This window comes from Pseudopodoces humilis, chromosome 5 (genome assembly GCF_049639895.1).
Source record: "Pseudopodoces humilis isolate 2021_Gansu_Grassland_sample_001 chromosome 5, ASM4963989v1, whole genome shotgun sequence".
Taxonomy (NCBI): domain Eukaryota; kingdom Metazoa; phylum Chordata; class Aves; order Passeriformes; family Paridae; genus Pseudopodoces; species Pseudopodoces humilis.
In genome coordinates this window covers 37550280-37622368 of record NC_142204.1, presented here as the reverse complement: position 1 = coordinate 37622368, position 72089 = coordinate 37550280, and the positions used below count along the sequence as shown (strand labels likewise).

Here is a 72089-nt window from a genome sequence, read left to right as displayed (position 1 = left end):
TTTAAGTCCAGCAAGTGTCTTAAGAGCTGGGCGAGAGTTATGCAAGCACTGTGAAAAGCGCTCCAAGAGCAGGAAACTTGTAAGGCAGCTCAAAGCTGTCTAAAGGTTACACCACGGGTGGGGGTAGGAGCTGCTACTCAGACCACGTTTGCTGACTGCCCCACTGATTCTAACTGGCCATCCAATGATGACAGCCGACCCGAGTCGCCGTCCCACCTGCCCAGCCCTAACACGGGTTTGGCCGCGGAACATAATCTGCCACCGGAGGGTACCGATGCCACTGAGCCGCGGGGCGCGCCCGACTCCGCGGGCCCTGGAGACGTTGGGGAAAGGCCCCCACCATACGCGCCGCGAAATGGCGCCGGGGAGAGGAGCGAGGTCCTCAGAGCGAAGATGGCAGCGGGAGAGTCGAAGTCAGTGCTGTTCGTGTGCCTGGGAAACATCTGTCGCTCTCCAATAGCCAAAGCAGTTTTCAGAAAACTCGTAACTGATGGGAAGCTTGAACGTAAGTGGAGGATAGACAGTGCAGCAACATCTGCCTATGAAATAGGAAGACCTCCTGACTATCGAGGACAGAACTGCATGAAGAAGCATGGCATTACCATGAACCATATTGACAGGCAGATTACTAAAGAGGATTTCTAGACCTTTGATCATATACTTTGTATGGATGAGAATAATCTAAGAGATTTGAACAGGAAAAGTAACCAAGTTAAAGACTGCAAGGCCAAAATGGAGCTACTTGGAACTTAGGATCCACAGAAACAGCTTATTATTGAAGATCATACTATGGGAATGAAAAGGACTTTGAAACTGTTTACGAGCAATGTCTTAGATGCTGTAAAGCATTTTTGGAGAAGTATCATTAATGCTTCATCATATAATTTCTAAAAGAAAATAATTAGCTTCGCCTGAAATATGTAAAGTTTACTTGATTGATGTATTTAAATTGTAAAGTTATGCCACCACATTCAATACTTAGTTTAATTTTGTATTTTAGTTTTTTGGTTATCTAATGAAAAAATATAGAACAGTTTTAATTGGATTCCATGATCAACCATTTTGTCACACATCAATGTAGTTATAAAGTATGTAATTCAGGATAAATTTATTTGTAAACGCTTCCAGCGCTTTCTCACAAGCACTGCAAAAGTAACACCTTGCTTCTTTATATGCAGTGCCAACAGAACTGAGGTCTTGTCATTCCATCCTCAGTTGATTTCAGTCAACTTTAAATAGTAGTCTGTGAGATAATAATTGATGTGTAACTTAGATGTGTCATCCCAGTGTCATTAGGCAGCCGAAACAGCTCAGTTGGAAGAGCGTTAGACTGAAGATCTAAAGGTCCCTGGTTAGATCTCGAGTTTTGTCAGAGCTTCAGCAGAGACTCAAACAGCGTAGCCGACAACATTCTTACCAAAACTGGTTTGACTCGATGTTCAACCAGTCCCCATGGATTGTTACCCTCATATCCATGTTAGCAGGACCAGTTTTAGTTGTTGTGTTTGCACTTATATTTGGTCCTTGTCTCCTTAGTAAGTTAGCCCAGTTTGTTAAAAACTGTTTGGATAAAATTGACATTTTATATTTAGAACAAAGACAGTTAACCTGAGTTTGCTTAATAGTTTGGAGTACTAACACACCACGGTTACGTTCAATGTTCATTACTAACAAGTTCACAGTTTGTTGTTAATTACATAAGTCATTCAGTTATAAAGTTCTGTTCATGGAGAGGGGGGGAGATGATGTGGTTAGATAGGGAAAAGCCAATCGGAAGATCTCGCGATGTACGGGAAGATAGGGCCCCTTTTTCTCCGAAGTTCTCTAACCCATAATGATATGGTGATGACGTAAGCATAACTCGATCATATAAAGCCGTGCTTACTGGAAATAAATGCTCTTCACCGTCCACCACATTGGTGTTCACGTGTGATTAGCCCGACAGGCCTGTAAGTTAGCTGTTGTGTCGCTCACCAACCGGGTCGCTACGCCTCGTCTGAGGCAACACAGTGGTGCAGCAGAAGATAAAGAAACTTTCTTGAAATATTTTCTCTTTGAACTAAAGGAATTGATTTTGTGCAGTTCTGGTTACTGTGATATAAGAAAGGCAAACTTTTAGAGAGCATCCAAAGGAGGGAAACAAAGAGGATGAAGGGAAAGCTGTATGAAGAGAGGCTGGAGTCATTTGGTCTGTTTAGCCTGGAGAAGAGGAGGCTGAGGGGACATCTCATCGTGGTCTTCAACATCCTCATGAGGGGAAGATGAGGAGCAGGCACTGATTTCTTTGTGGTGCCCAGTGACAGGACCTGAGGGAATGGCCTGAAGTTGTGTCAGGGGAGGTTCAGGTTGGATATCAGGAAAAGGTTTTTCACCCAGAGGGTGTTTGGGCACTGGAGCAAGATCCCCAGGGAAGTGGTCACAGCACCAAACCTGACAGAGTTGAAGACATGTTAGGACAGTGCTCTTGGGCATATGGTGTGACTCTTGGGAATGGTGCTCTGCAGAGCCAGGAGCTGGACTTGATGATCCTTGTGGGATCCTTCCAACTCAGTTTATCTTGTGATTCTGTGATTCTATGAAATATTGTCATGCAATGAAATCTGGAAAAGAAAAAGGAAACAATGATGCTGTGCAAAAAAAAAAAAAATATTATTGCTATTGTTTAAGTTGGTGTGACAATGGTTGCAACACTATTAAAGCTCATACATCTCCCTGAAGAAATTTTTGTAAGTGCAACATGGAAAAAATGCAGTTTTATTCACTGGTATGAGCAGTCTCCATCACCTTTGGGGAAAAAAAAATAAAAATTCTTTGCCTGACTGATTCACTGTATTGCATATTCAAGACACATATTCAGCTCATCAGTTCTTCTCAGGTAATTAATTATTGGTTACCAGATGTATACATTGAAGTGGTCATAGGAATGAAAATGGGTTTGCCTTTACACCATTTACCTTCCCTATGTGACTTTCATGCCACTCTGCTTTTTGTTCTTTTTCTGATCTTTTGGACAGAAGAGATTTTGTATTATGCAAAATGTTTAATATGAGCTAGCTTGAACCAAGTTGAAAAAACCTGTTTTATTTTCTACACTGTTTGCTCAACTGTAGTTTCTGATCTTTGTTACAGTTCTAGTCAGAGAGCAGAAAATCCCACTATTTTAACCTTTATTTTGAATTCTGTTAACCTGCAACACTTCTTTTTACTTTGTCAGCCACCTTTGAGCAGCAGATCAGATTTTATGTGAAGGCACAGAATATTTACAGCTCCATACTGTACAGAACCATATGAAGCACATCTGTACTCTAATTAATCACACAGAAGTTCCCTGTGCTTGTTTTGTTGTACTTTTTATTGGTGATGCTCTTTATAGGTCTAACACATTAAGAGAATGAGTGCAGTCCTTTTTCCAGACATGGTGAAGACCAGAATCGTGTCATGTTGCCCCAGGCATCTGGAGTGCTGTCTTGGGGAATTAGGTAATTAGCAACAAGGTCAGAGTAAAACATTCTTACATAACTATATTCAGGAGGAAAAATTATCACAGCAGTATATTAATGTATCAATTCAGATATTTATGTAATGCACTATTTATATATAACATGCTATATAATAATCAGAAATAATAATGTCCCTTTCATAATCAGATTATAATTAATCTCTTCTTTTATCCATCCTCTTTCTTTTTTCTCTACCTTTTTCTCTTATTTTCATTTTGTCCATTTGTACTGTAGGAATAATTTAAATGTCTCATAAGTACTTCTCTCCTGAAGTAGTTTCTGTAGATACAGAGGCTTTGAAGTTCTGACTTAAATTATTCATATACCCAACTAATATTTCTTGAGACATATCACTCTGAAAACTTTCAAGTTGCAAACACTGAAGTTTTCATTCACACTCAAACCTTGCCAGATCAATGAACAGTTGTTGGAACTTATTAGTCTGGACAATTTCTATTTTTGTATGATAATTGCTGATGAACTTCAGGAGAGTTCCCTGTTTTCTTCCTTGAGTTATAGTCCTTTGAGAATTGGTGAGTGATAGGGAATGGTGGGCTTTGTTCCTGAGGAAGCTCCAAGTCAGTTTTGAAGGAGACTTCAGACAGAGAAATGCTTCCTTGAGGTTTGAAAACTGTGTCAGAATTGGTCAGGAGCTTTTACTTGGTCCTTTGAAAGTCCAGATGGGTCAGAAGTGAGTGTAAGAAGCCACAGAAAAGCTGTCTCAAACTGAATGGACAGGCTGTCAATAAATAGGCAGGCTGTCAGACTTCATAAATGAGAATGAGCAATGTTGGGATTCTTCTGGTGTTTGAGACTACATGTGATGCAAGAAGCTGCAGCAGCCTTTGTCTCTGAGATAGTTTTCAAGGTTTCCACTCATACAAAAATAGAATTCCTAGACAATTTTTTAAATGTATAAGCTTCATAGAGAGAAATTTCCCAGGTTTTGCCTCTTCTTCATATGGCCCATTTTAAGTGAATGATTTTGGCAAATATAAAGGGAAATGCACATAGTGCTGTCCTTAGAGGAAAGAAATTGAAATAGCAGAGATCTGATTCAACTTCTCACATAAACTTATGCTCAGACCTATGCTCAAACCACTATTTAAAACTCTTCTACCCTAGAAACACTGCTGGTAAATTAAAGAGACCAGTACTTGTCCTGTCAATCCCTGGCAGCATGGAGATCACCATGGATCATCCTGGAACACCATGGCAACGGGATCATTGCCTCTGTACTTTCACTGTGTGCTTCCCAGGTTTTAGATTCTATTCCCTTACCAAACTATTGCCTCTAGATTTCTACTAGGATTTGATCCTAGTCCAAATCTCTTGCTCAAGTAGACCCTTGCTGCTGTCCGGAGAGTTCAGTGTAGCAGTTATTTTGTGATCTTTAGTTTGCAAAACTGTTTTGTATCAATCCTTTGCCCTGCAGCTGGAGACAGAGATAACACCATCTTTCAGATAACTATTTTGAGCAGCACTGCTGAGTTGCAGTGCCTCACAAATAGATGCTTTGTCCAAACCAAGCTGTTGATTTTGGTACACCTAGTGAAATGCATTCTGGTTACTGGTGACATCTGTGAAGTGATGAGACAAAAAATATAACCTCAGTCTGAATTTACACAGTACTCTTTTTCTTTCATTTAAACTAGATTTCTATGTAGCTTTGCTATGATAATGTGTATCTGAAATGATTCAAAGCTATTAAGCATATATATGTATAAATATTATTTCTGTTATTTTGTCAGTGGTATTAATTATTACTAAGATTTTTTGAATATCATAGCTGCAAATACGAGACAAGTTGATAGAGGTAATTTTTAGTTTTAGTAATATTTCTGATGATAGGTTTGATTTAAAATATCAGGTGACAAAGAAGTCCTGAGGTATGGCATTGTGCCAGGATGAGTGGGACCTTTCTAGACAGGGCTTGTCCCAGGGTAGGGCAGTTCCAACCAGAACAGATTTTGGGCATATTAGTGCAGTGGATTAGAGGGATGTGCCTGTGAAAAGATGCAAAGACCAGGTCCATGAGACATCTTTTCCCCAGACAGGGAGGGTGGGAGCAGGGCAGAGCAGCAGGTGCTGCTGAGTCTTTCAAAACAAAGTTTTCCAAGCTGTTTCTAGGACAATAGCTAGAAAAGGGCAGGGAAAGAGGTATAAAAACAACCCACAGGAATCACAGAATCATAGAATGGATGAGGTTCAAAGGGACCACAACGGGACATCTACATAAGCAGGGTCAACCTGGATCACATTGCACAAGAATGAGTCCAGACCATTCTTGAGTATCTCCAGTGAGGGAGACTCCACAACCTCTCTGGGCAATCTGTTCCAGTGCTCAGTCACTCACACAGTAAAGAAGTTCTTCCTCATATTCAAATGGAACTTCCTGTGCATCAATTTCTGCCCCTTGCCTCTTGTCCTATTACTGGGCACCACTGAGAGCAGCCTGGAAACGTCCTCTGACACCTGCCCTCAGATACTGATAGACATTGATGAGGTCCCCTCTCAACCATCTCCTTTTGAGGCTGAGCAGGCCCAGAGCTGTAAAATGGATGAAGTTTTGGGACATCTTTAAAATTCTCTTCCTTTGTGCCTCTGGCTGAATAAATCTTTTTGCTCACCATACCAAAAGGATCAGCTCTGGTGGTACCTCACCCAAAATAACTGATATTCCACCAACTATGAAGTCTTTTGAGGGTATAGATTTGTCTCCCATCATTATCTCCCTATGAAGGGACCTTAGCCCAGATTCCCCTGTATTGCAGTAGATCATCTAAATACTGTTTCATGATGCCAGTATACATCAATACATAATCTGTTAGCTGTTGCTTTCTTTATAAAAATAGTTTTGATTATTAGCTTGAAAGATACCTTTTAAGAAATATTGGTAAAGATGAAAACTTAGTGATAGAATCATGAGGTGAATAGAATGCTGTTTCTAAGAAGGTGAAAAACCCTTTGTGTTGCATACAACTGCTTTTTGAGTTGTGTTCTTCCCTGTGTTACAAAATGTGCTCTTGAAGTTCTCTGTTAAGCACATAAATCAGAAATTTTTACTGTGCCAAATGTTGCAGTTACGTGAGCAAAGAGAAGTGGGCAGCAGCACCCTAATAGAAGGGATCCAAAGATTCCACTGACTTTTTTTTTCATAAGTGTTGTTCTTCCCAGACAGGGGAAGGCTGTGCAGTTACAGCCTCTCAGGCCTGAGGTTCTTACTTTCTTACATTTCTTACTTTCACAGTCTTAAACATATTTAGGTACCTGGAATATATGTGGATATAAAATAAATGGTCATTTAAGAATCATAGTAATGTATTTTCTCTTTGCAAACAGAGAATAATTAATTTTCAGTCACAAATACACTTGATTATTACTGTACCACTCAAAGAAACCTTTAGCATTCATTAGGATTTCAGTATTTTCTCAAAGAAATGAATCTAATAGTAGCATCTCTTTACATCTGAAGATGATGTTACCAAATTATGCTTTGGCTATGGGATGCTGTATGCAGCAGAGGAAGGAAAGAGAGTGTGACCTTTTAATGACAGCTAAACTGTCTTTTTGACATCCTTCTGGTTTAATAACGTTTATTAGCTATTCATTATCCACTGTCGGAACACATTACTCTGTATTTGTAATATTCATTTTCCAGGAGACACACATGTTTTCCAGGAGATTTTATTCATCAAAGTGCTTTAAAATGAAGCACAGTAGCAAAAGCTTGGTGAAATTTAGGTACAAGTTGACAAGTTAATATTTGCTTAAGCATGGAAAAAAAAGTCTAAAGAGTTGTTTGTGACTGAAGAATAAAAGGCCATGAAAAAATTGTAAGGCAAAACAATTTGAAACATCTCCTACCCTACTCAAACTGCTAAATTCTGAACTAGAGAAGAATACAGTGGTAAAGAGAGGTGCATAGAAATTGTGACACATCTAATGTTTGCCATTATATTTTTTTTTTGTCTGTAAGAGAATGATCACTAGCTTGTAAATAACAATTACAAGGCAGAATGAATACATTCACAAAGCATTGATATTTTATTTTCCATTAAGTTCATGACCAATAGACTATTTCATATGGAAAATCTATCACAAAAAGCTGTACAGCAGAAATATACAATCTATGTGTGACTAAAGGTGTGTAAAAGCATAATTGAAATTCCTAATAAATAAGTCTTGTCTGATTTATAACAGTAAGAAAATAGCAACTTTGTAATTTAATGTATATAGGCACAGGTAATCGCATGTAATTGCAAAATCATACTTTCTTTCAACCCTTTTACTACAGTATCTGTATTTTCACCAAACTTCACTCTTTATCTTTTCACATTTCCTTTCCATTTGATTTTTGTATAATAGTTTCTTTCATATTTGAAACAGTCTATTGGCCATAAACAGCAACGGAAGAAATCAGTGTTTTATCTAGTCTGTTCTGTACGTGATTTTTGGAACTGTTTCCTACATTGCTACTGCCAAAAAACCCCAAACAAACTGTGGAATAGTTTGTGGAAGTCATGTGACCCAATGAGATACTTCTGTCTGGCCATAATAAACAAGCAAACAAACAAAATACATCTAAGTCAGAGCCCCATTTCATGCATCTCTGTTCTCTGTGGAGAAGGAAGGAAATGGTGCATTTGAGAAGTTTATGCTCAGATGACATGAGAGTCTTGTCCAAATATGTGGTTGTCATATGAGTTGCAGCATAGTTTTTTCTCCTGAATATTTTTTTAATGTTTTATCAAGGAGTAAAATGCATCCATGTAATAATAATAATTTGTGAGAGGTTTCCAAAAATAAGTAAAAGGGCTTCTGATGGGAACTCCATGATTAGCTCTCTACATCAGTGCCATAGTGTCCACTGCCAAGACTCCAAGAGGGACAATTTTATGAAGTATTTCTATCCTGATTTGAAGACTCAGTCTGATTTACTTCCTTGTGGAAGGTAAGAACAGCTTCCAGTTTTTAAAGGGAATTTAATTCCTTTCAAATCTTGATGAAGATTGAAACATTGTCAAAATATACAGGTATCACATTTTTGTACAAGGTTCATGTAGACCAGATTTTTTTGTTTTGTTAGTATAAATGTGGAGATAATAATATAATAGAACATAATAAATAATTAATAAGTAATATAAATAAGTAATATAAATTTGTATATAACACTATAATAAAATATAAATCAGTAATATAATTTATATATCAATTTGTAATATAGTTCCTATTGTGCTTTTACTTGAGTGCTGTACTTATGTGATAAATATGCTGTGAACTAGCAAATGCTGGCAAGTGACACACTGCTTGTCATTTCATAAGCTTATTCATTTTTTCCTCACTCTGACTACTGCTGTTTTCCACAGCTTTTGGAATGACTGGCTACTTCCCTGGGAGATGCTCAATCAGAGTTGGTGATAAGTGAATTTATAAAATCAAACATTATTTTTGGTGCTCAGTGTTTTGGACATGCTCAGTTCTATTTAATGGGCACTGTTGATTACAGTCTCTATTGCAAGTGTGTCTCTTTATTGAGATATTCTTCAGTAAAATGCTCTAACAAATCTTCTGCAGCTTGTGCAAAGTTGGTAATTTCTACCATGGTGATGCACTTATTTCCTGGTTAGCAAGTGCACGATATTAATTTTTTAAAATTTTATTGTAAAAGATTTATTGTAAAATATTCTGATAGCTATTTTAAATTTGCTAGGATGTAAATATGTGACAAGATTTGAAGAGAATTAATAGAAATTTGTGAGGAATATCATATGAAAATTGTGAAATCAGTGTCATCACTTGCTTATTGGACTGTATGTGTACATACGTAAGACTTTCCATTTGGTTTATATACCTTAGCAATTTTTCAGTAACACTGAAAATACAACATCCTTGACCCTAGCCTGTTTTGTGATAATCTCAGTATTTAATGTTGGACATTCTCTTGATCATAGTGTTTTTGACTTGTGAAGTACTAAATGGCCAAGGGCTTGACCTCTGACTTGATAGCTTGAGCAGTAAAAGCCTTCAGACTAACAATTTGTTGTCTCAAAGGGGAAAGGATGGAAGCTCAGGTACCCAAAGTATATTCCTGTACTTCATTCTGGCACAGCTAAAAGTCTTTGCAGCATTCACTGTGATTCTTCTGTCTCTCTCTAAACATGCCAGGGAGGATGGTGGTCTCCTTGATTTTTTGGTTGGTAAGAGATACTTTTAAAAATAATTTTATTCTTGTTTAATTTGGCTCAAGTAGCAGCACTCTGTAAAGTGCATCTGAAGCATTTTTCTTTAAATATTTATCAGTACTTTCCAAGTATGACCAATGTGGAGCTATCACAAATCAGTGAGATCTCAAGGTTTTTGAAATAATACTGACCTAATTTTTTTTGGAAGACATTTCAATAAAATCTTCCTTCCACCTTTATGAAAATTTCTGTGACTAGTTATAGACTCACTTAAACTTTTGCTTCCAAACTTCCTCTCTGTAATGAATTAACTTTAGAAATGCAAAATACTTTGACCGAAACCCGCAAAAAAATACCAACCTAAGATATTTCATATCCCAAATTATCTACTGCAGTACTAATATTCAGTAGTACAACAATTTTTTGACAGAATAAACATTCCTGAAAAGAGGATTGAAGTATTGCTAAATCTTTTTCTGATATACATATCTTTGTATATTCCTTTGTATACATATCTTTGCTTGGTTTTGGTGGTGGGACACTTTGTAGGAATGCTGATTAATGCATTTCTGTGGAACTACCTTCAGTGAAATGAATGCCTTTCTGCTATGAATATGGACATCACATTTCATCACAACACAACATCACAGGGTTGGAAATGGATCACTTTTCTGTGAGCATGAGGCAGCTGATGCAGAGATAGAGAAGGATGTGGTCTAGCTCACGTCTGCTGAGTGTACAGCCCTTGAACAATACTGCCTGTTACTAGGACTGTCCATTGTTTTTAGATCTCATTTTAAAGTGTATTTTATGGCAACAGCAACACCACCTAAGATCTGGAAAATTGTTTGTGAAACTAACCACACTGTCTCCGGGGAATTACTGGTGTGGTGGTTCAGCCCATGATCCCCTCAGGCTGGGGTCTGGGCTGTTTCCCATGAGCATCAGAATCTTTTACTGGTGAACTGCATTCAGTCTGATGAGAATTGTGTGGCTTCTGGAGAAATGGGACATACAGGGACATCTGAGAGAGCTTTTCTGCTTTTAGAACTTTCTATTTTGTTAAAAGTAATTCATTTCCATGGAAACAAAGCCATTTGATGAAATACATTTAGTCAAAAATATTGCTTATAATAAATATATTTTTGATGGAAATATCTTTTACATAGTTGTAATTAACAATGCAGTAATGCAAATAGTACCTACATGTTCAAGTTAGATATGAACACAAACTTTGAAGAAGGTTAAAATTTCCAACGACTTCCATAATTTGCTTTCTTAGAACCGTGCAAACATATCAGGATACTGATATCAGGAACCTTGTTAAGGCTTGATCCTGCTGTCACTTCAGTGGGAGTAGGACTGGACCCCAGGTAAGCTTCTAAGATTACCTAGCTTAAATTAATTAACTATCTTCTACCTTCCAGCAGCAGCTGCTGTTAGCAATTTCATTTCATTTTCTGAATTGAAATTACAGTAATGGTAAAGCATTTAACTTTGTCTCTTTTATATGACACTATTTTTGCATCTAATAGGAATATGCTTCTGGCATTTACTATCCTTCCTTTATTACAAGTCTGTCTGCCTTTCATTACATTTTCATTTTTCTTATGGTGACTATTTTTCATATTTATCACAGTGGTTAAAATTGTATCTGTCACAATCAGCAATCATATAAATTCATGAAATGTTTATTGATCTGTAAGCAACAGGTACAATAAATTTAAAAAATGTTGTTTCTCAAAGGACAGGAATTAATTCAGGTATCTTGGACATAGGCAAAATACTCTTACTGTGGTAAGTATGTTAATTTATCATGCAGTAAATCTTTTGCTTAACTGGTCAATATTAATCATGTGCAATAAATATCACTGCAGTTGTAGGATGTGGTAAAACAGAAAAAAAAGGTCTTTTCTGAAGAAAAGTTTTTAGTGTTATTTTAAAACAACAATGTTAAATTACAGTATTCTTACTACTAATGAGTTCCAATAATCAAAAGTTAAAAGTATAAATCCATAAACTATCTTGTTCACTAAAAATGAAACCTGTTTCTTTGTTTAGGCTGTTTCTTGTTTCAGACTTTAACTTTTCATCTTCTGTGTTTGGGAATTGTAGGAGAAGAAATACAGCTTTTTACCCATTCTAAAATCAGTGTTGACTAATACTCATAATCAACACAAATAGACTTGGTTTCACTTTGAAACTGTACTGAAAATTCATTTCCAGAAAATAGTCAAGGTCAATTCTTTTTGGCAAATATCCCATTAAGAGTCATGCAATTATCCTGCTGCCTTGCTTTCTTAGGAAATCCTAATTATCCAAGGTCTGGAGAGCACACATAACCAGCCTATTAGGGCATATTTCAGTTTCCTGTAAACTCTATCCCAATAAACCACTTTTATTTTAACAAGAGAGCTATGTAGATGTCTAAACCTTGTGTGTTTGTGAGGAAGGACAGGGCTGAAGCTGTGGCTGACCTAGGGTGACTTTGTTCGTCTTCATTGACTCAGTGTCTCTCATTTCACCACCAAGTCTTCCTTGTCTCAATAGCTGAGATTCCTGACAAAGTTGAGACCTGCTTTTCCTTGCCACTGGCTGCTTGGCAAGGGATGCTGGCTGCTGCAGGTCATTACTCCCATATCCCAAAGTGGCTGGGAAGTTCATTGCTCTATAGTTGTGTTGGATCAGAGGTAAGTTTGAGGAGAAGGTACAGAGCTCAGGGCTATTTCAGGACTTCAGAGACACAGAGTAAGTGTCTGAGTGCCAGCATATACAGTTGGGCCACAGTCTTGGAAAAAACTTTTACATCTTTCTCTTCCCCTGGCTGATGAAAAAATTGTTTGTGACAATTCACTGCTCACAAAAAAAACCAGAGAAGTAAGATTCCATCCTGAAGTGTTCAAGAAGAGGAGCAAATCACCTGTGTTTTACCTGTAGAGAAACAGCTGAGGGGAAGGCAGGGCAGTGACAAAATGAACCATTCCAAAGGAACCCATAGAGAAGAGAGACAATTTCTGCTTATACAGCATATAGCCAAAGTGGCTGCAGCAGTAGCATACAAGTGAGCTGTCACCCACTGCTCTTTGCTGCTTGATGGTCTCCAAGTTCTTCAAATGCTGCTTTATATTTTCCTTCAAAGGAATAACATGAAGCAATTCTTATACATGGGGTGACCTATTCTACAGGGCTGCATCAATGCTCTATATTTTCCGATTTTTGTTAAGTAGAAGTATACATTGCTGTGCTGTTGGGGTACTAAAAAAAATTATATTCACTATTTAAGTGTATAGTATTTAAGTATATTATTTAGACATTGTACAGAGCATAAAGCACTGATTATTTTAACACGTGAAATGAAGTGTCCATGTTGTCACCATTCCTTATTTTTGCAAAAATGTCATCAGAGAGAAGGTGTCTTGAGGGGAAGAGTAGAGCCTGTGAAAGCAGTTTGGGACTCCCTTATCTCATTGTTCAATGTCAACAGCTTCTATTTTTTCTCATCCTTTTTCAGACAGTGACTGAGAAAATTGGTCCAGGACATTCTCCTGGGCCCTGAGTGCAAGTGACATAACCAGTACCATGCTGATCATTCATTTTTCCGAAAGCAGGAGAATCTCATCCAAACTGCTTACAGGGAGCAGTTTGGGGCTACTAATGTCTCTTGTCTGGGAAAGCACTGGTTTCAGGAAAGACTTGTGAAAGCTGTGTCCAGAAGGCTCTTTAACAGCAAAGTATTGGCATTATCAGGGCAATAACTGGGGCTGTATTCTGGCCAGTTGAAGCTCACTAGAAGCACAGAAACATCACAGAATATTCTGAGCTGGAAGGGACCCACATGGGTCATCAAGTCCAACCCTTAAGCAAATGGCCCACATGGGAATCAAATCCACAACTTTGGCATTATTAGCACCATGCTCTGACCAACTGAGCTAGAACAGATCTTGATGTAGCCAAAATGGGTGAAGAGGAATTAGGGGGATGAAGGAGCAGAGCAATAAACCTATGAGATAGACACTACTAATTGGAGGTAGGGAATAGGTGAAGTATTTTGTATTCTGCCTTGGAAGTAAAGCACTTAAGACCTTTAGCTTAGATCACTAACTGTGTTGGAGTCTTACAAATCACAGCATTTCTGAAAACAATGTAAACTGTAATGTTAACTTTCAAGTACTTAGAAAACCAGTTGTCAGTCAGGTACTACCAGCTGCACTGCTGCACTTCTGCAATGTGTCTTTGTAACATAAAAAGCCCCTGTCATTTCTTCCTAGGGTCTTTTCTCCATACAATGGGTTTCTACCATACTTTTTACTTTTGCTCCTGAATGAGGTGTAGCTCCAACAAAAAATCATAGTCTTGTTACATTTTTGTACTATCCTTATTCTTAGGCATTTATTCAAATCATAACCATTGTCCTTTTCTTTCCTCTTTTTGTACAAACACTACTAAACCAGGCCTTGGTTAGGCTGGATAGCTGGCAGGATTTCCTCATACAGCTGTGATAAGAAAATATCGCAGGCAAGAAATAGCAACAGGGAGTGTAGGTGGCTGAAGGAAGGAAAAACTCTGTCAAAAATAATTACAAAAAGTAAAATTATCCATCTGTCATGGTTGTGATATTATTGCCCTGTAAACATACCTAAAATTTCAATCTTTGATCTTATCATATAAATACAATTATTTTAGGTACTGACCCCTATGTAAGGTTTTTTTCTTGAAGAAAACTATTTTTATCTAAGAGATTAATCATTCTGATGTGTCTTTTTTTTATTTGAATCTAAATGGACAAATATTAGAGTTTTACAATGCCAGTACAAGAAGTGGACATGAACTATTTCTTTGCAGAAGTGAGGTAATAGAATCTGAAATATTTCTGTTACATTATTTAATGAAAAATTGCTACCTTCTTTTTCCACAAATTGAAATCAGATATGGATGCTTTTAGCAGCCAGAAAAATCTGTGATTTAATGAAAAGATATACCATCACAGTAACTATGGAGAAATGCCCATATCCATAGTGGTAGTTTGTGGGAAAACCTCCATTTTTGACATTTGCATCTCAAGTTTTTATTTCAAACCCCATAGCCGCATGTGACTTGAGGTAATCAGGGCTCAGAAAGACTGAGATTTTTACTTTAGTGTGCTCATATTAATGGTCCAGGAGCAGCTCCTGGTGTTGCTTTGTTTCCAGCAGGTGATCTTTTATCTGTGACCATGGAGACTCTTTATTTCACTTTTCTTATACTCCCAGAAGCTCTTCAAAGTAGAGCAACGAGCTGTGTGTCTTAGAACCATGCCATAGAATTTCAGAATGGTTTGGGTTGGAAGGGACCATGAAGATTATCTAGTTTCAATCCTCCTGTCATGAGCAGTGATACCTTCCACTAGACCAGGTTGCTCAGCATCTCATCCAACCTGTCCCTGTACACTGCCGGGGTGGAGCACCTGCAGCTTCTCTGGGCAGCCTGTTCCAGTGTCTCACTTCACAGGAATATATTTTTTCCTATCCCAAATATAAATCTTTCAGTTTAAAGCCATTCCCCCTTGTCCTGTCACTACATGTCCTTGTGAAAAGTCCCTCTCCATCTCTCCTGTAGGTCCCCTGTAGGTACTGAAAGGCTGCTCTGAGGTCTCCCTAGAAGGCTCTTGTCTGAAGGTCTCATAAATCATCTTTTTCTCTATAGGAACAAAATAGGTGTTAGCGAGGTTTTATTTATTTTGGAAAGTGATGTGCCAGGTTCATTTTTTCACCATTTTTTGAATGTCACCACATTTCATTCTGAGATGCAAAAAACCAACTTTATAAAAATATATTAGTTTAGGTTTTTTGGAGCATGTTAAGTGCTATTTATATCAAAGCAAGATACCTTCCACTGGGTTTTAAAGTAAGACATCTAAACCAAACTGTCAAGTACATGTATATATAATTTAATGAATTTGCTTTGATTCTTTGAACAGAGGAGAAGCGAGCTAACTGTCTCTTTGATGCTGTAAATGATGACAGTGAAGAAATCAGAGGCTGGGTATAGCTGTGAACATGGGCCATAAAAGACTGCAGCCACTGCCAGGAGCTTACTTCAGGTATTAATTCTTTTTCCTTTGCAAATTACAGAATCAAAAGAGATTAAAAATGAGATGACAAGATAATATCTCATTTTACACAGCTAATTGAGAGCTCAAACACTTGTAGAAAATACTTTGGCAGAATACAATAAAGATGAAAGGTAAATGATGAAAATATTTACAACATATAAAAGAAATTCTATATTTTCCTTGGGTGCGTAAATACCCCATATAAATCAGTCTCCACTGGGTTTCACAGAATCTGTATTTCTTTGCTACCAACTTTCCTCTCCTGTCACCTTTCCAGTTTTCTCTGAAAAACCTTGTCATAAGAACTGTCAAAAAATGTCAAGTGTTAACTGGTGTGTCCATGGAAACAGTAGGAGCTGATGGAACCATGTGTACAGTGGACTGTTGTCCTTAACCCTCCTACATGCAAGGCTTTTTCTTTAAACCTTGAACAAACCTAGAGCATTATAAAGAACATACAAAATAGTATTTGAAGAATTTCAAGAAAGTACAAGATCAACAGCTGGGCTGGAGAGTCTCTTGGTTCTGACACAGACTTCCTAATTTCTGTGGGCATGGATAAGTCTCTTCAACATCTGTTTTCCCCTTATACTTTTTGGTTTTTTTGTTTTGGTTATTTTGGTTTGTTTTTTTTTTTTTGGTGTGTGTGTATTTCTTACAATGCAGAGCACTTTGGGATTCTGACCTTTATTATCAGCAGGTGCTGCTTCAGTGTTAAATATGAAGAATATATATTAGAGAAGCACCAATATGTATTTTAAATAGCTTTGGAAAGATTGAAAGTTGGAAGTTGGTTTGCTCTTGCTTTAGTAAGGTACAGCCTATGATGTTTCCTTTTTCTGAGGCCCTACCCATCTGAGCAGGGTAATGATTCACTGCTTCCCTAATTCTTTCCTTCATTAGACATTTTAAAAACTTAAATACCAAACCAATGAAGGGCTGAGGGTTGAATAGCAATATGAACTATTCCTATATAATTTTTTTAATAGATTACTGAATTTCAGTAACATTATTCATCTACCACAAGAAGCCCACAGACCTCACTGTCATTTTCTGCTGAGGCCATAAATCCATGACAGAGCACATTAGTTTGAGCACAGAACTCGGCCAAAGTGGATGTTCAGCATTTGGGATAGACCTGACTTAAACTCACCCTGGTTAGTGTGTGTTTAGAACAAGTTTAGCTGCAGGCAACCAAATTAAACAGATAATCAGGCTAAGAATGTGATTTCTCTCAGGAATCCATCCCTTTTTTATCATCTCTGTTGCTTTCTGGCTTTAGGCACAGTACCTGGGAGTAGACCTCTCAAATAATTTTTTTCAAAATATAAGGCATAAAATGCTTTTCAGAAGACAATGCAGTTTGCACTGAAATGCTTGGTTGTTTGAAGTGGTTTCCATTTAAATGCAAAATAAGCCTGTCTGAAAACAAAAAAAATCAAAACACTCCACCTGTTCTAAGACCCAAGCCAACAACAATTCCTCCCTTAATCTATACAAAGCAAATTTTGGAAGTCGTGATATGATCCAGAATACAAGTTCTCATTTATTTCCTTGATGAAATTGAGTTACATTTTATTATTGCTCCATGTGCTACTAGTATAAATTCAATATATGATACAATTTTTAATTAGCAGGAAATAGAATGGCATTAGCAAACAAAACTCTAAAACCAGCTCAAAAAATCTGTAGCATATTTTTGTCCTCAGAAGAAAGTTGGATCAAGCATGTTTTCTTTTCTGCTAGTTTACTGCTTTATTTGGTGACTCTTTCTAAAAAAACCCCAACCTTCTCCTGCATTTTATGCTCTTATTTCTCATATAATTTACCCTGTTTTAAAACTAATGTGCTTTAGTTACTTATTTATACTTCTGAGCTGCAGAATTGCATATCTCAATCTCCTTACCTTTTATTTCAGTGCAGGAAAGCAAATATCTGTTAGAAATAGCTTAAAACCCCACAAACAGACAAACAAACAAACAAACAAACAAACAAACGCCTTAGGTTTTAAAAGCACTATTATTCTTGGAAACAGTGGTTGTAAAAGGAAAGCAGAAGGAAAGGGGATATTTAATAAAGGACACACAGTTTAGAAAGAAAGAATGGACTCAAAAAGCCTTCCACAAGGAAAGAAGGAAGGTTATCAGGACTGTTCTTGCAGTCTGTAGTGTAACAGTTACTGTTTTAAGAAACCCAACCTGAGATCATCAGCTGTGTTAAATCATAGTGAGTGATCAGAGTACTAACAAAACCCACAAACAGCATGTGTCTCTCTTTTGGCTGTATTCATGGCTCATATTTCATTTATTTCACAGATTCAGGAGTGCTAGGAAAAATAAAAAGATAGTGAGTATTAATTGTTAGCATTTCAGAGAAAATACCACAAAACATTAGGCAGAGAAATTGCCGCAAGCCAGGAAAATGCTGTTCACTGTTCTCTGCCAGATCCAAGACTCCTGTGGATGTTACCCAGCCAAATGCAAATGTGTGATTTTTGCACAGCCTATTAAGATCCTCTCTACTTTTGTTTCAAGATGGTGAGATTGAATATGAGGTCAATTTTAATTTAGCCTTTACAAATTTGGAACCTGAGGTCTCATCTTGCATGGAGAAAGCCCCAGGGAAGGCCTGTGTGTCTCTGGCAGCCTTGAGTAAGAGCTGCTTACCTGGACCTGCTTCCTTCTGTGCATCCCAAACGGTGCAACACTGGAGAACCAGCTGAGGATGCCCTAAAAAAACCATGTTCTTCAAATGTCCTGCCCAATGAGCAGATGCACATCCATGTAGCACCAATACACATCTAGTTTTGGGGACAGTTTGTGAGAGTGACAGGAAATAAGTGATAATCTCAGCCCCCTCTGTGGTCCTCCTCATCTGGAGGACCAATCAGTACCACCCCAGAAAAGGAAGCCAACAGCAAAATGAGTCTGGTCCATCCACCCTGGATAGGAGGCAGTAGAATTATTTTATAATATAAAGTAATGGGTAAAATAAGGATTTTAAAATACTTCTCTCTCTTTTTTCTCACTATTTAATATATTCCCTTATTTTTGCTTATTTCAATTATTTCCTTTCCTCTATTATTAAAATTCATTCATACATATATAAAAAATGTCCCATTGACCTGGACTGTATTATTTCAAATCTCATCTGATTACAGCTTTTGTCTTAACCTGCTCTTTGTCTTTACATGCTATGTATTTCTCCTGAAAATCTACACATTTCTCCTGAAGCACTGCAATATTTAACTTCTTTTTTTTGTTTGTTTTTTGTTCAGACACAAACAGTAAAGGAGAAGGAAGGGATGTAATTGTCCTCTATGTTTCACAGATAATTATTGTACTTAGGAAATCTAAAGTTTTGATATGGAAATTTAGCCTTACACTTCCAAATAAAACCATGGCAGGAGATTAATCTCTACAAGTTAAGCAATATGATTAACTAATCCACTCTTTGTGTCTATGTTGGGTATTTTAGCCCAACCATTTGTAATGTAATCTATCATGATAATCAGTAAAATGCATGTAGTTTTCATAATACTTTAATAAGTGTGTTTGCGCACAAAATAAAACTTTAATTGCTGGTTTGAGAAGGTCAATTTTAGCAGTTCTCTTTCAGCCTTATTGTGTTGAATTCAAGTAATTTATACATGTATCTTACTTCTGAATCTGAATTTATCTTGCATTTTCACTGGTTTTTATTGAAGGAAGTCACAGGACAGTTTTTTGAGGTTGGAGTATCTGCTAGGCAGAAGATGGTGAACAGCCGCAACCTTCTTCCATGTGGGAATGGGGCAGAGGGGGATGTGGCTGCAGATGGCAAGCACAGAGCCTGAACTTCGTGTAGTGGGTCAGAACTTTGAAAAAATTACTCTCCAGGAGTGTTTTCTAGAGAATTTCAGTGGGGTGTGTGTGTGTGTGTGTGTGTGTGTGTGTGTGTGCCATGTCTTATTGAGGACAATAATAGAAACACCATTTCATTCCCCTATGTAAGAATCTTGTCTTTGTGATCAGGACCTTTCTAGGCAAGGGGAGGTAGGTTGAAACTTTCTTCTCTGCTCTAGAGAATCCAAAGCCCTGACCATAAATGTGAGTCCAATCTGGCAAGCTCTGATACTCTCCTGTATGCTGTTCTGCAGAAAAAAGTTGCTCCTGGAACGAATGGTCCCACTGAAGCTACTTGGGACTACTCTGTGAGTAAGCATATGTGTAAGTATCTGTGGCATGTCTATGATGGCTGGTGAAGCACAATATAGAACTGAGAACTGATTAAAAATGTAAATTTTCTTTGGTAATGAATAATTCTCCTGAAAAAAGACAGAGATCACTTATTAAACATACCTGTACCTTTTTTTCAGGAGTCGTTCTGCATTCTGTTATATCCAAGAATAATTTTCCTCGGTACTGCCTAAAACCAGAACAATTAATTTATAGTGATTTCAGTTACCATTTCCCATGCTGACTAGATTTAAAATACAGTACCAGATCAGTATATACACTATGGAAATGGCTATTTTCTTTGAGTCTCTGTAGTATTCAGATATCTGGTACAGGTTCATTAGGGCAGTTTGAAAGAGAAAGACCCTACAAACAGAAAACAAAATGGCAAAATGAAACCACAGAATATTTATCTTGTTTTTGGGTGATAGATACCCTTCATTTTCAAGTCTACTAAGTCTTTCAATTCTGTTGCAGTGCAATTCCATTGCATTTTGTGAGTTTTAACAATAACTGTGAAATATTGTAGGATAAAGTCACTAGGAGAGACTGGAGCTATATAACCTGTAGCAGTTTCTCCAATATGTAGACACCAGGTCAGAGAGTCAAAATACAGGTCTGAGCTGCAGCTGCTTACCTCAAATTATAATGCTATTCTGAGGAGATGATAGAGATCTTCTTTAAATAAAATAAATTGAATAATTCCCTGACTTTAATATCTGTCCCCAAAGAGGTAAAAAGCCCTGAAAGAAAGAACTGTTGCAGGGATATTCACAATTCCCACACTGAGGAAATGGATGGCTCTCTGGTGACAGATCAGGCATAGCTTATAGTGAGAACAAAGCATAGAGAGACTGCTAGGCTGCAGAGGGTCTCGACCTGAGCAGAAACTTTGAAGAAGTTTGGGGAATGAAAGGACCTGAATGAAAGCAATGAATGAAAATCATTGGGGGAGAGAGCACATTTTGGGAAGGCAATGAGATGATCTCAGCTTCATCATGTCCCGGTGGACAAGTCCAGTGTGTGGATGTGGATACAGGGACCGAATAGGAGCCTGCACAGGAAAGGCATGGAGGAATTGTAAACATCTCCTCTTTCATTCTGGCTTCTCCATACAGCCTCAGGCCTGGGCTGTATATGGCTACAAACACACAGGCACTGTGAGGTCCTTGCAATTATGAGCTTCGTTCGCTGAAATCCAAGGAGCTGAGACCCATAGGTGCGCCACAGTGAACAGTAGGAACTCTACTTATGGCTGTATAAACATAGAATTGAGTTGTTATTGCAGAGCTGATCCTAAAATTGATAATAATTCTACAAAGGCTCCAATATAGCAAAGTCAAACATGACTATTATTTTTTTGTTTGCAAGAATGCCTTTGGCATTAAGGGGCTAAAAGCATTTAAAAAGTATTGAGTTTAAAGCAGGGTCCTTTGGAAAAATGATTAAAATCATTCTGTAGCAAACCTTGTGGTTTCCGTTCTCTTTTCTTGTAATGGAAAAGCCACTATCCACCCTTAACATCCCCATCATTTATGAAGTTTCATAACATGGCTGTAGACATTGGCTCTGAGGCTGAATTTATGCCAAATGACTTCTCAGCCTAGAAACAACTTGGTTTTTGACATGTGAAATAGAGATAACCCAGGGACTTTAATCTTACTCTGAAAAAGCTTTTTTAAGTTTTCTGAAATGTCATGTAGGAAACCCATGTATATAGGGACCAGATTATGACCCAGTTATCACCTGTGCAAATCCAGAGTGATGACACTGAGTTCAGTGGAGATGTTCAGAATTTGAAATTACATCAGCTACGATCAGAATTTAGCTTGTTGTCTCCTGTGCTAACTTCAGATCTAAATATTCCACCAGAAGCATTGAAAGTTTAATTATATGGCCTTTTTTCCCACTTAAACTCAGGCGTTAGGAAAGTAAATCTTCCTTTTTTATGCATTGCTATTTCATAGTGGTTTTTTTTCCTAACAGAAGTGGTAGCGTGGAATATAATTTTCTGTTGGCAATTTGTTTTTAATAAGCTCTTTAACATTCCAGCTATTCAAAGCTCCATGAAGCAAAGTTACTGCTGGTTGCACTTTACTCTAAAAGGTAATGATGATTATCAGCTAGGCAAAGTGCTGTAAGATAATTCAGGTAAACTGAAATGGCTAATGTAGATTACAGTGAATTAATTATTTGGAGATGTTCAGCAAAGGATTGTTAAAATGGTACTGTAAGCCTTCTGGGCCAAGAACCAGAATATTCTGTATTCACATCCCAGGACAACAGGAGCTGTGACTGTGACATCTAGGCACACATAGTGCAAATTACAAAAATATAACATCCTCAAGCAAATCAATAATGGGTGGATCTGGTCTCAGAGTGGTGAAACTGTGTTTTCTTAACAGTGTTATACCCTGTTTACTGCAGTGTAACTTTGCCCCACTATAGGTATTCCCCTACCCAGCACTTTAGTTTTATTACAGCAATAATGAGTATAGCACAGGGCATTTTCAGTGGATCTTTATTTTACTCTGTCACAGTTTCAGGGCTGCTATGGGAGATACAGTAGCATTTCTTTAAAGTACCAGACACATCTCTCTTTTGTCTGGTGCAGAGGGAAGCATCTGATAATGTGTCCTATCCTTGGACACATTATGCTGAGCAGCATTCAAATGGTTAAATGATCAAGTGTTTTTAATAGCCTCTGGTTTCACCTCAGGCCATCAGTTTCATTCCAGCTGGCCATTAATCCTCAGGAAATGCCCTGCAGATAAACTGTTATTACTTACATACACAATTAGGGATTTACAGTGCACTGCTGTCTGCTGGAAAGTAACGGGGAAGGAGGTAAGAGTTAAAATGCAAGTTAGCTGTAGCAGTGACTTGGGTTCCCATGTGCCAAGGGGTGTAACTCTGCCCAGTGCTTTGTGAACATGCTGCAGGAGCCTCCTATAAGCTCCCTTCACTTCCTGCTTTTTCCCCCACTTTGCTGCATGCAGAAGCTTTCCCACAACTTTCCAGATGTCGTTTGCCTTTCTCCCCAGGACTCAGTCAGGCATCTGTGCACTGGACAATACGTAGCCACAAATTGCCCATTGCTGATACTGGCCCAGACTCACGATGTGGCTGCAGGTGAGGCTGCATTGCCAGCACCTCCACACAAGCTGCACTCTTTGGTGCTAGGATGTCTCTTTTGGAGACTTTTTTCTTTACACGGGAATAATAATTTCCCCCCACAAAAGCTCTGGCCCCATGTTTTTCCATCTGCAAATTGCAAATGAAGACCTCTAATCCAGACTGTCTTTGTCTTTTGAGACACTGAGACATCATCTTGCACAGAAATTTTCTCTGATGCCTAAGAGCAAAGTGATATGAACAAGTGAAAAAGGAGAGACTGCACATTCTAACAGTGTGATGGGGATTGGCATAGTAGGAGCAGCTTCTGGCTGTTCTCACCCAAACTCCTTATGTAATTTTTTCCCCTAAACAAAGTTTGGTGTTCAGGCTCTCACAGTGGGGCTTTTGATCACCTGATGAAAAGAAGGTGGTGAGTCCTAAGGCTGCAGGCAGCCACAGTGTGCCTGGAAGCATGTCTGGTTTTGGGAATGTGCACGGCCCCATAGGAGGGCCAGGACCCTCCCAGAGGTGAATAATGCTTTGCTGGCCAGTTGTGTCTGACAGGAAGCAGAGCAAAATGCAGTATATAATTCACAAATGCACAAAATATAATTCACATGGGCCCAAACTTCAGGATTGGTAGTGCCAGAGGGATACTCAAGTGCTTGTCTTTGACTTGCTGCCATGTGCATGGGATGTGGTAAGTTTGAACATCCTGGAAAAATTTTTTAGCATGTATTTCTTTGTTTGATTCCTCAGACCAAAGGAGATTCCAGGTATCCTCTCCTCTGTCTGCTATGCACAGGAGGGAATTCTGTCCCAGGCCAGAAAATTTACAGAACTCCACACCTTAAACAAAAATTTATGGCTTCTTGGGTAATTTTATTTTATATAATTACCTTTCTGTTTATCCTTGAGGTTGATTTGACCCCCTCTAAGGGCTATTCACATGGGAGTACATCGAGGGAACAACATTCCTGGACTTCACATCATTTGGTACTGTTTCTTTACTCTCTGTATGCTGTGAATATTTAATGCATCATAACAAATGTTTAAACAATACTGCTTTGGCATTTGGCCAAAACCAAGTTATATTTACCAGGAGGATCAAAAGCGTCTCAGATTTCTCACATTTAATAAGAGATGAAAGAGGTAATAATTTTTTTTTCTTTTTCAGTTTAATGTATTTAGAAGTCAGAAGGGGAGAACACCTAAATTACTGTCACATTTTGCAGGACCTAACAATCTGAAAAGAGTGAATATAACTAAGTTGTGGCCTATATTCTCAACGAAAACACTAAATATGAACAGAATAAGTTATAACTCTTGTTGGTAATGTATATTTTTTTCTCTGAGAGCAAGGACACACAGATCTGTTTGAACAAATATTTAGAAAATTTGGATACCTCTAAACTTCAATTCAAGGTCTTCTGCTTGAATGTTGCTTTATGAAGACACTTGAGTTCTTTAGTTTTTAACATGAAAGTTCTAATGGACTTTTACCTGTATCTGGCAGGACATTAAGATCTCCTGAGTAGATCACACAGAAGACAATTTATGTTTGCTTTCCACAAACACCCTGTGGATTTAGACTTACATGAAATGCACATTTCAAAACAAGGCCTTTTTGTACAGAACAATTGTATTTTTACAATATTAAATAGGTTTCTTAACATCAAAAAGGGAAGAGATTGGGCCAGTCCTTCCCCTCCTAATGGGCCATAGCTTTCTCCAGGGAGAGGCTAACCAGTATCTTGGATTCTATTGACTGTTTAGAGATGCCCACTTTTTTCCTAGTCTGCTCACTTTACAGGAGGTAGGGGTTATCTAGGTCACTGAATCAGAAGATGAAGCTTCTGAAGTACCCTAAGGAATGGGAGTTTAAATGGGAGCTGGGAGTCCTTAGTCCCTAGCCTCAGAACAGCCTCAGGACCTCAATCCCTTGCTTGAGAACAGTATACACAGTTTAAAACAAATAATCCTCAGATAAAGTTGTTAGAGTAGAGGCTCAAGTCCTCCCAAAGGATGCCACTTAACACATCTGAAACAGTGAATCTCTGAGGTCAGTGCAAGGTGCAAGTGCTGCTGGGGAATTCAAATGAGCAGGAAACACTGGGATGGTGTTGGCACAATGTTTAAGATGTTCTCCTCAGAGATTTTGAAATTCTTCAGGCAGTAAACTGAACAACCAAGCACAAGACTATTATGTTCTGAGCAAGGGCACTGACAACTGCTTAATGCAAAGCGAGATTTGCTTCCTTCTGCACTGTGTTTTTTCACAATCTTCATATTTTAAAGGAAGAGCTTTGTCCTTTGGTCTCAAGGGGTCAGAAGAGCGCGTATTATTCCGTAAGTTGCCCCTGGGTGTAGCTGAGAAAAGTATATGTATTTAATGGACTGGAGAAATGTTTTGTGTTTTGGTAGATCTCAAAATGCTGTTCAGCCTGCTATCTTCTTGGACACAGTTCTCAGGTGACTCTGCACATTCATGAAGCTGGATGTAGGAGATTCATTCGGATAGAGTCTAAAATGTGGATCATATCTGCAAAAATTAGGGAATAACCATATTCATGGTGGTTGCCCCCATTTGAGGATGTGAGACAGAAAAATAGTCTATTCCTTTGGTATTAAGCTTCATTGGATGAACAGCTTTGTGTACTGATAAATAAATTTGCATTGTGCTAACAAAAGTATTAGCAATAGTTAAAATTTATGTTTCTTTAGAGAGGGGAAATGTCCAAAAACTGAACAAAACAAAGTTGAATTTCTCCATAAAATAAGATTGCAAAGATCTTTGGCTTCACACAATATGTTTCAGAAATTTGAAACAGTTTAATTGAGAAACCAAATATGAATACTTCCATATTTTTAATGTTGTTTTACATAAAACCAGTTTGATTTCCCAAAAGTAATTTTGAAGCAAAAGGTAAAACACTACATTTAAAAAATACAGACATTATTGAAAGGTTTTAATTTGATTTTTCTTTAAACAAAAATGTTTTCAGAGTTGATCTTTTCTCAAAATGTGAATTTCAGGAAAGGTTGTATAGTTTTTTTTCCCACTGAAAATCTGTCTTGACACGGGAGTTCAAATAGAACTTAACGTTCAGAATTTTATACTAAAATCTGGGTATTTTTGAAACCGGAATTAAATTTGGATGCATAAGACATAATTTGTAAAGAACTGTTTTTCATGCTGCTGCTGAAATTGCACAACTCCAGTAACATTCACACAAAGAAAATTTGGACCAAAAAAGTCCTGAAAGCACCAGAAACAAAAGCAAGTAATGTTGCCAATCTGTAGAACAACAGTTATTTCCTTAGAACGCTTTTCAGAGAAGTCTCCTTTTTTTTAATCTTCTGCACCAAAACACAATGAGTGAATGGCTTTGCAGCTGCTATCCCATCTGAGACAGCTGCAGGGTTAAACAACCAATGCAGTGCACACTGTAGAGTCCACATGGGGCCCTAAAGGGAACAGCCCCACCTAAACCTCCCTGCGGGGTGAACGTGGCCATAGGTTTGAGTGCTTGCTCTTAACCACGCACGTAGATAACTGCCACATCGTTTTCTACTGTGATTAAACTCCTAGTGTGTGATTCGCTGTGATCATGTCTGAGTTATTTTTAGTGCACTGAGCTGCACCAAACACTTGTATGTGACAGGGCATTAAATCATCGAGAGACCATAAATCTCGAGAAGGCAGGAGTTGTCCTATACTTGAAATTTCTGCTGAAAAATTGAAGCACGAGACCTAAATGAGGGTCTGTCAGTGTGCATTCAAGGCAGTTGTTTGGACAGTAGTGGCTGAGATCTCCAGAGGTTCTACAGTGACATATTTAGTTGTCAAGAATTAATGTTTCAAAGGTTTCCTAAGAATAATTCAAATATATAAAGTGCAGATGTAGAGGTCAGTAGATATGTTTGAAGTAGTTCATAAGCATGCAAGATCTATTAAATGATCAATAATTCTCTTCAGAGTCCATACATATGCATTGACAAGACAGGGAGGGCTGTTATTATAGTCTCTCAAATCAATAGTCCACATTTAAGAACTGTATGAAAGGTAGTTTTAAATGTGTATCAGATCAGGCACTACCCTGTTGCTAGAGATCCAGGTATCAAGAATTGGGTTGTAGCCAACTCCAAGGTGAGGAAAATACAGGAAACGCCTCATGTCTGATCTTATGGACTCCTCCAAACATTTTTGGACAAATGTTAGATGATATGACTAGCTTTATTGCAGCAGCACTGATGATATTTTTTTGACAGTCCCAAGTGGGTTCTGAGCACTACCATTTCCTCATTCACATCAGCACTATGTGTTCTCTCAGCTCTCAAATACCAAGCCATATTTAATATGCAATTAATAAATTAGTTTAGAGCTGTCAGATTTCTTTTGTCAACAAGATATGTATTATTTTTGAAACAAACAATGCAAAACAAAACAAGCTTCCACCAAAGCTCCAGACAAATGAAATGTTATTGGAACCAGATTGCTGTAGCTGAGAAACCTGCTGAATTATCCTGATTCCAATGGATTTCAGCTACAAAACTGTGAATGTCAGATAGAGGTCCAGCCCTGATATATCTAATTATAAATATTTTCCCCTGGGAAATCTGATTATTCTAGGCAATGCTTCCCAAGAAAGTTATTATCTTGATTTGATCTATTTAAGAAAGGATTTAATCTGTTTAAGAATGAGGTTATGATGAGGCAAATAGAGGAGGGTATTGCTCCTTTTGTTGAAGCCTGATGTGTTTCCAATTAATTTGCAGAATATCAGATACTGTGGACATGCACATAATGATACAGTTACTGAAAATTCAATCATAATGGTGCCAACTGACACTCCCACCAGGGCTCCTCTCTGGAGAATGACTGACCCACAGAAATAATCCTGGTCCAGTTCCTGCTTTTCAGGCAGTTATAGACACTAGTCCACATCTTCCCAAGAGAATGGTGTCTAACTTGTGTCCAGAGGTGCCAAACTCGTGCTCTTGCATTAAAAATATTTAATGTACAGTGTATCATGTCCTCAGTAAGATAGTCAATGTATAATCTGTACTACCTATATGGGCAAGCCCAGTCTGGCAACAGTAAACCTGCTTGACTTTTGAATCTGTCATGTAGAATGAAAGTCATGAACTCTATCCTGGTCAAGAGGATGTTCCACTTTGATGAAGAAACTGCTTAGTTTTTTATTGTGCTGTTAAGTATTTCACCTATAAACATTCAGGTCCATCCTCATCCCAGAAAATAAGTCCTAAGGTCATGAATATCTCTCTTGTAATGCCAGAATAGTGCTATAACGCTGACTCATTTCTTCTCCATGGGAAGGTCTTTAGTCTGAGTGTGATCAGCATCAAGTTTTGGGTTACTCATTATGGGGAGCTAACCGTCAACTCTAAAATGCAAAGAAAATCAGAACAGAACCTGGCTTTTGAAAACAGTGGTACATCCTGAAATGAGACAAAAATACTAAAATAAAACATGCTGAAAGGAAATTTCACATCTTAAAATTCAAGCATGCATCACATGATAAAAATGAATAGATTAAGTATAAAGCAATAAGAATTTTTCTGAAATATTTTCTTCTCTTTCTGAGTCTCCTATTGCATTTAGAACCAATATTTACACATTTATTATTATAAAGTATATTATGACATATTGAAATAACATATTGAAAGTATATTATGACATATTGAAATAACAGTGGAAAACATATCATTCAATATTTCACATGGAATTTTATTTACCTGAAATAAACAGCAATCTTCATTTCTCAATGGCAATTCACCAGAAAAAGTATGTAAAACCTTGCCACTGATAAACTGAACAGATCAGAAAATAATATTAGTGTCATAAAACTTTAAAAAGCGTAAATGAGGGGATAATATGAGGGGAGGGATTTGCTACTTGAAAGGTAGGGGCAGAACATAATAAGAGTGGATTACTTTCATTCTTATTAAGTTACTGGTAAAAATGCAAAGATAATAATTTTAATAAAGGAGATGTTGGCTGCAGTCAACCTTTTTTGTCTCAGAGGTGAAATATTAAACAGTCAAATGAGCATGAGAATAATATGGCCCCTATTAAAGTGATTTTAAATTTAAGCATAATTTTTGCTAATACCACTGAGCAATGGGAATAATTAGAATGGTTTCAGTAATGCTGAAGATTTTAATAATTAAAGATGCAAGATTAATTTGAGAAGAGGCATCATTAACCTAAATCAAATATTAGATTTGTTGAAAAGGAGAGGAGGTTTAGCCATAACCACATTTTTCAGATGGGGAATCTCATTAAATACCATGGTTTGCCTTTTACTCTGCACCCACAGGATTTGCTTGCATGAATATTAAGTCTCTGTGTATTGAATATAAGCATTTAAATCCCATGATATGGACCAACATTTTTGTACTATGTAAAGTATTAATTGAATAATCTTGTTTTTACTTTGGATGACAATAGCTAGTTACCTAAAGGTTACCACTTTTTTTTTCATGGAAAAGAATACTAAGAAGTACAAGCTTAATCGGGTTGAAACCTTTTTTCTGCCTGAAAATATATCTCTCTAGGCTCCCTTTATTAATGTCACAGCTTCTTTTTTTGGATTAACTGAAAAGTATTTTCATGAAAACCAAAGCAAATAGGAAGTACAGGACAGAATGTATATGTGATGCACTGGAAACTGCAGTTATCTAACAAGGAAGTGAATTCCTCAGAGAAATAATGAGTAAAGTCCTTTTGTTACTTTGTTGTTAACAAACATTGTGCATTTGTATTGATTAAAATGAGGAAGTTGATAATTAAACAAAAAAACAAAGTTTTTTCTCCATTTTTAGGAAAACAGTCCTTCATAAATATTGATTTTTTTTTCCCAAAATGTGGTGGTTTTCTATAAATATCAGTATCTGATAATGAGCACTTCCACCACTCATTATTTCCCTACTTGCAGAATTTAATGAATAGAAATGCATTCATTATATGGAAATCTATCTACCTGTTATGCCTTTGATGAAGCCAGCCCCTGAGTTGAAATTTTGTGCACCATTAATAATATGCAAAGAACTCTGTCTTATCTTTAATGATATGCCTGAAGAATTTATCAATGGAATTTATTAGATGTTAATTCAACTTCCATGAATTACTTAGGCAGTGGCATCTCACTTCTCTATCACCTTTTGGAATATTGTTCCTATGTTGTTTTTGTTCCAGTGCCCTTCCCAGAAATAATGGAAACATAATTTACTTCTAAAACAGGTTTGAGTTCATTGACTCATAAAAACGTGTTCCTTGTCTTGAAAGCGCCTGGGAAATATTGGCTGATTGTGATGAATTTCCAAGGCCTGTGGGACAGCCAGTTCGAATTTTGACTCAATCAGAATTTTTGATTGAATTTGTTTATTCACTGTTGCATTAGAAAATCACCTTCTCCCACCTTCCCTGCCACGAAGTGAAAGCTTACACTGAACGAGGCTGGCCTAAATAAATGGTCACTCTGTACTGAGGCAGCACATCCTTGCCAAGTTGGGCACTTTCGATTCCTAAGCTCCTCTCTCTTCACTGGGGCTGTTTTGGTGGCTGCAGTTCTTCCATCTCTGCACTCTCTGCAGTCTCCACACCAATTGCTCAGTGGAGCTCGAGGTCTGTGTCACCACTGATTGCCTTGTGGTAAGCAAAATGCCTACAGTATTTTTGCCTGACTGCAAACTAGTCTTTGCAGTTCTCTACACAGTCCTGTTGGACTTGGTACATGGCCTTGCCCCTCATCGCAGAGGATGAGCCTTCAACTGGTCCAGGCAGAAAGAGCACAAGATGACTGTCTGTTTAGATACTATACATGTTCTACTTCATTATATATTCCTCATGCTTTCTTTCTGATTTTCTCAAGTATATGCAAGCTGTTCTGGCTGGAATTTCCATATCACTAGCCTGTCAAGCCATGTCAGAAAGGAAGCTTATTACAAACGTGAAGAGGACTACTCCGAAGAAGAACAAAAGAATCAATTTATTTTAAATCTGGTACAAACAATTTCCTGTTCATGTGTAGCTGGATGAAGAATACTGGCCTTAAACTGTAGCTAGGATGTTCAGATTAGATATTAGTAATGGTCTGATCTGCTCCAAGAGTCGGGAAATATTGAAATGTGCAGGTAAATTTAATCTCCATCTACAACATTTTTAAAAAGGACATAAATAGCTGTTGGAAATTGATTCTGCTTTAGGATATGAGCCCTGGCTTGTTTTCTGTTGAGCAGGAGGGAAAACAAACATTAAATTAGGATGCTGTAGTCATTCCTTGATAAGGCAGCTAACATCTAGCACCTCTCATCTGGAAATGTCTCTTCAGATCCTTTTCCATATTGTCAGCCTGCATGGGTACCTCCATCCACAGAGTCACCCTGGGAGATCTCTGTGCCTTTTTCCTTCTCCCCTGAGAAAGCGGAAGTTCCATCATCCCAAAAAAGGGAAATGGGTATATGGATCTCCCCCGTGCATACAATCTGGCTGGTAAGTCTCTGTCCCTGCAGCACATTTCTGTGCTTTAGCTGGTGAGGAACTGTGTCCACAGCTGTGTCTCCACCTTTCCTCCATCTTTCCTCAATCTGTATTTTCACTTCTATCATGATCCTGGCCCCTGAAGCGAATATATGCTTTACACCCAAAACAAAGGTTGAGCTGTGTTTTTGCAGTTTCTGACTGGATATTTTGCCTCACCCTGTGCAACTCTCAAGCTCATTCACTTCCAGTGTGAGTGTTTGGATCAATTAGCACTGATGTTAGCTTCCCTGGAGTGACAGGCAAAGCAAGCACTTAGTGTGTTCTCCTGGGCATTCTTATTTTTAGCCCCTCCTCAGTCACCTTCACTGCTACCAGCAACCACAAACCAGGCATCTGAAACAGCTTCAGCAGCAACTTTTCGGAAAAGACTGCATGAGATAAGGCTAGAAAGCATCTTCCCTCCCTGCTGTGTTTTGTTCCTGTCAATGACTGAAGAGCAGGCTGAGCAAGTGCTGCAGCACTTTTTCTGAGGGTTTTTGTTTGTTTGCTTAGGCTTTGTTTTTGTTTGGTTGGTTTTTTCAATATGTGGAAGCTGACACAGTTTCAGAGATTGTTTCTTCCAAAATTATTCAGGACAGCTCTCAGCTTCAAATCAGATCTGTCAAGTGAAGCCCTCTGTTAAATTCCCTATATGTATGCTAGATTTGGTTTGCTTGACTGATGTGCACATGGCTTGGCTTGTTCCCCATGCAACTAAAAAATTTGTGAAAAGTCATAGAATCACAGAATCATAATGGTTGGAAAAGACCTTCAGGATCATCAAATCCAACCAAAAACCTAAAACTGCCAAGTCCAAAACTAAGCCACGTTGCTAATGACATTGTGGTGGATTTTGAAAAGGTTACATTTCTAGAATCAGAAACAAATTACTATGAATCAGGATTGCACCATTGAAATCAAAACTGAAGGAAGATCTAGACTACATTTTTGACTTAAAGGACTCACTTTCTCGAAGACTTCATAATTGCTCCAAATTTGTGGGAAGGTGGTTTTATTTCAGTCCTACCATTCCTTTTCCAAAGATCCAGTAGTTACATTTTCCAAGGAATGAGGTCACATAATTTTCCAGTTAATTCCTCATATTGCTAATCCTTTAGGGTATCTCCATAAATTATAGTGGCCTGGTCCTGGAGCCTGAAGACTTCAAACAGCTGTTCCTGCCCAAGGAATGTTGCAGAAATTTCAGAAATCACAGTGATTTCTGCTGTGGAATGAGGTATGTTTCAAGGGCTGGTGTCACTGGCCCTCTTTCAGAGCTGATTTTGTCTGATTAGGCTCTCAGGTATACATGTTATTTAGGGTCCAGCTCCTAAATATGTATTGGGACCCAAACACATAAATGTATGTGGTGTCTTTTCTTTCCTACTCTGTTAAGATTCAGGAAGGATTTTCAGAAGTATGTTGAGGACTGGCTGAAGAGATAAGGCCTAGCACTGCAAGTTATTTAGACCTCTAGCTCCTACCAGGCTTAAATTAAGCTTGTCATTATCTCTGTGGGGCTAAGAGCGCATCTTTTGCATCTTTTGAGCACCTCATTAAATTCTGTGACACTTTTATATCTGTTCATGCTTTTACACACATTTCCATTAGGGTTTATGTGTAGTACAATTGGAAAGATGATACAATATTTCACTTTATCAAAGAGACAGACAGCCTCTTAAACTGTGACTCTACTAGTGGACTGAACATCGCACTGTGACTATATATTCTCTGTGTCCAGCCTGGTTTTGGCCCATGTTTGCTAACTAACTCCCAAACATTTCCTGAGGGCTCTTGGGGCCATTTCTGACTGTGTGACTGTGGGCACCTTGATCTAAATCTGAGGAAGCCTGCAGATATAGACACAGCTTATTCTATGTGGGTTGGCCTCAAAAGCAGGGAAAATTTTGTTTACTGTTAGAAAATGATAGCCCCATTTCCCAGTGGTTACCATTTCAGAAAAGCCTGACACCAACATGTTGTGCATATGTGTCACAAACTTCTGGCAGTATTAAGGCATAAATGGTACACATTTTTCCCCAACATCTAATAAAGTGCCATAAAATTTTACAATCCCATAGAGGCTTAAGTTTTCATGTCCAGTGAAACTTAGTACTGTTAAACATGATGAGACCATCAGATTTCCTTGTCCTCTATTGTTCTGGGTCACTAATACAGTGAAGTAAGTACCTTCATACACTAAGAGCATGCTTTGCAGAGAATGAGGGCCCATTTTTCAGTGAGTTCAGATGGCATGATATGTTTGCCACCAAATCAGAGCTACATTAGTTCAAAGGAACTGTGATGCTTTTATTTCCCTTCCCTATCTGTTGCAATAGGCAAACTTGGCAGTCAGTTCAAAGAGTGTAACAACACCCAAACAATAATTATTACTAACCACAACAACAATAATATTTTTATAATATCTCAAATAATTGTCTGAGACAGGCATATGCCTTAATTGCAAAACTACTGCTAGTGCAGAGGGAGAAAAAAACCCATCTCAGTAAATAGCACTTTGGAGATGACATTTCCTCTTTTTCAATCTATTTTACAGCATTTTGCTGACTTTGTTGCTATTTTGTTTGCTCATCTTCCCATTTACCAGATGCTAAAGGCAAATTAGCTGAAAGCTGTGTCTGTATCTCTATTAGTAAGTAATATTGACCTACAGACTGGATCTTTATGGCAAAGCAGTTTGATGCTGAGGACATGACACCTTTATTATGCATGTTTTGAAGAAGTAGGAAGGAAAGAGTGGGGTAACTTTGGACTAACTATGGTCTGGTCCCATGAATTGGAAGGCTATTAACTGCCATAACCTCCAGGAGTGCATCTTCCAGTTCTGCAGCAGCCAGGCTGCATGCTCTGGGACTCTTCAGTCATGTGAACTCGATAGAGAAAGGGGAGATACTCAGGAATTTTTCTGTACAAATCTTTTCCTTATCTGGGTTAAAGGTAGATGCACCCTGTTGTCCTGCTGCTGTGAGATTAACACAAAATGAGCTCTTCCTAAATGCTACATATTATTGTGCAGATAAAAAAATGTAAGAAAATAATCTGGGTACAAATTCCATTCATACGTCTTTATGTCACTGTTGCTTTCAAAGCTACTTGTGATTGCTGGTGGTTACACAAACAAAAATAAGGCAATTCAAATAACCTATTAGAAATGAATTTGGAAATGTCCAAGTTGAGTGACTCACTTGGTAGTGAACTGAGTGCTAATATTGCAATTTTAGATTCATTCTTCTGCTTGCTAAGAGCTGAAGACTAGCAAAAAAATGGAGTAGCAGTGTTTTTGTGCAAATCAGCTAAGCTGATCTGCACTTCTAGTTGAGGGATGACCTTGTGAATGTACCACATTTTCAGGCTTTGCATTTGCTATTCAAAATTGAGTGAAACTCCATGAGTTAATAGCACAGGTCCCTTTTCAGTGGACAGATCATTATGTACAATTAGATGCTAGGTGCTGGCTGGAGAAGTGCACAGCAGTAAACACAGTGCCCAGATGGCTTATTCGATCAGGTTAGCTGGTGCAATAGAAAAAATACCTTGGGGTTACAAGCAGCTTTTCTAGGACTGGGATTTTGTCCCAGTGTTAGTAAATGTGCCCAAATGCTGGCCTTTCCCTCATGTAGGTTGGTGGACTGTGTCTACAGGTGCTTTACAGGTGTCATGGCTGTAAGATCAGTGATATCTCTGCCTGCTGTGTTTTCTGTCAAATCAGTACTACTGAGAAAGAGAAAACAGAGAAAGTTGCTGAGTGAAAAAAAATGTCTGAGTCGACCCAAATCAACTCCCCAAAAATTAGTTCTTCCATTTAATATTTTTTAACTGTTATAGAATCAAAGAATCACTGAAGCTGGAAAAGGGCATTGAGTTATACCATTGACCAATACCCTCAGGGTTTCTAATCATTCTTCCCCATGTCTCTGGAGTTGTGTGGGGGTGTCATGACCCGAGTACAGCCCCCAACTCTGCGCTTTGTTGAACCCCATACAACTGAGCTCAGCCCATCGATCCTGCTGATCCCTCTCCTTACTTCTCCAAGACTCAAACCCACTGCCATCTGATGCCCTGCAACCATGTCAGCACCCACAACCACCTCATCCACCAGTGCTTCTCTGTGTGAAAAAGCAGGTCCATTTGGAAGGAAGCCTGAGCCTTCCCTATCTGGCTCACTCCATCCTTCAGTCAGATCAACAACAACACCCACCTTGGTGTCATCTGCAAACTGGTGAAAGGTGTACTTGATCCCCTCGCTCAGATGGTTGATAAAGATATTAAGCAGGAGTGGTCTCAGTACTGAGCCCTGGAGAGCATTCCTTGTGACTGGCCACCAGCTGGATGCAATTCTGTTCACCTGTGTGCTGAAAGGTGAGCTGCTAGAGACAACTGGCCTAGCTGAACAAATGTCTGGTAAGTACCATGAGTGGAAGTTCTGAGAAAACTATTTTTTGGAAACACTTAAACAATTGTTTCTGGCATGTAATAGCTCCCCAGAATCTGAAGCTGTCCGGTGAAATTGATCCTTGTCAAATTGGAGACTACTAATAGACATCTTTTCTCTATAGTCAGTCCTCCTGAAGCAGAAATTAGGTCCTTGGGGAAGATTTATATCAGAAGTATGTGCTCCTGCAGACCTTTAGGAACTTCTAGAAAGCAGCAACATGAAGGTTTTCAGATAAAAATTCTGACAGTAGGTGCTCAAATCAAATAGACACCTCACTAATACCTGTCTCCTGGTGAAGAAAAGAAAACATAAGAGAATTTTATTTTTAATGAAGAAAATATTCCTGATCTTTGTGAACACAAATCTCACATCCAGACACTGAAAGATTTAGCACATATATATCATTACCCGGATAGGAGCCACATCTTGTTGCTTCCATAAAATTCTAGTTAAAATCACAATCTGGACTATGGTACATAAAGAAAACAGTAAGTCATGGTGAAGCCTAGTATTTCAAAAAGACAAAGAGTAAAAATATTTCCAGAATTAAGATCTAACAGGTTTTGTGTCTGACACTGCATAGTCTGGTTGTCAAATGAAATAGAGACATAGCTGTTTTCTCAGTGCTGCTGTTTCTGATTTAAGGTTTGACATCAAGAGATGAAGTGGCTGACAAAGCACTGTCAAAGCCAGAGCTTCAGATGGTGTGAACTGGCATAATTTCATTGCCAGCTGCAGAGGTGCTACCTCAGACAAGTGCAGAGAATATTTTCCAATCTGCAAACAAAATCAGAGATTTTCCCTGGTTTAATGGCTTCCAGTGCCCATGCTGGGGACTGCTCTGAGCAGTTATTTGAGCAATCTTTGGCTGCCTGTATAATCCTGAGAAAGTAGCCAGAACTGAAAAATGACACAGCATGAATTTTCTATCAGCTGTAAGTGGTGTCACTTTGATTCATGTTTTGAGGGCAATCTTGGCCAGGGAGACCTTAAAGGGAACTCGCTGGACATGTAGCAAAGCAGAGCAATCTCAAAAGTCCTGTTTTTGAGGAAGGGGCACAGGGTCAGAAGATTTAGGCAGCTTCAGCCTCCAATTCAGAGGAGGGTGAGATGTAAGGTGAGAAAAATCTTTCAAAGTACAACAAAGATTTGCCTATTCTGCTTAGAATACTTTACAGATAAATTTTTTTTCCCTCATGGAGTGACAAAAATTTTTAGGATAAACAGTTCATAGCTTTTCTTACAGAGCAAACCTGACTGTGTTCCATGTTTGTATTATCTCTGATTTAAAGACAATTTTCTGGTATACATACATTTGCACTGATTCATAACACAGCATTTAAAGAATCCTACCAGTGTCTGATGCACCTATTGCTCTAATTTAACAAACTTACTCTCACTAAATTGCATTTTTTTATAGAGGAGGTGAATGGAGTGTATAGTAATTTTAAAAAGGTTCTTGCTATGAAGTCAGGGACTGTTGCCTTGGTGAAATCATGTATTTTAAAACCTGAAACATTGGAAAATTGTTTTATCAAGAAAAGTAATTGACTCAGCTGGTAGTGAATACAGCTGGAACCTGATGGTACTACGAGTGTAATTCAAATAAAATACTGAAGGCAATGTAAGATTGACTATAAGATTTCTGATGTCCTTTAAAACAACTGTTTCTTGCTTTCATCCTGATGGCAATGTTATTGACATTTTCATATATTTTATCAAATCTGATATCTTTTCAAACTGAAAAATTCTGGTGTTTTCCAAACCAATACTCTTGCCATGGAGTCATTCATGATTCAGACAATTTACAGAAAGTGATGGGAGGAAACTGCTGCCAGCAGTGGATGCCAAAGGATGGGGCAAAGATTCAACACTGAAAAGAAACTAAAAGGATCTTCACAAAGTGGTGATTTCTTACCTCCAAAATATTCTTTTCATGTCTACTACCTCATGCATTTTCAAAAATCAATTTTGCTTTTTCCAAAGGTAAACTTACCAAAAAAAAAAAAAAATACTGAACAAACAAAGATAGTCAAACAAATGAAACATCCAAATTTGTCCTCAAAAATACCCCAACGAAACAAAGAATTGAAAAGAACCACGTGGTGTTCCATAGCAGAGAGTCCTTTCAAGATCCACAGGTTTACAGAAGCATCCAAGTCACGCTTAGGCAGATCTTAGTAGTGAGCTAGAGCTGTGTTCTTTTTGGGCTGGCTGCACTCCATCACCACTGAAACAAGTGGGACTCCTGCCACCTGCTTCTTTCTGCGCTTAGACTGGAGAGGACACAGTTTGTATGGTTTCCCCCACCTCCATTCTCTTCTATAAAATAACAGCCAAACTTCTTTCTTTTCAGAGCAAAGAGAGCTGCAAACAATAGGAAAGGATAACTACTAAGAATTAACCAAGAAGCAGAGGATACCTGATATGTTAAATAGAACTGCCATGACTTCCACTTTTGGCAGGAGAATTACGATGTCTGCATCTCCCACTGTGGGTAAGCAGGTTAAGTTTTGTTGTCTATTCAGAATTTTGTAGTCCTATGTTCTTCTGGTCACACAAAACCCACTTAAAGATAAGCTCACTTGATACCACTGGTCAATTCCCATCAATATTTTCAGGCCTGTAAATAAGGCAAAAATTATATATAGACATCTGCATGCACTCTCATATCTACTGTACTGCAATAAATTTCCATTCTATGAGATCACAGGAAAAGTATTGAAGAAACTGAATTGTTTGGGCGTTAGAGATTAAACGAGGGTGAGGGGTTTGCTGCCATCATCCTTGTACAAATTTTGATGCAATACTCCAGAAGGCAGTGCTGCCAGAGTAAATTAACTGCTGGTGCATATTTTCATAAAGTCTGTATTATCATTCTTCTTCACTTCTTGACACATGAATAATAAAGCCTGAAGAAATGTCAGTCAGTCAAATGGCATTTGAAGATAAGTACATCTCTGTTGGTTGTTTTTTTTTTTTTCTTGAAAACTAATAATATTTGCATCCTACAAGGTAAGATGCAACTTACTGGTTTTTGTCTATCCTTTAAATATTCATCCTAAAAGGCAATCACTCTTGATAAGTTGTTCAGTTAGGGAAGCTGATACACCAGTGTCATTGTTTGAGAAATTTAACAATCAACAGAAGTCACAATACTCATCAAGTAATATTGTGACAGTGTGTAGAAGAGAAGTATAGGTTGCATCAGCTTTTCAGTGAATACCAGAGTTTATAATCTTCTAAAGTACATAGCTCCCGTGGTTTTGAGGTAATTCATTCTGTCAAGTCTTTTTCAATTTTAAAAATAATCTAATAACCTGTTTTTCATATACATTGCTATCTTAGTATAAGAATTTAGAGTAATTTTTCAGTTATAATTATGCATATTTCAAAAATGGCAACTCCATTTTTATTTTTTAAACTATTTAAATGAGTGGAGCCTAAGTAATATCAACATTTATTTCAAGGTTTACTGGGGGAGAAAAATGATAGGCTCAATGTTGTAATGCAACAGGGACCAAAGGAATGTCTAGGATGTATTTCATAGTTCTTAATGAAAGTAACTCTACTTTGCATACTTATGCACATGTTGAAATAATGTCATTCATGTATTAGTAGGTTTTTCATTTTTTCTTGGTTTCTTTTTCGTGGAGAGGAGAAACGTTGTGAGACATGCTTCTTTCTGGATATACTTCCAGAAAATATATCTAGTCAAGTCCTTGCCTTGCTCTCAGCTCTAATTTAGGAAAGAACTTCCCTAACCTGTGAACAAGTTAAAAAAAAAAAAAATGAAAAAAGCAAATAATTATATTAAGGTTTGTTTTGTATTATTCTTGAAAAATAAACCATTTCCCCATAGAAAAATCCCTCACTGTTCTGATATAAGGATTCATTAGAGACTTGTTTTTTTATCATTGGAAAAGGAAGAGGAAAGCACAAAATCAAAAAGTAGAATTAACTGTGTTTCTTCAAACGTAGGATTTTTTCCAGATTAACCGATGATTAGGAACCCATTTTATCATAATTCTCAAATTCAAAATCAGAACAGAATAGGAAATGGAGGAAAAAGGGGTTGCTGCAGATGGGGAGGAAATACTTAGAGAAGATTGTATATAGAATTCTCTTAAACTAGTCAAGAATCATTTACTGTGGTCCAGCTGTTCATTTCCTTATTTTTCTTTTAAATTTGGCATGAAAATGAGTTTATTATTTTTGCAGAGAGTTTTTATTTTTTCACTTTTTGTTGCTGTTGAGATGAGAATTATCAGATGCAGCTGGGGGATTGCTGTGCTTGGGAAGCTGAGAACAGCAAACTTGGGAAAGAAGGAAACAGGATATGGGATGCCAAGAAAAATACATTTCTGTGGCACTAATATGTAGATTTTCAACACATTTTGTTCACTTTAGAAAAGAAAGAAAAGTAAATCAAAATGCTAAGCAAAGACAGATGTTAAATTCTGTACCAAAAAAATGTATTTTTTTTACTTCAAATTGCCTCTGAGAATTTCATCCAAGTATGAAGTTATGCACCTTCAACCATGAACTGTCAGATAATGGTGCCATATATGGCTGGATAACTGTCTTGTCCATTTCAGAAGTGGTTTATTTTCAATGGAATGCAAAATGCTCTTCATGGTTGAGTCTTTTTACTGCTTAACTGTTAAGGGTTCAGGACACCATTCCTCTCCAGGAAAACCTGCACATACTTATCGCCAAACATTAATAGACAGCAAGATACAGGAGTAATGATGTAGTAGTTATGCATCTCTTGCGAAAAACTTCCCTTTTAACATAGTTAACCGTTTAAAATAGTTGAGGCTAAGATATGTAAGATTTTTCTTTGGTACTGAAAAAAAAATATCAGGATTCAAACTAATATGTCCTCATCTCATTCCTCTTTATATATATCTACAAAGCAGACCCAAAAATCTGAACTGCAATTCTTGTCTCTCCTTATGATAACTGAAATAAAATGGACTGAGGTAATCTGTCTGGTTTAGATATCCACCTTAGGATTAGATGAGCCTTGCTAGGCTAAAAGCATAGAATGGGTTTGATATACATCCAAAATTATGAATAGGATAAAAATGACAGCCCACAACTTGGTGTATAAAATAAATATAACAGCCATAGAAATTACAAATAGAAAAGCTTTTTGACAAATATATTATGAATCTCCTTAACATTTCACAACTCTGATGAAGTACAAGGATGGACTAAATTACTTGTATTACAGACCAAATCTCTGGTGCCAGTTCCTTCTGGATTGTTGCAGCTGGCAGGATTTGGTTTAATTTCTGCCCACTCGGTATCTGCCTACAACTCTTTACCTTTTCCTGACTGCCCTGCTTGTCTTCTCTACCCACTTGGATAGCTCAATTACAAGGGATGATGCAAGAAACATTCTCCTAATACTTGCAAGAGAAGTTATCAACATGGTATTTTGCACATAAGTTTTATACTTTTATTAAATGTAAATTTAAATCTCTCTTAGCTAGATATTTAGACAATTAATTAAAATCATGGTCAACAGCCACTTCTTGGCCACTCTCTTCCTCATGGGACATGATGATAACATGACAATATGCTAAAAAGACAACCACAAATTTTCTGTGTACATAAATGTCCAGAAGCCAAGTTGTGATTTGGATTCAGATATATTCCCTGCATGGATTCATTTGAAGAAATGTAAACATCTGCAGTGCAGATGGCAACACCAAAGCTCAGAGATCTTCCAAGGGTTTCCCTCTAATGCAAACGTACAGGAGAGCATGCTTCCAGCATACAGTTAATTTGGTCTTAAATTAGTCATGTAAACTAGGTCAGGTAGCTCCTGTCTCTAAAGTACCCATTTCTCTCCATGAGCTAGAGAGATTAGTTCAGTTGTTGCCTACACTGAGCTAGCTGAGATAAAAGTCACTTGAAGAATCAGCAAGAATTGTATTGGAGCTCTCTGCTGGTGGAGGCCTGGAAGGTGCTCTAGTACCAACTTTCCCTCTTAGGTATGCTGTGGAGAACAACATAAATCTGTGCCTGCAGGTCAATGGTATAGATTTTAGGTGGGACTGGGATTGAGAGACCAGCAGCATCAGTTAAGTCCATCCTGTTACTAATGCCTTCTGATTTTGTATTATTTCCTCTCCTTTTCCCAGTCATCTAATTTCTTGACTAGTTCACATTTCACTTCCTCTTCTAAGAAATTTTCAGAGGAAGAAATACTCCCCTGTTTACCTATGACCACACCTTGCAGTGGCTGAGAGATTTGAATGGGCTAGAGCGTTCAATCATTTGGGATGAGACCTTTCACATGGAGAAGGCTTCTTTCTGTGGGTTTTTTTCATAGGCTTACTTCTGCTTAGGAAGGTCTTAAGTTAGTAATAAAGAGATCTGTTCCAAAGTGTTTAAAACTCTAAAAAAGAAAACCAAATGTAATCATGAAGTTGTTAAGAAACTACAAAGATTATTGCTGCTTTGATTCAAGGTCTTCTCATACCCATGAGTCTTATGCTTTTTCAAGCTCATGCCACCATAATCAAACTTACAGCAACCCTAGTTCATTATACTAAGATAAAAAATAATATTATTAAGTTTGCATCCAACTATCTGGCAGTATTTAAAAAACAATTTAAATGTCACTTCTTAAATAAACCATCTGAGATTATTAGAGTAAGCAAGGAGTCTGAATGGTTTATTTCTATTATTATTTTCACAAATTTTAAAACTGCTGTTACAAGTCTGCTGAGAGGGGTGAAAGAGCATTATCCTCCCACTTTTTAAGCTGTGTCCCTTAGGGATGACCTTGTTTTTCTTTTCCTACAACTGGTTGTTTTGATCAGTATAATCAAAGATCAAAGAAGAAGAAGGGAAAGAGTTTATTACTTGTTTATTACTTGTTCCCTCTGGAATTGCTGTGGTTTCCAAAAGGGTTACTTTTGCAGGTGACACCTGACCTCTGCCCACTTATTACTGTTGCATGTCCACATTGCATTTCTGAATCAATGTCCCTCTTCTCTTGTTGAGAGAAAAGGAGCTTTGCAGATAAACCTTGTTTGAAATAACTAAAGTCTGAATGACTATCAACAGCTAGCTGGACCATAGAGAGAAGTTTTGCCTTTTCTCTTATGTATGCACAAATGATTTACATTTGTACAATGAACATAATTAAAAAGAAAGACAGGAAAACAATAAACTAGTATGTTTAGTCAAAATTATAAGCTGTTGTTTCATTTCTAAAATGGTTTCGCAAAGAATGAGGCTATTTTTTATGCTCCAGTAATGAAAGACATGGTCAGGTCTGGTTTTCCTTGGGTTCTTTATATGGAATAGTATGCAAGTGTGTGTGTATATACTTTTGTGTTTTGTTTCAAAGGGCAGCAGGATAAAACACTTCAGCTATCTGTCACATGATGCTAGGAATAGCAAATATTCATAATCTGTTGTTTTTATAAGAAAACCCAAAAAACGGTACAGTTAGAATAGGCTTCAAGAAACGTAATAGCACTAGGTGGTAAATAAATATGGGCAGAGGCTATTACAATGAATTTTTAACCTAAATTAAGGTAGAAAAATACACGTTACTGCCCTTATCCTGCAGATGAACAGACCTACAGCTTTGGCAGGAGATCTGCATTAGACACTCTCCTGTCCCAGTGGGACTCACCTTCATCTCCATTTGTCCTCTACTATACAAGAGCCAGCAGAGGGAGAGTGATCTGGCTGTGAACACCTCTTGGTAATCTGTGCTGGCACTGAGAGTGGTGGAGCAAAAGCAAAAATATGAAGAAGTTGTGTTAATTTCAAGATTCATTAGGCACAGAGGACATGCTCCTGTTCCCAGTGAAGTTAAGCTCTCATTGATTATAAAATTCTCGTTGGTTGCAGCATTGCAGAAGCAGTCAATGGAGAAAAAATAACCAATGCTGTATGAATAAAGGACATTATTGAGGCAGAATTTTTTTTCCAATTTTTAAAGAGATTATTTTCTAAATTCTCAGTGTGGAAGATACAAAACTTCAGCAGGCAATTAACCTGAATATTGTTGCCATATAAGTACAAGTTTACCAGGTTTGAGGCCTGAAGCTGTTCAATATTTTAATATGGATGTCTGTAAAATAGTGTAGAGTCTTCCATCAAGTGTCTAGTCTAATGCACATGCTTTCATGATAATGGCCTAAGGCAAGTATGAAAAATTAGAATTACATTAGGAAAATCTGACCAAACAAAGCCTTGACAATATTTCAGCCAGGAGTTCTTGATTCCTCACACATGTTGTACATTTATTGAAGAGCTCATGTGCAGCATAAAAGCAATAAAATATCTGCCTGTCAATACCTTTCTACTTATTTGACATTTAAAGACTCTTCTGTTCCATTATCTCTGTTTCACTTTGTGACATTTTTATCAACTTCAACATTAACATGGCAGATTTTACAACTAATACACTTAAAAGGTACAAAGATGTCAGGAACATCAATTATGAAAAAAAATTACAGCTCCTGCTGTATCTCAGAGGTAATTAAATGAGCTGTAATTATTAGCCTAGATTAATTAGATTCATTTTCTCATTACCTCCTCAGTTTGGATTGTTGTAATTCTTAGTATGTCTGTCTGCCAAGACAGTGCATTTGCAGCCTTAACGCAGCCATAACGCAGTCAGAAAGGCAGAGGAAAGAGGACCATTAAAAAGCAAATTATTTAGGTGCTTTGTAATTCACTGAAAATGAGTTCACTATTATTTGTTCATGATAATATTTCCATGATTCCTCTGTTTTGTCAATAAGGACCATTATGCTTCCAGGTTGCTGGCACTTCTGGAGGTGTTGGTTAACCAGCGCTACCACTGTGGAGTGGCTTGGTGTGACAGACCTGATTTGCATCACATGCCAAGCATGCTCATGGGTGGTGTTGGAGGCATGCTTGCATCTTGGCTGCATTCATTTTGCTTGTCCTATGGCCCTATTACTTGGAGAGTTAGAGCTGATTTGAATTTGGTAATAGAAGAAGTAGATCAGGGGGTTAAGTGTATGGAAAGTGAGAATATTCCCTGCAGACAGTAAGGAAAGGATGCCCAAGAAGTAAAACCCCGTGATAATTAGACAACAGATATGGGACTAGCAGTGTGTTAGATGATATTTAAGTGAATGAAATGTTTCTTAGGCATCGTCTAACGTGGGTTTATCTAAATGTCTGTATTCCATTAAGTTTCTTGATTATAGTGCTAGTGTATCCCTGCCTTTAGGGGCACAGCTTTTGTAGAATTCTTCAGCCTGAAAGACAGCTTGACCTTAAAAAATCACACATAAGACTTATCTGTTGGTGTTTTTTTTTTGGCTGAGAATCAAATGTTGGTCTATTATTAAAATTGCTCAGGCAGTGCCTGTGGTTGGATAAACATTGGCTGTGAAATAAAATGTGAGGTCAAAGAGAACTTTATGGGTTCACCCCCACTGTAATCAGGTACCTGTACTTTCGATTTTAGCAGTTAAAGAACAATGTTAGTAGAACAGGGAAATGACATTCGCTTTGATGTGTTGTTTCAAGGCATTCCCCCTGGACAACAACACAGCGGTTTAATTTTTGGAAAAGAAGCCTTGTTAGATGTCAATTAAAAAAAAGAAAAACAAACTCTCAACAAATTAATGTTTTGCTTTTATGAACATATCTTTTTATTCTATATGTACTTTGGAATATTATCAGAGATGGAGCCAGATCTGATTTTCTCTGACAGACAGAGTGATATTGTCATGAATGGCAGTTGTAGCAAGAGCAATCCAAAGGAGATGAAATTAAAATGTTGCCTCAAATATTGTCTGTCCTAGGGCTGTCAGTAAAATGCAAACATTATCTCTGTTCTGTTAAGAACTGAGGGAAGAAGTAGAAATCCAATTCCTTTGAATCTCCAGAGAAAGCAAAATCTTTCCTTCCAATGTTACTGCATGTGAAAAGCTTCTAAAATAAAATAAAATAAAAATTCCAAATCCAGGTCATAAAAATTAGAAAATCTAATACAGAGATATAGATTGGAGCAGCCCACAGCAATGTCTTTGGACCAGATATGGTCACCTTTACACTCATGAAAAAACTCTTTACTCAGAAAGTAATCTCATCAAAATGTATGAGAGTGCTCCCCCAGTATCCCTCCACCTGATTGTCTGCAAGATGAGACTGGCCATTATATCAAGGGAAAGCAGAGAGCTGCCTGTGGGAACTCAGAGGGTGCCCAGTTGGATCAGACTCTGACAGTAGTTCACACTGTAAGTGTCAATCACTCTGTGTGGTCATGTCCTAAGTAAGATCAATGATAGAAGCACGCAGACAGGCAATGGCTGACGCAAAATTAAACTGCATTTGCTTCTCAACCAAAGTGAGACTTAGTAAAGTCAAGTCTGATTTGATGTTACCCCAGCTTCTAGACAAGATTGACTCTATGGCCACTTTGCAGCATTCTCGTTTACAGGGTGGTGTCCTTTGAAACAAAAGGAAATTTCCCCACTAAATTCACTGTGATTTGGTTCAAGGTCAAAATGAGAAAAATACTCAGATGTTAAGGGCAGAAAGGAACACAATTATCACACATCTTGACTTTCTGTAGTGCAAGATATAATTCCACCAGCTAATAGATTCAACAAGACAGAAACTTCTGATCAAGGCACTTCATATCTTTGAGAAATAGTTTTAGTATAAAGAATTTGAAGGATAGAGAACATATAATATAGTTGATAATTAGTTGAGTAACACTTGGTAAAAATTGGGCATTTTATTTATAGCTTGATTTTGTCCACTATTATTCAAACTTGTGATATTTCCTAATGTATAATTTTTCAAAGAGATAACCAATGCCATAATCATGGTGCTTGCATACTGCATTCCTACCCAGTGATGAAGCTGGCAGTAAGAATATCAGGAACATTCTGAAAAGAGTAAAATATTTCACTTCCTAAAAATATTTTACTGGTGTATCTTGTGTAATGCAATCAGTCCAGTCGTTTGAAGAAGATGACTCTTTAAGGGCACAGGTAAAGAGTTCTGTGAATAAACTGCAAATGAAAAATTGATGCAGAAGACAAGTAATGCATAGAAACTCTGCCCTGCATTAATGAGAATGCTGCGAGGTAACCATAAAGTCACTCCTGTCCAGAAGCTGGACTGAGATCAAGTCAGACTTGACTTTACCAAGTCTTGCATTTGGTTGAGAAGCAAATGCAGTCAAATTTTGCCTCAGCCATTGCCTGTCTGATATTTTGTTCTTTGGACATAAGCACCCACAGTGATTGATACTTATAGCTACACAGTGGGAACTACTGCCAGAGTCTGACCCAACTTTCATTGAAATTGAAGAGATTTTCCACTGGAATATAACTGGATTGTGAGGACCAATTCCTTGATGGCATTCAGCTCCTAGCAGAGTATTGGCTAAGTGGAAGCTAAATTCGATGTGATTAAGGCTATGGGTTCAGCTCTGCTGACTTCCAGTGTCACTACTGTAGGTGACTGCACCTCACTCTAGAGAAAACTTTTACATGCAATGTAGGAATCATTCTGTAATCTTCACTGATTTTTTATTATTATTATTATTATTATTTTTATCCATTTGCTGTAATCAGAATCTGTATGCCCAGTTCAGCTACTGATCCTTGCATTAGGGACACCTGATGTTAGGTGGCTTGAATCCTGCCCTAAGTAGCCAGGTTGATTTTGTCAACCTCTATACACTGGCAGACAGACCAAGGTGCTCCCTTTAAATTTATCACAACAGAAGGTTGGGGCTTTAATGCCTGTTAGGTTAAGGGTTTAAATGTTTAAATATCTGTATAAACCCACAACGCAAGTTCCTCAACTGCAGAGGGTGACTTAGATTGCCAAAGGTATGAATCTTTTGTGGGTTGCTTCTCTCTCCACTTGCATTATAGAATGGTAATGGTGACTGGCTGAAGCTGGGTGCATTAATCTTGGTTGTAACACTTGATTTTTTGTGCTCATGTGTATGTCGTCACAGTAGTACATACTGTGTACTTTAAATAGAACATTTGCATCACTTAACTCTGTCCTATAAAGATAATAACTAAGCAATATACATTGTTTTATGCAGCAGTGAATGAAAAACCCCAATAGATATTAACCAATGAAATGTGCTAAATTTATCTTAAGTGCTTCCTGGTTTCTAATATTTAATACATGTAGCTAGTCATCACTAATTCTTTAACGTATAAACTGAAATACTATAACTGTATTAATTGTTATAGGAACTTTGAACAATGTATACTACAGAGAAGAGATTTTTAAATTAAACATATAATACAGAATAAAAGTTCATTTTATCACAATTTGGATTTGCCTAGCACTTAAAGAAAAATATCCCTGCCACTGTAACATTGCACTCTCTAAAGGGACTGATAAAAATTAAAAGATTTCATTCTCCTCTGCAGCCTTGTTGTAGCGAGGAGGTTTCACAGTTTCCTGACTTCTGTGGTGCTAATAGAAATATATTTGTAGTCTAAATATGCCTCAAAAGTGTTCCAGTAGAGATTATAGGGTAGCTGGTGTGCCACTGTGATTTGCTTAATTCAAAGTGGTGCTTGAAAGAGACATTTAATCTGCAGTGGACAGAAGCTGCAATGCTGATACTGAAAATGACATTTAGCTACAATTTCTGATGGCTTTTTCTGAAAGTGGCTTGGGAAAAGCATCTCACTGATGCTTGTGGTGGAGTTAAGCTTCTGAATTTTACATATGAAGATGGTGGAAGAAGAGCTATATTTAGATGAAAGGGATTCACTTCTTTCTAATACCATGCAACCAGAAAATCTGAAATTCTTCATTTCAACCCTTACTCAAAATGGTTGATATTAATTTTTTCATTACTTTCACTGACCTCTCTGGAGACCAGTAAAAAGGCTGCCTAAAGATCAAAAGTCCAGAATTAAATGGATTTACATGTGTAACAGCCAGTCACTTCATGGAGTGATTTTGCTTATTTTAATTGAAAATTAAGATGTTAAATACTTTTAAAGGACCTCAGCTTAAGTGATTTAAAAAAACCCCAAGCAGCTATAAGAAGTTCTGTGTTAGGTCTGCATGCTTCCTTTTTTCTTAAACATTTGAATCAATGGTCATACTATTCCTGCATTAAGACAAGTATCTTTCACTCCCTTCACATCACATCATCTCACTGTGTGTTCATTAAGGGCCAAGTTTGGACTTTCTATAAGTAAAAACAGAAGTTAACTTTTCACCAGCTTGAAACACAATCAAAGGTGTTAAAGTACTGACTTCAGATCCTACCTCTATTTCCACCCTCTGCACCCTGTTTGTCAAGGTCTATCTAACTCATCAGCCGCATTGCAAAACATATCCCCTGGTTAACTTCCTCTGCTCTGAAATTCCAATGGGCCATAAATGTAAATTCAGTTGTGGATAGTGATAGAGTAGGAGGAAGTGATTTATATGGAAGAGGCAGTTAAAAATTCATCAGTAGCTTTAGTGTAAAGAGACTTTATTGAATTCCTGCATAGGAAAGCAAACCTGAAGAACTGTTTTTAGTAATCCCCTTTGAAGATGGACATGAGGTAGTAGGTATGGCATACAGTTTATTAAGATATCTGGATAACCTCAAGGGAGAAAAAAAAAAGTGAGCTGGAAACAAATCAGAGCTTGAAGCTTTATAGAAACTCATGTTGGTGAGAAAATATTGAGAGAATAGATCTGAAAATATTTCTGACTACAATAGGAAACAGTCCATAAAAAGAAAAAGGTTAAAAAACTATTTCAGACAAGTATTTTCAAAAGCTTTTCATTATTTGATTGCTTGTACTTTGGAGGTTGAAACCATTAATGTGGCCCACATAACACCTTGCTGAATAACCTGAAACTGAAAAGGTGAAAATCACATACTGTCAACATTTCCTATAGGAGAGACATGGAATTTCTAGGGTAAAAAGTTACAAAAGAGAAAGGAAAAGGGGCTCAAAGTCACTGTGACAGAGGATGTATATTTGGTTTGCTTTTCAATGAGGTTTGCTGATAGAAAGGAAAGATTTCTACATGCACTAAAAGGAGGAAGGGTAGGATAGGATAGGAATAAATTTGAGTGAGTTAGATTTTCAAGAACCAAGGCAATTTCTGTCCAGGCAAAGGAGACAGAAATGAAGATTGATAATGGAGCAATAGAAGCAGGAGCACAGTGCAGAAAGATAGTTATGGATGGTTAAAAGTTTCTAACTAGTTACAGATGTCTGTTGCTTGAAAAGCCTATTTTAGGCCCTTAAGCACGTGCTTGATTTTAATGAGATTTATGCTCAGGCTAAATGGTAGGCATGGTTCAAGGACTTTGCTGAACCAGGATCAAAGAGAGAAAACTGTCATTTGATTTATGGTATGGTGATTTTTTCATATTCCTTTGAACATATGAGAAGAAATTCCAAATTTTTTTCAGCAGTAACAGTTTAGTAGGAAGATAAAAACCACACTGACTACAACCTCTGTGGTCTGGTTTTATACATGTGGGTATAAGATCATAATAGTAGTTAGCTATTAAAGTTTGAAAATGGAGAAGTAGGAAAGCAAACACTATCACAAATTGGATGAGAAGTCTGAAGAAAAGGGGTTGAAAAATGCTGGTAAAGGAGGTACAGAAACAGTGTAAGAAGAGATTTTAAATGCATAAGGATATTAAAAATGAACATATTATAAACAGGCCAGACAAAAAGCTAAAAATAAAATCCAGGGAAGAGTCAGAGAAGAGATACAGATTAAATCTTACTAACACTGGGGGGAAGAAAACAGTTAATTGTGGACAATCGGGATGTATATTGGACTGACATGACAAGGTTTTGGTAGGGGGCAGACTGCAGGGCTGGTGTTTATGAGAAGTTGCCAAAATCTTCCCCAGTAACTGACAGAGCCGATTCCAGCCAGATCTAAGATGGACCTACCACTGGCCAAGGCCAAGAGCATCGGTGATGATGGCAGTGCCTCTGGGATAACAGCTTTAAGAAGGGAGAAGGAACAGCTGTGACACAGCAGTCAGAGAGGAGAGAGACTATGTGAGAGAAACATCTCTGTAGACACCGAGGTCAGCAAAGTAGTGGTGGCAGGATGTGCTCTGGGAGCTGGAGGAGAGATTCCCCCGCAGCCCATGCTGCAGCCCACGCGAGACAGGCCGTGACCCTACAGCTCCTGAGGGCTGCATGTGTGCAGATATCCACCTGCAGCCATGAAGGACCACGTGCCAGAGCAGGTGGATGCCCAAAGGAGGCTGCAATCCTGTGGGAAGCCCTGCAGTTTTGCTGGCAGGACTTGCGAGCCTGCAGGGGACCTGCACTGGAGCTGTCCACCCTTGACAAGAGTACAAGAGCTGCCACCCTTGGGAAGAACTCACCCTGGAGAATGTCATGGGAGACTGTATCCCATGGCAGGGACCCCATGCTGGAGCAAGGGAGGAGTGCAAAGGAGTCCTCCCCCTGAAGATAAAGGAGGGGCAGAGACAATGTATGGTGAACCAACCTCAGCCCTCCTTCTCCATCCTCCTGTGTGCCCCAGGGGGAAGGAGGAAAAAGAGAATAAATCTGAGCCTAAGAAGGGATTGGTGAGTGTTTTAAGATTTAGTTTTTATTTCTCATCCTATTCTGATTTAATTAGTAATTGTAGAGGCCTATAGTAATGAATAAAATTAATTTTTTTCCCCAAGTCAAGACTGTTTTGCCTGGGATAGTAATGGGGTCTCTCCCCTGCCTTATCTTGGCACACAATCCTTTTACTACATTTTCTCTCCTCTGTCCAGCTGAGAGGGAGGAGAGATAGAGGGTCTTTGATGGCATCCAGCCAGGGCCAGCCCAACCAACCCTTTTGGCTGACACACTGCACAGTGTTAACAGCATCCAGGGAGATGTTTGTCTCCTGCTGTTGCTCACCAATCAGAACTTCAGCCAAGTGCTCCCCTTGCTGTTTTCAGGTCTCCGCTCCTCACGCTGCCTCTCCTCCTTCTTCCTTCACCCCTATCACTCCTCCTGTGTTCTCCTACTTACAGATACGCAAGTATTAATAATTCATACTCATGGTTTTCCACCTCTCTTACCATATGCTATAGATAACTTGGCATGAAAAGGAAAAATAGAAGGTGAATAGGAGAGCAGAGACCAAGACATTTCAACTGTACTCTGTCCTACACAAATAGATATATAGGTAACTGTTGAAATGAGGCAACACTATATAACCAACATGAAACACCTCTGCCCAAACTTATCTCCCATCTCCCTTTAGGCTGCAGGGTTCTTCTGGCAGTATGGAATGTATTTTAGCATGTTTATGCAGCAGCCAGGACTGGAGAGATTTCGTATCATTATGATGACTTCAAGTGCTGCCAGAACAAGGGTAATATTTAAAATACTGATAAACAAAACTGTATGTCAACATTTATTTTATTTGTCTAAATAAAAGAATACAGGAAAGAAGTAAAGATGTATGTCAGGTTTTATTTCATCTATCCGAATAAAATAATAAATAAAAGGAAATTTTCTACCTTCTAATATGCCAGATACATAAACAAACACAGTATTTCATGTGTCCTCCTTGTTACTAGGCAAAACAGTGAGGCCAGCAGCTATCATACATTTTGAAATCCCAACCAATTAAGAGTAAAATAAAAGAATAGTTAGGTATAATCTAAAATTGGTGCTGCCTGAATAATAGAAAACAAGTTTGACCTGGTTTTCCATGCACATGAACAGATACAATGTTCCTAAATTTAGTTAAACTACAGGTATTTCTACCAGCTACAGTGCTGTATTACTCTACTAAGAGCAGAGACAGACAGTTTATTGCAAAACAGCACTTGAACTGTAAAGCAAAGTGAAATATCTATATAAAATATTGTATGTTTACCAGCATTTGTGCAGTAAATACATCATAGCCCCTGTGAAAAATAAACACGAAATGTAATTACACAGACTGTTTGTCAAGATATGTTTGTGTCTTGAGTTCTTATAAATGCTAATATTGCTCATTCTGCAGAGGTGCCCAGGTCAGAAGTGTCTTACAGATCTTACAGAAATGCACTGAGCTAGACCTCGCAGTGTTCCAATTATTGCTGGCACATGTGGTAACATTTCAAGGCTAATGAACCTTGTTCCAGTTTTCCCTGGGAGGTGGAGGAGGAGAGAGCTTGTAGAGAACCTCCCAGGTGATTTACAGAAGGAGGCTTGGCTGACCTGCCAGTGGCCAGGAGTCCTTAGATGCATTAGAGCTATCAAGGTCGGTGAAGGTTCATCTCAGGCAGAACTGCCGGGGCAACTGCGCAAAGGGCTTTTCTGGGAAGTTTGATTACAAGGCAGAATAGATGATCTTATTCTTAAAGGGCTTCGTTGTCTTTAAATTTATTTTTGTAGACTGTATTCTGAGTGTAGGCACAATAGGCAAGTAATTTAGGTAATCGGAGTCATCTTGATTGGACCGGGCAAGGGCATTTGAAGTATTGATTGCAGCATCTGTGTGATACAATTAAAGCCAGTAGGCAGAATCCATCCATAAATCTTGGGTGAACTAGAACCATTCTTCTGCCCTTGCTTGAGGATAAACACAGCTTCTTAATGTACCAAAAGTATCTTACTAGGGCATTTTGCTGTCAATAGGTAATCAGCTGCTAGAGTTGTCCATGTAAGAATTTTCCTCTAAAGAAAATATTCTGCTACTGAAATTGAGATAACCAAAGCCCCTACCTAGTAATACACACCTTTCTGTGGGTCCACATTAAGGTCACAGTCTTGTGATGAAATATGCATTTCATTACACTTGATATTTGCCTTAATTTCTGAGGCAGCAGTGGACAATATGTGATGGCAACTATTAATTTCCTTGCTTTAAAGTGTTTCTGCTTTGTTAGTAGAGAAATAGCTAACTAAATTGGGTTTTGAATTTGAGTTTTAAATATATTGCAAATGCATGATTTAATATATTCCCACTTGACACTGAAAGGCTGGGAAGACAAAAGATCTGCCTAGATTGTTTTCTGAGTCACAGTGCTTGCACAATGCAAATCCAGACAGAAAGCCAAGGCGTTCAGGGAAATTCTATGGAGAAAAAAACTATATTTTTCTTTAGAGACTTCTGTGTATAGCCTATACTAGTCATGTGGGCTCACTTTGTTGGAACTGTGAAGCAGACTATGCCCTCCAGGGTGTAATGCATCCTACTTACCTCAGACAATGAGCTAGGCAGTGGGTCTGGACAAGAGTGAGGGAGGCTCAGCTGGGCCAAAGTGTGCACGTTTGCTGTGCCCAGCAGGCACAAGCAATGCTTCCTACAGCCACTTAATTGTCTGCAACCTGTGCATAAAAACTGTGCTTCTCTTTGCTAAGAGGCTAAAAGGGTTCTATTGAGAACAAGTCAGCATTCATGTTGCTTTCTGCTAGGCTCATAACCTTGCGTTTTCATTCCATAAATCTACAAACATATGGCTGGAATTTGCCTTTTAAATATAATTTATTATAATTTAGTTTTATTTCTGTGTCCTGTCCCCAGTAAAGATCATGAGCACTGCATAAATACTCTGGCCTGGATCCAAGAAGATGGGTTTCTGAAAGAGGAAAGAGTAGAATACTGAAGTAAGAAATAATTTTTGCTTTTGTGATCATCGTACCATATTGTAAATGTGCACTTGACAGGACTGTTGATGCTCATGTGCATCTCCCTGAATTAACATCATAGCTGTAGTACTGACTTAGGGTGCTTAGTTTCTTGTAGGACACTTAATCTTACACTGAAATATATATACATATATATATATATGGACAGTTCACATCTAAATGCTTTTGGGGGTGTCAACATACAAGACAGATGATGAAAAAGTATTGTCTGTCTTTTTGAAATCTATGAGGAATTAAGAATAGTGGAAGGAAAGGACTTCTTTCAAGGTTAGGCAGGAACTTTGTGTAGCCAGACAAGGAAATTAAACCTCTATCTCCATCCCAGGGCCCAGACCAAAGTGTGTGAAAAGACATGGCCAAATCTGATATACCCTCTGCCTTTGAGCCTGATGCCCACAAGCATAGGTGTTTTTCCATATAAGGTACAGTAGCATCCTGCTCCACCCTCAGGTTGTTTACAGGCTCCTCCTGTAAACCCTGTGTTACATTTGCCATTTCTATGTTGATGTCCTCAGTCATCTTAGGTGGCACTACAGGGCACTACATTTCTGGGCAAGCGACTGAATCAAGTCACAAATGTTTAAGGACTAAGCCTAAAATTAATAAGTTGTGGAAATGAGCCAGAGAATTAAATATTGGATTGGATTACTTGAAAAAAAATTGAAGAGTGTAGTAATCTAAGAAAAAAAGCAACAAAACAGAATTTTCCCTGACTTAATACTAATACTTAATACTAATACTAGATCTTTTTTTCTTTTGTAGACAAATGTAGAAGAGGGTTTTGTATAAAGTAGACAATAGACTTGGATAAATAGCATTTTTCAAATGGAGGGACAAATTATGATAACCAATTTATGATACCTAATCTTTAAAACCTTTTATAATCCTTCAGAATCCTCTAATGTACATTTTTTGACAGCTTGAAGACATTTACTTTACCATTAGTTATTTTTCTAGAAGCTGTGATATATATCTCTAAGTTGGATAGTCTTTCCATGATGCTGCTGTCTTTTGCTCTATTAGGAAATTCCTGTGAAATCTTTTTGCATGCAGCAACTAAACTTGACAAAAAGAGTCTAACTCTGATTACATTTTGACAGTATAATATTCTGAACCATTTTCCAAGAAAACATTCCTTCTTAACTAGGATTATAGCTAGATAGATACTTTGTTATGCAAATGTGCATTTCTGTGCAGACATTATAATCCATGTTGGAGGTTTCCTTGAACTTTAAAGACACTGTATTTTGGATTCACAGAGATATAGTTGAAAAACAAAATAAGCTCTGAGATAGAATTTTTGAGACTGTGTAGAGAGAATTAAGTGGATACCAAAAGTCAGCGATGTCTATGCTCCTAGTATCATTTTGTTTTGCTTGAGAATAAATCCTTCTCAAAGCTACTGGATTTATTTTATTTTTTTTTTTTTCTGGATGAGTACAAAATTGAGTGTATGTGAAGTTCATTTCTTCCTCTGTATAAAAATCTCTTCCATCATAGAAAATTTTACAACTCCTGTTTACAAAATCCAATTTAAAGAAGTAATCCTAATGCCTTCAGTATCCAGAATATCAGTTTATGATGTGACTATTGCACACTATCTGCAGCATCTTTTGTTATGCAGCTGACCACAATTTAAATGATCATGATTTTCTTTATCTGACCCCAAAGTATTGGTGGCTTGTTTTGGAGCTATGACTCACTTAGGGCATGTTATAAGAGTTCTCTTCTTTATTTCCTTCATAAACTATTTTAAGGATGCCAATATGTATTTTGTCTATATTTCCACAGGCTCTTCCCCTGGAGATCTATAGGACTCCATCTGTTCCAAACAGCTGCCAAATACTTTTGTGAGTGTGCATGTGTGTGACTATGATAAACAAAAATACAGGAGTAAGAAGGCCTGAGACTTTAATGTGATTGTGGTGTCACCTGCATAGTTAGAATGCAGTGTTTTATGTATCCATGTGTCTGAAGAAGTATCGTCCTTTCTTTCTCAGCCAAGGTAGTATGCTGAATGTCAGCTATATCTCTTTGCCTCCTTGTAAATATGCAGAGATTTTTATTATTTGCTTACTGTAGGCAGGACTTGATTCTAATAATAGGGATGGATAGAGGCTGTGATTGATATACAATTGTTATAGGGAGGTTGTAGAGAGATGAAATTGCTCTTTGTGCCTTGACAGCTCAGAGGTTTTCTGGATCCGTCAGCTCTGATCTTCAGGTGACTGAGTGAGCTGGTTTGCAGGGTGATGTTTCCCTGTCTGAAGCATCCTCCTAGTTATCCACACCACAGCTAACTTCAGGTTAATCTGGTGTGACATGGACCATACTGGTCTTTCCTGCTCAGGAAGGCAGTTCAGAGTCTTTTAATGATGTCCAACACAGTGTTCTGCTTGTTCAGCTGATACGAGTGGATGAGCCCTGTGTTTCAATTTCTTTAACATCTTCCTGTTCCTTGAGAGCTGCCATTCAATGTAGAGATAGCTTTCCAAAAAACCTAAACAGGCTGGCACTAACCTCCTTCACACACTAGTCACAGAGTAGATTTTGTTTGTCTTCAGTGTTAGAGAGTACGTAGCTATAATAATAATTATAGGAGATAATAATTATAATAGGAGATTATTAACACAGATATCCATAAGAAACTAATTATTTAATTTTGGAAAGACTACAGCATAAATTATTATACAAAAAGAAACTTGTTATAGGGCAATATGATACAGCATCTTTTTTTTTCAAGTGTGCTTCATTTTATTCAATAATTTTGTCTCTGTTTAAGGTATTCAGAATTTTGGAAGTGTTTTGACAATACCAAGTTGTTTGACAAACCCGTTCCAAAAAAAGTCTATTTCAATAAAAAGATTTTTGGCTTATTTCTGAAATCAGTTTCAGCTGATTTCTCCAAAATGAAACACATCTTCCTGAGCTAGAAAACAGATCTCAAACTACAGACACAAGTTAGTGAGCTTGTACAGTCTGTCTTGTCAAGGATAGTATGTATGGTTAAAATAAGTAGAAACTAACATTTCATTTAGCGTATTCATTTACTTCTCATATTTTATGGCACTTGTTTTCTTGTCAGCTTTCATTTTGGTTCTGAAATTACGTTATACATGTTTCCCATATATGCTGCCTTTCTTCTCATTTGAAGAAGCATTAATAAATACTAATTTTTTACTGTTCTTTAAAAAAATATTAATACTTCTTGGCAGTTACCAAGAATTCTACATAATTAAAGTACTGTATTAATAGTAACTATTGAACCCTTGAACATCCCCACTAAGGAAAACAATTGGATATTGCTACCCTAATTTCACAAAAGAAAATATGAGCTAAAAAGATTAAACCGTATGTCCTGATGTAAACATCAGAAACATTTGATTTCAGGGAACATAATTATTTCAGGATCAAACAGCTACATTCAAACCACTGTAATAGTTGTTTTTCCTTTATTGAGCTACTGACATTTAAGAAGAGAGACTGGATTATTTCATTGCATTAAGGTACACTAGCTATTTCAATTAACCTTTTTCTTTTTCTAACAGCAAAACCTGCAAAGAAAACTTCCACTAAGCCAGCAGCTAAAATATGCAGATACCTGTTTTTCTACCTTCCACCTCAGTAAAAAAAGGATAAAACCAATCAAGAATTAAGTTTTCAGAGTGTAACTACCCTCGTTAGGCATACTTCCTTGAGATCTGTGCATTCATTTGTGATGAGCCAAATGAACTCAAGCAATATTGCTGTTCAGGAGTAACCCAAGCAAGTGCTGACATGCATAATTCCATTGTTTTTCAGGACACTAACTGGAGTTAGTGACACAACGACTTCTCTGGGCAGCTTAGTCCAATCCTTGACAGCCCTTTCCATGAAACCTCCCCTGGTGCAACTTGTGGCCATTTTGTCTTGTCCTGTCACTCCTTACCTGGCAGAAGAGACTGATCTCCACCTGGCTGCAATTGACTTTCAAGCAGCTGTAGAGAGCTGTAAGGTCTCCCCTGAGCCTCCTTTTCTCCAGGCTAAGCAATCACAGCTCCCTCAACCACTCCTTGTACGTCTTGTGCTCCAGGCCCTCCCCAGCTCCGCTGTCCTCCTCTGGAATGGTTTCAGCGCCTCAACGCCCTTCTTGTAGTGAGGGACATAAAAGTGGACTCAGGATATGAGGTATGGCCGCACCAGTGCTGAGTTCAGAGGGACAATCACTACTCTCATCCTGCTGCCCACACTCTTGCTGATTCAGGTCAAGATGCCATTGGCCTTCTTGGCTACCTGGGCACACACTGGATCATATTCACCTTCTGCAGATCAACACCCTCAGGTCCTTTTCTGCTGGGCAGCTTCCCAGATGCTCCATCTCAAGCCCATAGTGCTGAGTGAGGTTATTGTGATCCAGATGCAGGACCCGTCACTTTGCCTTGTTGAACCTCATTGTGTTGGCCTTGGCACATTTATTAAGACTGTTCAGATCCCTCTGCAGACCCTTCCTAACTTCCATCAGATCAACACTCCAACCCAGTCTGATGTCACCAGCAAACTGACCAAGGGTGCACTAGAGCCCACTCTCCAGATCATCAGTGAAGATACTAAACAGGACTGGCCCCAATACACTGAGTCCTGTTGAGACTGCTGGTGTTTCCTGCTGGGAAACACCACTAGTGACTGGCCACCAGCAGCATATATCTCCATGCACCTCCAGTCTCTGGGCCTGCCCATCCAGACACTTTTTTACCCACTGACCAATACACCTGTCCACACCATGGGAAGTAATTTTCTTTGAAGAACGTTGTAGGAAACCATGTCACAGTCTAAAGTCTGTCCAGGTAAACAACATCCACAGCCTTTCATAAATCCATTCAGCAGGTCACCTTGTCATAATGGGAGAACAAGGTGATCAAGCAGGACCTGCCTTTCATACACCCATGCTGTCTGAGCCTAGTCCCCTCGTTGTCCTGTGATGTGTGATGGCACTGAAGCTGATCTGCTCCATGACCTTCCCTGGCACTAAGAAAAGGCTGACAGGCTAGTGGTTCACCAGGTCCCCCTTCCAAACCTTTTTGTAGGTAGGTGTCACATTTGTGAACCTCCAGTCCACTGGGACCTCCTTGGTTAATCGGGACTACTGGTAGCTGAAGGAAAAGGACTCAGAAGTTCTGACACCTCCATCAGAACTTGTGGATGGGCCCACAAACTTGTGTCTGTTTAAGTGGTCTAGCGGGTCGCTGACGATTCCCCCATGGACTGTGGGGGGCTTCATTCTTCTCCCTGTCCCTGTCTTCCACCTCAGAGGGCTGGATACTCCCAGAACAAATGATCTTGCTACTAAAGACTAAGGCAAAGAAGGCATTAAGTACCTCAACATTTTTCTCATCCTTTGTCACTATGTTCCTCCCCATATTCAGTAAAGGATGGAAGCTCATCTTTGCCAACTTTTTATAGCCATGTATTATATAGATTTTTTTTAAAATTGTGTTTTACAACAGTAGCCAGAACAGCTATAGAGAGAATACAAAAAGCAAAACAATGAAAAATGAAGTTCTGGGAATTTAGGAAGCTTGAGTTCAACCTGACACTCTTCTATTTCTAGAAGTCATGTAGAATGCCCAGACATGTGGCAAGCATGTGACCTCTAACAGTCTCTGAAAAGAGTAGTGGCCTCCTACAGGAGCACCCCCAGTTTCCATGCCAGCGTGGCAGTCAAAAAACTGAAAAGGCCTTGTCTCTGTGTAAGTCCCGCTCAGTTATAAAAAAACTTCTTGATATTATCAATATTGTATTCAGCATAAATCTAAAACACAGCCCCATATCAGCTACTGTGAAGGCAATTAACTTTACCTCACAAAACCAGCAGGCAGGGAAAACTGGTTCATATTCTGAGATCCTCATTCAAGGAGTGGATGTGCTTATGGAGACACAGTGCATGATTCATCTCACCCTGAACCTAAATGAGGCACATAAGCATGGATAATTGGTGTTATTTCAGATATCCCAAGATACATTGTGTGGGCCTGCCTACCTGACAAATTTAATTTTGGATGCTTTAACCTAAACCCCATTTCTTCAGGATGACTGTACACATATAAGCTTATATGAATCAATGATTTTGTTTACAGAGTTTGCCATTATTAAGTACTTCTCCTGTTAGAGTTTCACCAGAAAAGAGGAAATAATAAATGCTGATGAAAATAAAAATGTAAACATAGATTAATTAATGAAGAAACACAGCAGCAGCAGCAGCGCATTTGATTAAAAGTAGGTATGTACAATTAAGGTACAAACTGTCTTGAATGTTCTTTTCCATAATAATGTAATGTTTCTTAAGGATTATGGATATGAATATTTTTTCAAGTGTCTTCAAGCTTTATAATTATAACATTGTAAATCTGATCTATTTGTGACAGCAGCTATGGTGTGTTTGACTCAGGAAAATTTAATGCATTTGAGTTTGGTGTTGCTTTCATCAGAGGAAGTGGCAAATTCAGAACTCCAAGAGTGTGAACGTGTCTTCATACTTGTCAACCTCATCATTACTGCACAATGAACTCAGGTATTTTTATAGACATGCAGAATTATCAATATTTAATCTAAAATAGGAAAATATGTGCCACTGTTATTCAGGATACTTTGTGATTTCTTTCATTGAAATCTTCCATGATTTCATTGCAGACTTTTAGTGACAGAATCTGAAAAGACAATAATATTACTTGATGCATTAAGTTAGGTATATATTCTAGAGGCTGGCTGGGAAGTAAGATCTGAAGACAAATCATGTATTCCTTTAAATACTGTTAATTTAAATACTGTGAATTTTTCATTTTATAAGGAATTGTTGTCCTTGGTCACAGACCAAGGTAGGTATATCTCACAGATTTAATCCGTTGCACTACAATGCGTGTGGCAGTTAAAAGAAAGATATTGTCAATGTAAATTTTTTATGGTTTTGTTTGGGTTTTTTTGGTTTGGTGTTTTTATGGAATCATGATCATATATCATTATTTTACATCAATAGGATTTGCAGAAGCATGTACATAGTGACTTAATTTCTGAACACACCTTCTGTTTCATTTATTTCATTAATTTTAAAGGGACATAACTCTAGGACTGTCATTAGGATGAATCCTTAGTAAACCCATTGTAAAATTTATCCTTTTTTTTGTTTTTTTAACCTGGAAAATTACATCTAATTTTAATTTATAAAATTAGAAAAGACACTATATGTCCTCTTGCACCTGATAACATTCTGTCTACCTCCATATCTTTTTACAAATTTTACAGAATTTGATCGGCAATTGTGAAAAATATCAACCCATTTTCAAAGCTGTTCCTGACAGTGAATCAGTCAAACCTCCTGCTATGAATTTCATTCACCTCAGATGAGGACAAGAACCAAGATAGATCAATCCTAAGTCTGTGAACTGGCATATTGGTCTCACAGTAGCTGACTCATGTTTTACTGGTTTACTTATGCACCAAGTAAGAGGTAAAAGATTATGCGAAAACAAAATAACTTTCATGCAAAGATTTTATGTTATCCTGATCTATGAGGCAAACTCTGATCCAGTCTTGGATCCTGTCTTTAGTCCATTTAATGTTTGACATGCAACTGAAATGCTTACATTTGTAGTTACTTGCCTTAGGCAACCTTTATTTACAATGGAGATGGGCACTTCCAAGGAGTGATTCAGATTTTAGGTGGTGAGATAATGGGAGCACAACATTACTGTATCACCAACCCTTTAAGATAATCAATTTCATGTATTAATTTACAATTAAAATATCTGCTTTGAAGTTGTTATCTCTAGTTATCTTCCAAGTATTCGTACACCAGGGAATTTAGCTGAAAAATTATTTATGAAAAGTCAACAATGCAGGATATCCAGGCTCAATATTAAGGAAACGCAAATAAATCCCAAAGTAGGCAGCAAACAAAATAAACTCTAAAATACAAAGAAAATAAAATGCCGGGTCAAGAAGCATAATGCCACATAAACTGCAACTGAAGATGAGGATTCACAAGGAAGGAATATATGATCTCTCCATAGTCACACCCTTATGGGGACACATAATTATCTGCCCAAATCTGGGCAGCAGCTGTAAAAGGTAATACTTTGAGGGAGAGGCAGACAACAGTGTATTGAGAGGGAGGCTGGTCTACTTTCTGTGCTAGTTTTGTTGTTTGGTTGGAGTTTTTTTCTGACTATCAGCTACTGTGCCAAGTGTTAAATAGAACATCTCCCTTTGTTCATGTTCCTTGATTTACTGTTAGCTATTTATTCACACACACATTTAGTAACATAAATTATTTCCTATCAAAAACACAGAGTGCTTGCTTAACTTATATATATGCTAGCTTTTACATGTTTATAGATAGAAGGGGAAGAATATTTCAGAAATAGATGGTTTATGAAACTTTTGGTTTAGTTCAGGCTGGAGTGCCACCAGAAAATGTCATTCCTTGGGCATCTTTTTCAGGAAAAAGAGAGTTCTGCTTGCTCTTTGCTTTTTAATATCTTGTTATCATTGATCTCATTCACTGTCTGGTAACTGTGAGCTAACTAATGACCAATGGCAGAGTGAGCTCAAAGTGAGATGTTTGTTTGTTCTGCAAAAGGCTGACTGAGGAGTAAAACTTCCACGTAAAAAAAAAGGTTTGTATCTTTACTGGAGGTGTCTCAAGGTTCTGTCTCAATGTGTTTGCTAGAGTAGAAGCTTGTAGCATCCAGACAGACCAGAGATATACCTTTATGATGTTAGCAGTGGTGGGACACTGCCAACCAGACTGATTGCCTACCAGTCTTTGCAAGATATTCTAGTAATTCTGACAATCAGGATGCCTCTGAAGTACTCAGCAATGGAACCAGTGTGTTGCATGCTTGTGCAACCCGAATTCTCAAGACTAAACATATTATTTCCCTTAAATTAATAATTTGCCATTGTGTACAAGTGGCAGTGAGTCACATAATGAGTTAATCTATTTATTGGGAAAGGTAATTTTCCATCTTTACTTGAAATAAAGTTTGGTTTACAAGTGGTGGTGCAAAAGAAGTAGAAAGGAAGAACTGATAAACATGCACTGGCACAGAACAGCTCTTTATACAAACAGAATTATTCATGAAGAAACACATTTTTTCTATACTGAACAAATAATAAATAACAGCAAAAATGGGCTTAATTTATTACTCTACTGTTCCTCCTCTGCCTCTTCTCTGATCCCATCATTATTCCACTGGGTCTTTGGTCCAAGCTCCTCTTGCTCCAACTCAAAATTGCTTGAATCTTCATCAGTGTATGAAATCTTGTTTTTGATCAGAAATGACTACATCAAATTAAGTTTAGCCAGAGTGAAGTCTTAAGCAATATGGTATATAAATTATGAACATCATAGAAGGGTCATTTTATGTGCTGAAGAGCAGGAGAGATTGGTGGAGAGACTCTCTGCCTCTGCATGGCTCAGTCAGAGTAACAAGATTCCTGTTCTGAGATTCCTGACATGTTTAGGCTTTAGCTCAGCTGAAGAAGTATTTAGCTTGTAACTGAGGTTAAATGTGACTATGCTCAAGTAAGATGATTGTATAGACAGAAAACAGTTTGAAGCTGTATACCACTATTTTTACTCATTTTGAAAATCTGAGTATCAAATAGTCACCCACAATTTATCTTTCCACCTTTTAAAACTAATTTCTGCGTATTTAAGATTATGTGATGACAACTTTAGAACATAAGGTAACTGCTTTGAACACAGCTCAGCATTTTCAACATTTATAAAATACAGACTAGACCTAATAGTTCCTCAAGGAAATGTTCAGGATCTAGAATATTTTGCAAAGAGACCTATGTTATCATATAAATGTATTTTGACTTCTAGAATTATCAGAATTGAAATATTTGCCCAAATCCAAAAATACTTGGTAAGAAAGAGGTCAGAAAGAAAGGAGGCACGAATGTTAGAAGTTTGAGAGACTTTGCAATAGTGGTGTGCTGCAGTCACAGTTGCTAGCAAAGCATTTTTTCTACTAACAATGATTTTCATTCTGATACAAACTCACTTTAATTATCCTTAGAACTGGAGGTTTGTGATAATAGGGAAATGTTTAGAGAATTTCACCTGTTTAAAATAAGCACGACTTGAAAATAACATGTTTAACTACAACCAAAATTATATTAAGCCTCTTTGAAATATATTTTGCATAAAGCTATCAACATCACACAAATAGTAAAAAAAAACAACCTACTTCTGAATGGAGAAGACCTTCCTTACTTGGCATTACACTGTCTTATTTTGTTGTGCAGACTTCTTTTGTTTCATTTTTCTTTGTGGGCACTGTTACTTTTTATTCTGAAAGTTTAGGTAGAAGTTAATATGCATACACTCTTGTCTCATGCTTATTAGTTTATAGAAGTTGTACAAGGTTAGTAAGTTTAGAGCTTGTTATGGGAACAGAGAGGGGGTGCTACTACCTTCTTTCATCAGCAGAAAAAAAGTCGTAGACCAGGGCCCAGGAAGAAAATTAAGTATGTCTAAATAAGTTGTTATAATTGTAGGGCTTTCCACAAAAGACTGAAAGGTTCAGTTTGGCTAAGAATAAAACACATCTATTCAAAATTTGCTGAGAAGTAGAGTCTATTATGTTAATTTACATAAAAAAAGCAAATTCATGTGATGGTAGTATTTAATAGACCTTTTTTTAGTTAATTTGGAATTATTCACCTAAAGGGATATGCAAATATCACTGGATTTTTAATGAGTCTGACTTAGACACACACACTAAGATTTTAGCACTCAATACCAGGAGCATCCAGACACCCTAAATTAAATACCATTGGAAAGGCACAGGAGAAAAAAAACCCCAGAAGTCACATACTACATTCAAAGTAGGTGAAGTCGCTCATTTACCTGTGAAGGCAAATGCTAAATACCTAGCTCTTTTCACCACCCAAGCCTCACATTTGCCTACTTTTGAGGAACTATGCAGAGCTTTTGACCTTAAGGGAAAAAAAGACAAAAAATCTAAACTTTGTGGCAGCATCTTGCTTTCATCCTTTTCAAACACACCCTTGACTGGTCATTTTCATCTAGTACTAGCACAACCCTCTCTGACATTTTTAAAGAGAAAATAGTACACAAAGTCCTGGGAGCAGAGCCCAGAAGAGCAGGACATTACTCTAATCATTTTACTAGATTTGTGTTGTTTATTGCTGGTTCTCTTTGGTCTCATGAACTTTACCTTCTTGGCAGCAGAGTGACTTGATGTTAGCAGAAAATGCTGAATATTCTCATTCTCAATTATGGTGATGCAGTGCTTTGGACTGGTAATTTGGCTTGAAACATTCCTAGGATGGCTATGCCGAGAATACAGGTGCACCAATTCCTTTGGAAGTGCTCTAATTACAAGTGAGAGAGTCAGCCTCCATAATTTCCAACACTGGTTGTGCTTGGGATCCTTGGTACCTCTGAGAACTCATGCAGAGCTTTGGCAGCTGTCCACCAACATTAAAATCACAACAGAACTCTAAATCAAAATAATATATTCCAGCAGACAACCCAGGACAAATATTTTTTACCATGAATAGAAATGGCTCAGAAAATTGTGATGGAAGCTGGAAGAACATTTCTCTTAGGAGGCAAGGTAGATCTCCACATATGCAGCTTTAGATGCCAAAAGGGACAGCCCTGATTTAAAAAAAAGTTTTATTTATTTGTCTCCAACTGTTACAGCAGTTAAGCCCTAAATATGCTATTTGAGTCAATTCTCTGCTTTATATGGGCTGCATCCACAAAGCAAAGTAGTTTTACCCAAGAATATGCAACATATTCTATAGTTTAAGTATTATTCTGTAGTTAGTTGGAATGGGAATACTCCTGAGTAGATTTTAGTTTGCTTTTATTACTCTAAGACCAGCAATCAGCAAGACCTTTATTCTCCACTGTTATACTCCGAGTGTATTCCCACTTTTCTGCATATCAGTGGGTGCAGCCATACAATTCAACACATTAGAGATAAAGAGAAAACAAATTAAGCAGAATAATTGTTCATTTTGTCTATGCTAAAGTGCAGGAACAAAACCATCCTTCACATACTTTTTAAATTAATTTGGTCTTGTACTACTTTTTGTGACTTCATAAGTTAGCAGAGTCAGGTGAAACCCTATTTGATAACAATATTAGGGTTCAGAAATCATCATAATTTTGGCGTATCTTGATATATGTATATATAAACGAAACATTGATTTAAATCAGTTTTCTTAATTTTTCTATTTAGGTTTCCTTTAGGTATCCTTTAGGTAATCTTATGACTGCATTATAAGTCAAAAGGAACAAAAAACTGGGTCTTTGGGAGGAATAAAGATGTCATGAGAGTTGTTACAATTGTTTTGGATGACAACAGGAAGTCTCCCAATCTCACAAAAAAAAAAAAAAAAGCAAAAAAAGAGCCAGTTTTAATCTGGTACATAAAACATTTCCCTATTCCGACCCTAACTCGAAGATAATCTTATACAGTAAAGTGACTGCAGAAAAGCAGAGCAAATTTCCATTGTTGACTCCACTGATCAGCTGACAATGCAGGAAAACATCTCAAAATACTGCCTAGATAGAGAAGAGTGCTTTTCAGAAAAACAAGAGAGTATAATGATTTATTTAGATCTACTCAAACTAAGAAATGAAATAGCTAAAAAAAGACTTATGTACAATGGATCCATTTGCAGACACAAGTTACACTCCATAAAGAAATTACAAAATAATTAGATTTAGAATGGTTTAATTTTTATTTTAGGTTTTCTAATCATCAACATATTTGGATGAATATAAAAGGAGTATTTTAAACACAGAAAATAGCTCACAAAATTATCCACAATTAAGGGATGACTGTATATCAATCAATAAATCAAAAAATGAAGAGAAAGACTTCTTCAAAAACAAATGTTAATTTCAACAGCAATTCCCCACTGAATATTATATAATAATATTTTAAAGCAATTAGAACTTTGTCACAGTACTATTAGGTCACCACAAATAAAATTATGTGAATTCATTGTGGTTTTTTGTGAGTAATGAGAGCAGCCAGGAAACAGAACAATCCATTGATTTAGATCTCATTATGCTGTAATGTGGTTTTTATGTCGAAACCCCAGGCCTTGATGGACAGTCATTAAGAGGCATTTCTTTCCCTCTGCAGTGTTTGAGCTTTTTTAGCACTTTATTTGTGTCTTTTTTAGAGCACAAGGAAGGAAAAATGCCTTTCCAACAGATGGCACCTGACATATGTATTAAATGTAACAGGTGTACAAAAGCCCTGCTCCTCAGAAGGAGCTTTTCTGTCCCTTTAAGGATGGGCTGTGTGTGCATGTGTTTGTTTATCCCTCATCGAGGACAAGAAAGCCATCAAGATGTCAATTGCCTGTTGTTAGATTCATACAGGGACGTGTGTGTTCTGAACACAGGGCATTATCACAGTTGGACAAAAAAGCCTGTTGTCAGTGATGCGGGAAAGAGAAACAAAGAAAATATGTTTATTTCATCGAAAAGATGAAAGTTTCCATGTGGTTAATGTGTGTTCTGTGTATTGCCAAACAAACTCAGAGAGCATAACAAAGCTGTAATAAAAATGAAATATTTGGTGAAAACAGGTCAAAGATTATGATCTTTATTGAATTTTTGTTTTAATTTAGACTCTATCAAAAGATCTTTGGACTAGACTCATATGAGTGCTTTTCCATTTGCCATTTTTTTTTTAATTAAACACTCAGTCTGGTTGTAATTTATATTATAGAAGACTAATAACTCCTCTGCTATATAAGAAAACTGAACTCAGCACATCTTTATTTTCCATAAATTTTCTGCTGCCCTTTTCTAAAGGAAGAACTTTGAAGGTAGACTGCTATAAAAATTATTAAATTAATCTAAAAGTAAGATTTAATATAGGCAGCTGAGAAAATAAGAAGTTTGCACAATGGACCACCTCTAGGATTTTTTTTGCCTGGCTTTTAAGGGACATAAAACTTTGTGAGTGTGCTCTGTACCTTTCTGGCACTTCTTACACAAGTTTTTTGTCAGTGTCTTCACTGATCACAAATACATATAATAATGAAACAAGTGGAATTTTCAAAAAAGTTTTGGAAAATAAGTTTTTGAAGATGTAGGAGTGAAGATCAAACTAATGACCTCCAACTATAAGTTTTGCCATGAGCTAGATGCCAGCAGAAGCCCTGGGGAAGCATAGGGCTTATAGAACCAGTTGTTTTTATCAAGTGCTTTTTGCTTTTTTCACTGGGTGATGGTTTGGGTGTGGTGTTGCATTTGTTGTTGTTGTTTGGTTTGTTTTTTTTTCCTAGAATATATTTAAGGAAAAGAAAACTACATGGAAAATTCTGCAAAAGTGTATCTCGCTGAAGGAGTATATTTTGTCCTCTGTCGATTATGAAAATGCACATTATAAATGCATGATATTTGTCAGGATATCCAATAATTTGTTTTTAAAACATTATTTAAGTTGAAAGTTCGGAAGGATTGGAAACTGGTTTGTTTAAAAGCTTCCCGTGTCTGAGAGATACAATGTAAAAAAATGCCTATCCTTGTATTGCTTGTATTCAATAGATACTTCACCTCTTTCTCTGAAATTTCCTTGTAGCTGATATTGGACAGTGATTACTAAATTGCCTGTTCAGAAGAATGACCCAACATCTCCCACTGAAGCCCATCTCTGAGGAAGGGTGAGTGAGGGGAGTGCAGCCTCCCAGGATTCACAAAGAAGATGATTTTTGCTGGCGCTTGCTACCTTTGTATAGTGATCAGGCAGGTGGGATATTCCTGTAGAAAGAAATGGACCTACAACTTGGTTGCACAAAAGGCAGATGGGGCAGACAACTGTCACAGCTCCAGAGTTTGTCAGGGGTTGATAAACCCTCCCCCTTTGAGCAGCCTGGATGCAGTGGGGCACTCCCAACCAAGGATGGCAGAGAGGGAGCCTGCCTTGCCAGGTTAACTCGGACCTTATGGCTTTAGCGCTAGGGAGAAGAACCACTAAGCTTTCATATCCATCTCCCTCCAAGCATACACTTAGCATACATTTCTAACACAAAATTTCTCTTCAAGTCCTGAAAGCAAATTCCAGAACCTTGTTGCTCAGTATCATTTTTTCCACAAGAAATACCTGTTTGAAATGTAAATGCAGCAGACTTGCTTAAAGCAGGGACACATTTGGCCCATTCTAATGAGCAGCAAGTGGTGACTCTGCTGGACTTCTTGGCTTTACTTGCCCAGTTTCAACAGGATCATAAAAAATTTGCTGTGAAACTACAGCCAGAAAGATGCAGACATGCATACATGAAGTTAAATTCATTCACAAAGTTTTCAGTCTATGCAGTGATGGGGTAATGACACATGTTTTTGCTGTCCCTATTCTCACACAATTTGTCTTTAACATGCATTCAGAACCCAGATATAATATACTTTCATTTGTATCCATTTATTAATGGAATACTGTAATGTACTGGTACATATGGAGTTTGTTTTATGTCTTTTATTTTTATTTTTTTTTTTTATTTTTTTATCTCAGCACTGTATTTTGTGTCACAGTTCTGGAGTGAATCTAAAATACATGCTGTTGTACTAACTGTTAGTTCAATCTGGATACATGATTAAATTATTTTGTAAAATATTTAAAATATTAAATACTGCAGATCTATGTGTTATCAACATATGCAGGCAATTTCCTTCCCACTGCATTTTCTCAAGTTTTAACTCTGTTATAGCCTTAAATAATATAAGAGCTGCAATGATTCCTATTATCACAGACAACAGAAGGGTACGAGTAGCATATCTTGCTACAAAATGGCATACTATATTACAGAGTTGTCATGTTTTTATATTCAGATTCAGTTACTACCTGAGACTTCACACTTTTCCCCTTTCTTTTCAACTTTTCTTCAAAATAGACACCCTAAAATGCAAATTATGCCTTGTATTTCAATTTTAGCAGTTGTATTTTGTAGGTAATTGTGTGAGCTTTAGAGTGTGATAATTTCAAAGACAAGTATGGTATGAAGATGATATGAAGCGAGACAAAATTTTTAGATTGTTTTGCAAGAATGGCTGTCCACAGGAGAAAATAGTAATTTGGAAATACTTGTCTCTGAAACATGTGGTAGAGCCTAGTTGCTAAATACAGCAAGCATATTCTGATTCAAACAGATAAACTTTCTGACAATTAACAATACTATTGCTTTCAAATTCAAGCTAAAATTTATGGAACTTTCATATACTTTCACTTGGAGATTCCAACCCTTCTCTGCTCTCATGTAAATACATGAGATAACCTAGGCTTCAACAGGTAAAAAGATAAAATACCAGCTAGTGTGTTCATTTCAAAAATATATGCAAACTAAATAGTCAAAATTGTCATTGATTTTCCCCTAGAGATGTGAGAATATTCAATATGAATATTTCACTGTATTCATGTCATATTTTCATGTCATATATTTGTATCATAGACTTTAAATCTGTGGCAGGGAATACTAGCAGAAGCCATGAACACTTGCCTAGAGAAACCTGTTCCTGCAACAAACACAGAGAAGTCTTTTATGCTTTGTTTCATCATCCAGTGCTAAGTGTGGTGTAAATAATACCACTAGAGGAACTCGTAGCGACTGTCCAAAGTTTGGATTTGTGTATGAAAGCAAATTTATACAACTCTTGTTTCTCTGGGAGATGGCATGATGGGAAAGAGAGAGATGTGGTAGGATTCAGGAAGAATTACCTCTCGGGTGTCTCTGAAGGAGTGGTCTGATGATGACCCTTCAGACCAGGCTTCTGACCCTTCTGTTTTCCAGACTTCTGATCTTTGTGACAGGAGCTGCCAGAGCAGCCTGTGTGCAGGGTTTTGTGGGCCCAGGACGCCGTGGTGGATGAGGGCACTCTCGTCAGCCGTGTGCTCAGCGCTGTCCAGGAGGCAGTCATCGTGACAGAAGGGGAATGAACCGTGGCATGTGCCCTGCTTACAGCAGCTGTATAAACTGAGCAAATTCAGCCCCAGAACTGAATCTTTAACCTCATGTTGTGTGGGAGAAGTTTTTTCTTCCTCCCACTTTACACTGTCTTCCCTACTGTCATTCACTGGAGAGAATAAGGACCCCCAAGTGCATATTATGTGCAGACCTCGGTGCCCCTTGAAGGTGATTGTCAACCCAGGGAGCTGTGCCCTCACTTGCGCTCAGGCTGCAAGCTTCCAGAAAAGGGCCACTCCAACCCTGCCTACAGCCTGGAATCTTTAAGAAAGCTTCAACCCTTTCTCTCGTTGTCTGCTATTAATTTCTGTCTTTTCCCAAGCGATTATGAAG

At 37.7% G+C, this 72089-nt stretch overlaps 1 pseudogene; it reads left to right on the top strand.

The window, feature by feature from the left end:
- The first annotated feature begins 393 nt into the window (after positions 1–393).
- LOC102104328 (low molecular weight phosphotyrosine protein phosphatase pseudogene) lies at positions 394–869 on the top strand (annotated as a pseudogene).
- Positions 870–72089: the final 71220 nt, after the last annotated feature.